Source organism: Mobula birostris, chromosome 4 (assembly GCF_030028105.1).
Source record: "Mobula birostris isolate sMobBir1 chromosome 4, sMobBir1.hap1, whole genome shotgun sequence".
In the NCBI taxonomy this organism is placed as follows: Eukaryota; Metazoa; Chordata; class Chondrichthyes; order Myliobatiformes; family Myliobatidae; genus Mobula; species Mobula birostris.
The window spans coordinates 72,005,202-72,077,290 of NC_092373.1; the positions used below are offsets into that span (position 1 = coordinate 72,005,202).

General features: G+C 42.9%; 1 protein-coding gene and 1 long non-coding RNA gene across 2 annotated transcripts; one reads left to right on the top strand and one right to left on the bottom strand.

The window, feature by feature from the left end:
• Window positions 1-14,790: 14,790 nt before the first annotated feature.
• On the bottom strand, window positions 14,791-41,812 carry LOC140196402 (uncharacterized). Its single transcript, XM_072255545.1, has 4 exons — window positions 41,415-41,812; window positions 20,896-20,993; window positions 20,628-20,801; window positions 14,791-15,898 (listed from the first exon to the last, which is right to left on the bottom strand). The coding sequence occupies exons 1-4, from the start codon at window positions 41,698-41,700 to the stop codon at window positions 15,263-15,265; spliced, it is 1,194 nt and encodes a 397-aa protein (XP_072111646.1). The 5' UTR covers window positions 41,701-41,812; the 3' UTR covers window positions 14,791-15,262.
• Window positions 41,813-41,928: 116 nt separating this feature from the next.
• Window positions 41,929-43,189, top strand: LOC140196403 (uncharacterized). Its single transcript, XR_011885698.1, has 3 exons — window positions 41,929-42,118; window positions 42,366-42,625; window positions 43,043-43,189. It is a non-coding gene; the product is annotated as an uncharacterized lncRNA (long non-coding RNA).
• The last annotated feature ends 28,900 nt before the right edge of the window (window positions 43,190-72,089 follow it).

Here is a 72,089-nt window from a genome sequence, read left to right on the forward strand (position 1 = left end):
TTTTCACAGAGGTTTTTGGGTAAATGGAACCAGCTGCAAGATGAAGTGGTAGTGGTAAGTAGAATTAGATATTTAAAGCACATTTTAAAAAAAAAGTATATGGTTAGGAAAGATTTAGGTGTGTCTAAATTGGTAAAATAACATAGAACATTATAGCACACTACAGGCCCTTTGGCCCACAATGTTGTGCAGACCTTCAAACCCACCTTAACAGCAATAAAACCCTACCCTCTGCTACATAACCCTCTATTTATTTGTCTAAAAAGACAAATAAAAGCTTTCCGCAATCAGAAACCATGGATGAACAGAGAAGTTGGCCTACTGCTCAAAGCCAGAGATTCAGCCTTCGGGTCTGGAGACTAGAAGGCTTGCAGCTCAGCCAGAGCCAACCTGAGGAGGGAAATCTCTCAAGCTAAACACATAAATAAACAGAGAATCGAGGACCATTTCAACTCCTCGGACCCCTGGTGCATGTGGCGTGGCATACAGGTCATTACAGACTTCAAACCTCCTGCTACCGTGCCCCCTTCCAGCTCTGCTACCTCCCTGATGAGCTCAGTTACTTCTACACTCGCTTTGACCGAGAGAACAAGGAGGCCACCCTCCCACCTGGTGAACTGTCTCTCTCACTTTCCACCTCCGATGTTTGCGCCACCTTGAGCAGGGTGAATGTACGGAAGGCAGCTGGTCCGGATGGAATACCTGGCCGTGTGCTCAGAGTCTGTGCAGGGCAGTTGGCCGGGGTCTTCACGGACATTTTTAATCTGTCCCTGGCCCAGGCAGTTGTCCCCACAAGCTTCAGTCACCACCATCGTGCCAGTGCCGAAGCATTCCACTGCCATGGGCCTGAATGACTTCCGTCCAGTTGCACTCACCCCCATCATTGCAAAGTGCTTTGAGAGACTAGTTCTATCACATCTGAAATCCTGTCTGCCCTCTACCCTGGACCCCCATCAATTTGCCTATCATACCAACAGGTCAACAGAGGATGCCATCTCCATGGCATTTCACTCTACCCTGACCCACCTGGACAGCCCCAACTTTTACGTCAGAATGCTGTTCATTGACTTTAGTTCGGCATTCAATACTGTGATCCCCTCCAAGCTGATCACCAAATTTTGCCAGCTCGGTATCAGCGTATCACTCTGCAATTGGACCTCGGACTTTCTGACTAATAGACCCCAATCAGTTAAGTTAGACAACCTCTCCTCCTCCACTCTCACCCTGAACACCGGCGTGCCTCAAGGCTGTGTGCTAAGCCCTCTTCTCTACTCCTTTTTCACCTATGACTGCGTCCCTGTACGTGGTTCTAACTCCATAATCAAGTTTGCAGACGACACCATGGTGGTTGGTCTGATCAGAGGGCCTACAGGGACGAGGTCCAGCAAGACAAGTACAGGAGGAAGCTTGAGTGGAAACTCCAGCAGAACAACATGAGAGAAGTCTGGGGGGGGATGAGGACCATCACTGGGTTTCGGCAAACTAGCAACAGAGGAGCGGAAGGCAGTGTGGACAGGACCAATGAACTTAACCTGTTCTTTAACAGATTTGACATTGTGACCCCTGCCCATCCCCCACATAAGCCATCTGTTGTCGGCCCCCAACCAACACATATTCCACTCTCCCCTCCTACCCCTCCTTTCAGTCCCCCACCCTGCTCTCATGACTATACCCCTTCCCCACACGAAACCACCACGGTGGGCTTCACAGCTCAACAGGTGAGAATACAGCTGAAATGTCTCAACCCAAGCAAGGCTGCAGGACCGGATGGTGTCAGTATCAGGGTGCTCAAAGCCTGTGCCCCTCAGCTATGTGGAGTACTTTGCCATGTATTCAACACGAACCTAAGGCTCTGGAGGGTTCCTGTACTGTGGAAGACGTCCTGCCTCGTCCATGTGCCGAAGACGCCGCGCCCCAGCGGCCCCAATGACTACAGACCGGTGGCATTGACCTCCCACATCATGAAAATCCTGGGGAGACTTGTTCTGGAGCTGCTCTGGCCTATGGTCAGGCCACACTTAGATCCCCTCCAGTTCGCCTACCAGCCCCGACTAGGAGTTGAGGATGCCATCGACTACCTGCTGAACCGTGTCTACGCTCACCTGGACAAGCCAGCGAGCACTGTGAGGGTCATGTGTTTTGACTTCTCCAGTGCGTTCAACACCATCCACCCTGCTCTGCTGGGGGAGAAGCTGACAGCAATGCAGGTGGATGCTTCCCTGGTATCATGGATTCTCGATTACCTGACTGGCAGACCACAGTACGTGTGCTTGCAACACTGTGTGTCTGACAGTGATCAGCAGCACCAGGGCTCCACAGGGGACTGTCTTGTCTCCCTTTCTCTTCACCATTTACACCTCGGACTTCAACTACTGCACAGGGTCTCGCCATCTTCAGAAGTTTTCTGATGACTCTGCCATAGTTGGATGCATCAGCAAGGGAGATGAGGTTGAGTACAGGGCTACGGTAGGAAACTTTGTCACATGGTGTGAGCAGAATTATCTGCAGCTTAATGTGAAAAAGACTAAGGAGCTGGTGGTAGACCTGAGGAGAGCTAAGGTACCGGTGACCCCTGTTTCCATCCAGGGGGTCAGTGTGGACATGGTGGAGGATTACAAATACCTGGAGATACGAATTGACAACAAACTGGACTGGTCAAAGAACACTGAGGCTGTCTACAAGAAGGGTCAGAGCCGTCTCTATTTCCTGAGGACACTGAGGTCCTTTAACATCTGCCGGACAATGCTGAGGATGTCCTACAAGTTTGTGGAGGCCAGTGCTATCATGTTTGCTGTTGTGTGCTGGGGCAGCAGGCTGAGGGTAGCAGACACCAACAGAATCAACAATCTCATTCGTAAGGCCAGTGATGTTGTGGGGATGGAACTGAACTCTCTCACAGTGGTGTCTGAAAAGAGGATGCTGTCTAAGTTGCATGCCATCTTGGTCAATGTCTCCCATCCACTACATAATGTACTGGGTGGGCACAGGAGTACATTCAGCCAGAGATTCATTCCTCCGAGATGCAGCACAGAGCGTCACAGGAAGTCATTCCTGCCTGTGGCCATCAAACTTTACCACTCCTCCCTTGGAGGGTCAGACACCCTGAGCCAATAGGCTGGTCTTGAACTTATTTCATAATTTACTGGCATAATTTACATATTACTATTTAACTATTTAAGGTTCTATTACTATTTATTATTTATGGTGCAACTGTAACGAAAACCAATTTCCCCCGGGATCAATAAAGTATGACTATGACTATGACTTGGCTGTGTGGTGTGCCGACAACAACCTGGCCTTTAACACACAGAAAACCAAGGAGATCATTGTGGATTTCAGGCATGGCAGGAGTCACACTCACGTCCCCATCTACATCAACGGAACTGTAGTGGAGCGTGTATCAAGCTTCAAATTTCTTGATGTCCACATTTCCGAGGATCTCACCTGATCCCTGAACTCCTCCATCCTGATCAAATGATCATATGAGACAGCATTATCATCCGAAAAAAAGATACATGAACACTCATTGGCTAATAGCAGCCTGCTATCTGTATTAACCCAAGCAAATGTCTAAAAAATTACTTTTTTGAGCCTCCTTTGAGCGATCCAATTTTTTACATTGGAAAAATAAAGGTATTAATTCTTTTTTGGATTTATTTACAGAAGATAGATTGATGTCTTTTCACCAATTAATTGATAAATTATCTCTTTCATACTCACACTTTCTGCAATACCTTCAAGTTAGACATTTTTTTACAAAAATATTTAAGTAATTTTCCTTACATATTGGAGGCTGACCTATTAGACACTATTATGAGTATGAATCCTTCGATCAAGGTTTCTATTGGAAGAATTTATAATTTATTATTGCAATGGGATAAGCGTCCTTTATCTAAGATTAAACAGGATTGGGAAAAGGAACTCAATTTGACTTTTATGATGGAGGATTGGATGCGGATTTTGAAGTTGGTTAACTCTTCTTCAATTTGTGCTAGCCATTCATTGATTCAATTTAAAATTGTACATCGTTATCATTTGACGAAGGAGAGACTTTCTAAAATCTTTTCTAATGTTGATAGTTATTGTGATAAATGTAAAACTGAGATAGATACACTGACACATATGTTTTGTTCTTGTTCTATGTTGGAACAGTTTTGGAAGTCAGTTTTTTCAACAATTTCTAAAGCACTTAAAATTAATCTACAACCTAATAAATTAACTGTGCTTTTTGGAATAATTCCTCAAAATATTCATGATATTTTTGTGTCTGACCAGCATGTTATTGCATTTGTTACATTGATAGCTAGGAGGGCCATTTTGTTGAAGTGGAAGGATACATCAGCTCCCAATTTGTCACAATGGTTCTCTCAAGTGATGCTATGTCTTAGTTTGGAGAAAATTAGAAGTCGAACCTTTGAACCTTTATTTGATTTTGAGAAAAGATGGGGCTCATTTGCTCGTTATTATCATTTGAGTTAATTGATAGATATTTCCCACGATCTAATTGTAAATTTTTTGGTATATTTTCTTTTCTTGCTGGCGATTTGGTGTTTATGTAGCCCCCCCTGGCCACCCTCAGGGTCACTCGGCTCGCTGTCGTCTAGGGAAATAACCCTCGGCCCCGCCAAACTGGGTAATTAGTTTGTGTGGATGCTGTGTGACGTACCCCACCCCGCCCAAATAACAGACAATACACCAGATACGATTAAATGATTTACAGTTTATTGATATTACTGGAACTATATAATTAATAGAGAATAAAATATAGAAGGAAAATAAAAGGTGACACGCTTATCAAAGTTCAATCTCTTCGTGCACAAAAAAGTTGGAGCTCGGGACCCTTCTTCTTCACCCTGTGACCCCTTGGACCACCTCGACCGGCCGCCTGGGACCAACAAAGTTGGTCGACCAGACGCTCCACACGAGTCCGTCTCCATCTCCTCGACGAACGCCCTCCTCGGGGTCCGACCCCATTAGCAGGTATCACAGCACCTGGTCCATTCTCTGTCTCTCTCTCCCGCCTTCTCCCCCCAAATCCCGTGCATACAAATCTCCCAGATACACCAAAATCATAACAAGTATCCCAATTGGTTAATAGCATCCTGCTATCTGTATTAACCCAAGCAAATGTCTAGCTAGAGATTTTCTCAGCATTTAACATAACAAAGAAGCATTCCCAAGTGTAACATAACAAAGAAGCCATTTTAATTAGCCTACGCAGTAAAAGACGAAACCCCCTTACATTCTCCCCCCACCAAATAAAGTCATGCCCCTCTTACATTTATTTTTGGAAGTGTTTTGTATGACGCATGGCTCCGGGGTTGTACACCTAATGGGTTTTTTTTCTCACTTTTTCTGCTTAGTAGGTTTTTTTGTTACCACAATTTTTTTCAATCTTTAAGATAATGTCTTTTTTGAGACATTGTAAGTGTTGTTAATTCAATGTACTCGTGTTATTTCTTTTGTATAATATAACAATAAAAAGATTTGAAAAGAAGGAAAGCAATTGTCCCGTATCAGACCGCAAAGCACTCCAGCGTGTGGTGAAAACTGTCCAGCGGATTATCGGCACCCAATTACTAACCATTGAGAATGTCTACCATAAATGCTGCCTGGGCAGGGCAAAAAGCATTATCAGGGATGCGTCTCACCCTAACCATGGACTTTTCACTCTCCTCCCATCTGGTAGGCATGACAGGAGCCTCCATTCCGGCACCAGCAGGCACAGGAAGAGCTTCTTCCCTGAGCCTGTGACACTGCTGAACCTCTCCACATAGCACTAAGCAGTATTGCATCCGTATTGTACTGTCTCAGTACTTTTATATTTGTGCGCTGTAGCGCCTTTTTTATTCACAGTTATTTTGTAAATAACACTATTCTTTGCATTTCTGGTCAGTTGCTAAATGCATTTCATTGGCTTTGTACCTGTACTCAGCACAATGACAATAAAGTTGAATCTAATCTAAGCTAATCTAATATTTTTCACTCATCCATGTGCCTAGTTATGAGTTTCTTAAATCCCCATAACAACAATTAAGTTGGTTTATTATTGTCACTTGTACTGAGGTATCATGAAAATCTGTTTTGCATGCTTTCTATGAATTTCATTTCATCACAGCAGTCCATCAAGGCAGCATTAGAGAAAAGAAATAATACATGTGGGCCAAATGACATGATATGGATTTAGCTTGGTCAACAAGGATGAGGTGGGCCAGTTACCCGACTCTATAAATCTATGAATGTACAATCTCCCATTACAAAGTGATGACTCTCTGCCAACCCAATGATGACAACAAGCATATTTATATCTTTCCCCTTGAGGCTGGGTGAGACTAGAGTTCAAAGTCATGGGTTAAGGGTGAAAGATCAAATATATAACAGGAAACTGAAAGGGAAATTCTTCACTCAGCTGATGGTGCGAGTGTGGAATGAGCTGCCAGTGGAAATGATAGATGTGGGCTCAATTGTAACATTTAAGAGAAGTTTGGATAAGTACATGGATAGCTGTGGTATGGATGGCTGTAGTCTGGGATACTGCTTCGAAGCAGTGCTGATGGAAAGGTCAAAGTTTACAGGTGATCACCTAGACTGGTATGACCTTTGCAAGCTTAGTGCAACAGAGGAAGTGTTCAAGCCAAAATAGCAGGAGTGGGACAGTGTTCAAAGGATGCTCTCAGAAATGTGAGAAGGTATTATAGGAGTCAGCAGGGAGAGGGGTAGTGTTCACAGGAGTTCAACAGTAACATCAGTGTGTTTTCTAGGGGACTGCAGAGAGTGTAATTTTCAAGATTAGTTTACGTTTCCCCCTTCTTCAGGGAAATGTCTTTACAGCCAATATCAATGTTCTTCAGAAATTGTCTGCCTGGCATCAATGGTCGCATAACCAGCTCGTATGATGTGCACCAGTTGCTCATACGACCATCCATCATCTGCTCCCATGGCCTCACATTACCCTGATAGGGGGCTAAGCAGATGCTACACCTTGCACAAGCTTAGCGGAGGGAAGGAGTGCCTTACACTTCCTTCAGCAGAGACATATCTCTACACCGCCACCCAATAGTCAAGATAGCTGTGCGTAAAAAGAAAGATTGCTTTGGGATAAAATTTGAAAGGAACTGTCAAATGTCAAGTCTTTTATTCATTCTATCTAAGAGTGAGGCAGTAGGACATTTTGCAATGTTTATGGAATGAATATCAATCAAGTGCTAATATAATCCATTAGCACTTATAGTGCATCAACTGTATGAAGTGCTTTGAGAGGTTAGTCATGAAACATAACTCCTGCCTGAGGAGTGACTTGGATCAGCTCCAATTTGTCTGCCTTTACACAGATCAACAGCAGGTGCCATTTCATTTGAGACTCAGCCCTAGAACATCTGGACAGTGAAGATGCATACATCAGGATGCTCTTCATTGACTACAGCTCCAAAATCAACACTATCATCTCCTCAAAACTAATCAATGAGCTCCAAGACCTAAGCCTCTATACCGCCTTGTGCAACTGGATCCTCAATTTGTTCACTTGCAGAGCCCATTTGGTTCGGATTGGCACCACAAGTGTTCCACAATTACCTTGAGCAGAGATGCACCACAAGGCAGTGCGCTTAACCTCCTGCTCCACTCACTTTATACCTGTAGCAGTGAGCCTAAGTACAGCTCTAATGCCATATTCAAGTTTGCTGACACACACTGTTATTGTGCGGATCAAAGGTGGTAACAAATTTGCATATAGGAGGGAGATTAACAATCTGATTGTTTGGTGCAACAACAAAAGCCTCTCACTCAGTGTCGGCAAAACCAAAGAGCTGATTATTGACTTCAGGAGGAGAAAACCAGAAGACCATGAGTTAGTCCTCATCAGCGGATCAGAGGAGGAGAGAGTCTGCAACTTTAAATTCCTCAGCGTCATCATTTCAGATGTCTTGGGTACAGCATGTAACTGCTATCATAAAGAAGCTATGGCCTATCCTTTTCTCATGGACCTCTACTTCCTTATAAACTTTGCAGAGGTTCGACATGTCATCTAAAACTTTGACAAATTTCTTCACATCCACCCATCATTAGGAATGCCCATCCAGGCCAACACACACTTCTCTCTGCTACCATCGGGAAGGAGATACAGGAGCCTTAGATCCAACACCACCAGGCTCAGGAACAGATCTCTTCAACAATCAGACTCTTGAACGAGCATGGACAACTTCACTCAGCTCAACACTGAACTCATTGCACAACCTATGGACTCACTTTAAAGGAAACTACAAGCATTTGTACAACTCATGTTTTCAATATTATTTATTACATATTTATTTAGATTATTATTTGTTTTTTTTTGTATTTGCACAGTTTGTTGTTTGCATATTTGTCTGTCTTTGGATGTGTATAGATTTTCCTTGATTCTATTGTGCTTCTTTGTATCTAATCTGGATGCCCACAAGGCAATGAATCTCAGGGTAGAATATGGTGACATACAGTATACATGCTTTGATAAAAACATTGAACTTGAAGGAACCATTACCTAAACAAATCCTTGAGAATCTCTGAGGCATTGATAAGAAAAATTAATACTTTTCGCTTGAACAAATTTCAGTTTTCAGAATAATTGGGAAGAGACTCTCCAACATCTCCTCACAGCTGTGCTCAAAGTATTGATTTCGTCTGTTTAATTATTCTGATTCTCACAGTTCACTGCACAGTGTAGAATTTAAGTTATTCCTTGAACTCACTACACTTTGAAAGGAGTGCACCAATTGCAGACTCAAAGATGAATTCAGGCAATGTGCAGTGTTAAACTGATATCTTTGATTTCTGACAACAACATTTCTTTGTAACAGTTTGCCAGTAATTAATATTGAACTGTATTTATATCTGTACCTCATAGGCTCAGATATAATTGAAATCCTTTGTTCTGGATCTTAACTTAAATCTGCATCATTTCTGTCTCCTCAGACCCTCTCTGTGCTATCTACATATACAGTGTGCCAGAAATTGGATTGCGTCTGGCTGTGCAGTTGTCCCAGCTGGGGATTACAGTAAATGAAGAACAGAACTCTTTATTCATTGCCAGCACAAAGCTGAGTGGTTACAGTAAACAATATAATGACTGACACTCAGATACACTTCTCTTTCTCTTCCCATCCATGCTACAAGCTGATGTTGTGGGCATCACTGATTCATGCCTGAAAGAAGGTCATATCTGGGAGCTTAATATCAAAGGATATACTTTCTATCAAAAGGACAGGCAAAAAGGGGTAGGTGGTGGTGTGGCTCTGTTGGTAAGAGATGGAATTACTACTTTAGAACGAGGTGACATAGGGTCAGAGAACGTCGAATCTTTGTGGGTGGAGTTAAGAAAATGCAAGGGTAAAAAAAATCATTATGAGAATCATACGTAGGCCTCCAAATAGTAGCTAAGATGTGGGGTTCTGATTGCAAAGGGAGCTGGAAAGGGTATGTGATAAGGTAATGTCACAATTGTCATGGGGGACCTCAAAATGCAAGGGGATTGGAATATCAGGTGGATTGCAAGAGATGCAATTTGTTGAATTCCCACAGGATGGCTTTTTAGAGCAGCTTGTGCTTAAGACTACTCAGGGAAAGGCTATCTTAGATTGGATGTTGTGTAATAATCCAGATCTTATTAGGGAGTTTAAGGTAAAGAAAATCTAAGGAGTCAGTAATCAAATATGATTGAATTCATGCTGCATTTTGAGAGAGAGAAGCATAAGCCACATGTATCAATTTCACAATGGAATAAAAGGAATTACAGAGGCATGAAAGGGGAGCATGACCAGGTGGATTAGAGGAGGGTTCTGGCCAGGATGACGGCAGAGCAAAAGTGACTGAAGTTTCTGGGAATAGTTCACAAGGCACAGGATAGATATGTCCCACAGATGAAGAAGTTCTCAAATAGCCAGGTTAGGCAACTGTGTCTTACAAGGGAAGTTAGGAGCTGCATAAAAGCCAAGGAAAGACCATATAATGTAGCAAAAGTAACTAGGAAGTTGGATGATTGGGAAGCTTTTAAAATCGAACAAAAAGCAAGGAAAAAGGTATAAGGGAAAAGATGAAATATGAGGGCAAACTTGCCAATGATATAAAGCAAGACACTGAACGTTTTTCAGATATATAAAAGAATAAAAAGGAGGTGAGAGTTAATATTGGACCACTGGAAAATGATGCTGGTGAGATAGTAATGGGGGACAAAGAAATGGTGGATGAACTTAAAGAGTACTTTGCAACAGTCTTCATTGTAGAAGACACTAGCAGTGTGCCAGAGGTCGGTGTGTATCAGGGAACTGGAGTGAATGCCATTGCTATTACAGAGGAAAAAGTACTGGGCAAACTGAAAGCTCTTATGGGGGATAAGTCACCTGGACCAGGTGGACTACCTCCCAGAGTTCTGAAAGAGGTTGCTGAAGAGATAGCAGATGCATTAGTTATGATCTTTCAAGAATCACTCAATTCTGGCATGGTTCTGGAGGACTGGAAAATTGAAAATGTTATTCCATTCTTTAAGAAGGGGGGAAGGCATAAAAAAAGGAAATTATAGGCCAGTTAGCTGAACATCAGTGGTTGGGAAAGTGTTGGAGTCCTTTATTAAGGATGAGGTTGGAGTACTTGGAGACTCACGATAAAATAAGCCAAAGTCATCATGGTTTCTGTAAAGGGAAATCTTGCCTGACAAATGTGCTGGAGTTCTTCGAGGAAGTAAAAAGTATGGTGGACAAAGGAGAGGCTATGGATGCCATTTATTTGGATTTTCAGAAGGCATTTGATAAAGTACCACACGTGAGGCTGCTTAACAAGATAAAATCTTATGGCATTACAGGAAGAATACTGACATGGATAGAGGAATGGCTGACAGGCAAGAGGCAGCGAGTGGGAATAAAGGCGCCTTTTCTTTTTGGCTGCCAGTTACTAGTGGTATTGCTCGGGAATCACTGTTGGGACTGCTACTTCTCATATTATTTGTCAGTGACTTAGATAGTGGAATTGATGGCTTTGTGGCAAAGTTTGCAGGTAATATGAAGGTAGGTGCAGGGGTAGGTTGTGCTGAGGAAGTAATGCGTTTGGAGAAGGACTTAGACAAATTGGAAGAATGGCAAAAAAAGTGGCTGATGTTTGTGTTTGGGGATGGGGTTTGCTTTTTGTTTTTCTTTGGGGATGGGGTTTGCTTTTTTTTTTGTTTTGTTTTTTTTTCTTTTTCATGATTTTTTTCCAGTTTTTTTTCGCTTTGTATTATCCGTGGTTAGTTCTACATGATTGGGAGCTTTGTTAATTTACACTATTTGGTTTTGCAATTACTTTTTTTAAGTGTAACAATATATCTCCTACTATTTGTATTACTGCTATGTTTTGTTTCTATATTTTGAAATTAATAAAAAGATTGAAAAAGAAAGGAATATAGTGTTTGGAAATGTATGATAATGCATTTTGGTAAAATGAACAAAAGTGCAGACTGTTACCCAAATGGGGAGAAAATTCAAACATCAGAGGTGCAAAGGGACTTGAGAGTCCTCATGCAGGACTGTCAGAAAGTTAATTTACAGTTTGAATCTGTGGTAAAGAAGGCAAATGCAATATTGGTATTCATTTCAAGGTTAATAAAATATTAAAACAAGGAGATATTGCCGAGGCTTTATAAGACACTAGTCAGGTCAGACTTGGAGTATTGTCAACAGTTTTGGGCCCCATATCTCAGAAAGTATGTGTTTTCATTGGAGAAAGTCGAGAGGAGGTTCAGGAGGATGATTCTGGGAATGAAGTGGTTAACATATGAGGAATGTTTGGCAGCTTTGGGCCTGTACTCAATGGAATTTAGAAGAATGGGGGGCGGGGGGGGGGCAACCTCATTGAAACCCACCGAACATTGAAGGGACTGGATGAGGTAGATATGGAGAGGATGTTTCCTATGATGGGGGTGTCCAGAAGCAGAGGGCACAGCCTCATAATTGAGAGGTGACTTTTTAGAACAGAGGTAAGGAGGAAATTTTTTTAGCCATTTAGTAGTGAACCTTTGGAATGCTCTGCCACTGACAGCTGTGGAGGCCAAGTCCGTGGGTATACTTAAGGAGGAAGTTGATGGTTTCCTGATCGGTCAGGGCATCAAAGGATATGGCAAGAAGGCAGGTTGAGTGGGATCTGGGATCAGCCATGATGGAATGGCAGAGCAGCTCGATGGGCTGAATGGCCAAATTCTGCTCCTATGTCTTATGGTCTAAGCTGGGCCCTCTGTATAAACACAAGAGATTCTGCAGGTGCAAGAAATCTTGAACACATACTAAATGCTGAAGTAAATCAGTCTCTATGGAGGGGAGCAAACAGTCGACGTACTGGGCTGAGACCCTTCATCAGGACTTAAAGGAAGGGGACAGAAACCAGAGTAAGAAGTTGGCGGGGGGGAGCACAAGCTGGTAGGTGAGAGGTGAGACCAGGTGAGGGATATAGTGGGTGGGTGGGGCATACCTGGCTATGGTGGTGAGTTTTGATGAGTCAGACAGCAACAGATATCACAGAGTGGGCAGTGAGGGAGAACCTCAACAAACACCCAGCAAAGAGAGAATTTAAAATTCTGACAGAAGTAGATTGGAGATTGAAGTTTCAGAAGGACTCAATTTGGTTGGATTCAGAATCTGAAGGAGGATGAAAAAGGTGTTTCACTGTGATAAAGGCAAACCGACTGAGAACACAGGAATGTGGCACAATACAGAAAAGCAGAGTGTTTTTGAAATGTTGAGAGATTGAATAACATTGATGTTCAAAAGATCTCAGGTGTTCTCATACCAAAGTCAATCAAAGCCAACATGCAGGTGAAACATGTAATTAGGAAGATAAATGTTGGGATTTACTGAGAAAAGATATGAGTACAGGAGTAAAGACAGCTTACCACAATTGCAGTATATAAGGCCCTGTCTGGGTTTGTCGAACTCTGTTCCCTGTCTCTCTGAGGTCTCCCATTCACCCTGCCTGATGCATTAGATATGAGCCTACCCAAAGGGGCTACAACAAGAACAAGCTGTGAAAAAGAGAAGTCAAATACAAAAAGTGGCAATTCACTTCACCTAAATTTTCTCAGGGGTTTTACATATACATCTTGTAGGCAGGTCTGCCAGCCTTGAAATCGCTACAGAACACTACTGGTGTACATGTCAGATGGCCAGCTAAAGTTCTGGTGCAGTGACTGGAGACAGAGATGAAAGCATGTTGATGTGAACAGTTTAGCAGAAGGAAGTGGACAATGCTATCATTACAAATGTTAACCACAGAACTATATTGGTAGCAAGTTAACATTCAGTTCACCACTCATTAAAATTATCTAAATATTAGATACAGCTCTTAGATATAGCAGGGATGTGGAATTTAGCAATTTATAACTATAATCTATCTTTTACTATCATTCTTCTTTGTTAATTGTATTATTCTACATCGAATACTACATTATACATGTTATGTTATTCTACATATATTATTCTACATCTCTAGTAATAATTGAATTATTCTAATAACCTTGTTATCTGTTAATTGCATTATTGTAGTGATTTTGGTGTAAGGAAGTACTAAACATATGAGCAGCATACTTAAATGCATACAGTGCATCTTTAAACAACTGTGAAGGGCAAAAAATCACGGACTGATAGAGTAATTCAGCACAGGAACAGGCCCCTTCACCCAACTCATTCATCAAGTAATTTCTCTGGCAACAGGTTTCATACACTCACCTCCTTCTGCATGAAGAAGTTGCTCTTCAGGTGTCTGTTAGATTTTTCCCTTCACGTCTTCAACCTATGTCTCAAGACTGTATACACCACTGAAGGATAAGCTCTCCATCTCAAGATGTGAGTAACCAACATTTTTCTGAAAAGTGAATAATTTAAATTATAAAAACTCCTTGCAAGTACTTTATTATAGATTAAACATCTGATAGTTGTGAGTGGGTAACATGTCAGAGGGTTTGAGCTACATTTTGTGATTTGAACAATTTACTTTTGTTCCTGTTTCCATTTATTCATTTAAGTGTCAAAAGCTTTATGTTCCTCGGGGTCAATATCACAAATGACCTGACCTGATCCAACCAAGCAGAGTCCACTGTCAAGAAGGCCCACCAGCGTCTTTACTTCCTGAGAAAACTGAAGACATTTAGCCTGTCCTCGAAAACCCTCACTAATTTTTATTGATGCACCGTAGAAAGCATTCTTCTAGGGTGCATCCCAACCTGGTATGGAAGTTGTCCTGTCCAAAACCGGAAGAAGCTACAGAAGATCGTGAACATGGCACAGCACATCTCACAAACCAATCTTCAGTCCTTGGACTCACTTTACACCACACACTGTCAGAGCAGTGCTGCCAGGATAATCAAGGACACGACCCACCCAGCCAACACACTTTTCTTCCCTCTTGGAGAAGGCTCAGGAGCTTGAAGACTCATACGGCCAGATTTGGGAACAGCTTCTTTCCAAGTGTGACAAGACTGCTGAACCGATCCTGACCCGGATCTGGGCCGTACCCTCCAAATATCCAGACCTGCCTCTCAGTTTTTTTACACTACCTTACTTCCCGTTTTTCTATTTATGATTTATAATTTAAATTTTTAATATTTACTATCTATTTGTAATCCGGGGAGCGGGAAGTGCAGAATCAAGTATCGCTATGATTGTACGTTCTAGTATCAATTGTTTGGCGACAATAAAGCATAAAGTATATACTTGTGACAAATTCCTTTTTGCACATAAATTTTATTTTACAAAAGATTATAAAATAGTTGAATACAGTATATTTTAATAACATTACAACTCAAGATGACACTACTGAATACAGCAATCTATTTTTGGAAATTTGTATATTGATGCAGTTCACATCTTAATACATTTAAACAATAAAACAAGAAAGTTAACTAATTGTATGTCTGGGAATTACTTGCAGAAGAATGTAGTAAATACAAAGGCAATCAATTATGTTTTCTTCACATTATACACAGAATGTTGTAGAAAAATGAGGAGATATTATTATCATGCACTTAAACTGTATATAAACATAATGCATTAGTCCACTTTAAACCAGTGCTAGATGCTTTAGGGAAGATGAAATGACAATTACTTATTCTGCATATGGACTCTCAGATCACATCACCATTGGAACAATGAATGAAACAATTCATCACAAGAGAACAAAGGGTCAGGCAAATTACACAATACGCCCTAACAATGTTTAACTGACTGTTCTGCAGTCTTTGTACCTTCAGCAATCTCTGACCTGGATTGTTTAGTCATAGAATTATACAACTGTCGTCCTTGGGATGGCTATTAGAATTTAAATGGGAATTTAAAGTTTGATTTTCAAAATGATTTAGAATATAATTAAGAGAGTGTTGTAGAGGGGGATTTCGAGTGAGATTTGGACTGCCAAATGAATAGGAATCTGAAGTGGGATTGGAGGTCTGATTTTCAGTATGATTCCACAGAGGAATACTTGTTTGCCTTGGGACTACAGGTAAAGCACAACAAAAAGAATACTCAGATGATTTACTGCAAATTGCCTTTGTGTAAAGGCAGGCAAAGCAAAACTCCCCATGGCATCTGATGCACCTGACATATTTGCACATATCTTGATGTTCTATAAGCAAACCACAAGTGGGACAAGCACGGATTTTTGGACAATTTTGAATATTGCTGTAAGGTAATGTTTTTGTTTTACAACTTTTCAAGATTTTCAAGGGTTCCAGCTGGATATTAGTGCATCCTTCATTATCACATTTATCAGAGCGTGGAGCTGGGCCTTTCCACTTCTTCATACATTGCCAGCAAAATTCAAAAGGGGTTCCATCGTTGGCCGTGCAGATTGAACAATTCACTGATATGTTCGTCTCATCTTTCCTTTCCACATAACTCTTACACCTCGGACACTAAACAAAGACAGATAATGAAATTAATATTTAAGGATATACACTTCTGATAATCCACCATAAATAATAATGTAATCTTAGATTTTAAATGTGCTTCTTTAAAATGAATGTTATGACATCTACTGTATTGATAATTTTTGATGTTCCACAAAAACAAAAGTTTACTGTAACTTAGACATTGCAGTAACAATATCTAATTAGCTAAGTACTAAATATATTGAGAGATTTCTGGAGTGATATTCATCTGGTGATTAATTCCTTGGTCAAATGGGTTTATACCACAATCACTGAGTGAGACTGTGTTCCCCTTACATTGATTGACAGTGGAGTCACATCTGAGTCATAACCCCATGTCCAACTGCTCCATGCAGAGCAAGCCATCCATCTCAGCTGATCACATTTCAGAATCAGATTGAATATCGCCAGAATATGTCATAAAATTTGTTGCCTTGGCTGCAGCAGCACAATACAATACATAATAATGGAGAGAAAACCTTGAATTACAATAAATATTCATGTTAAATAGTTAAATTAACTAAGCAGGGCAAAAATAAAAATAAAAAAATATTGTGGTAGAGTTTATGGGTTCAATGTCCATTCAAAAATCCGATGACGGAAGAAAATAAGCTGTTCCTGAATTGTTCAGTGTGTGTCTTCAGGCTCCTGTTGGTAGCAATGTGATGAGGGCATGTTGTGGATGCTGGAGTTCCTTAATGATGGATGCCGCCTTTCTGAGGCATCACTCTTGTCAGATATCCTGGATGATACAGAAGCTAGTGTTCATGATGAAGCAAACTAACTTCACAACTTTCTGCACTCTTTTGATCCTGTGCAGTAGAATCCCCAGTCCCCATCATACCAGACGGAGATGTTCGGTCCATATCCCTCTAAATCTTTCCTGTTCTTGGTTCATTATGTGTGTTGATCTCCACAACATAAAATAAGGAATGGTATACATCTTATTTCCAACCAACTAGGAAAGGAGAGTCTGGTGCTGTAGTTCAGAAGTTCATGTCATCAAGCTTGAGGCTACCTAGATGGAACATGAAATGTTGCTCCTCCATACTGAGTAACCTCATCATGGCAAAGGAGGAGGCCCATCACAATGGGGTGCTGGGAACAGACCCAAATGCGAGACAGACACTGAAGTACAAGGAACAGGACTTGACTACAGTAGGGACATGACAGGATACAGGCAAGGAGTAGGGACAAGAACACAGACTTGGGCAAGGGAAAGCAGAACCAGGACTAGAAACCATGGTCTAGGAGACAAGGCATTGACTCCGAGCCCAAGACTAGACAAGGACCCAGAACCTGGGTCTTGCCATGGGCTCAGACCCCAGAACCAGGCAAGGACATGACATGGCTTCAGGACACAACGTGGCTAGGGACTCGAGGCTTGGGCTCTTGGAGCTTGGTTGCGGGATCCTCGAGGCTTGGGCTCTTGGAGCTTAGCTGCGGGATCCTCGAGGCTTGGGCTCTTGGAGCTCAGAGACAGACCGGGAACCAAACATCAACATAGAGCCAGGACTTATCCTTTGACAAGCCAGGACTCATCTTTAACACAACACCAACATGAGACAGGACAGTACATAGACATAGAGCCAGGACTTATACTTAGACAAGCCAGGACTCAACCTCTCTACACCAAGGTGGGAGAGGTCCACCTGTTGGGTAACAGAACAGCCAGACTTACCCAACAGAGGCAAAGACAAGACAAGACATGTCCCCTCACAGGGCAACAGCAAAACATCCTGGCTTACCCCACAGAGGCAAGGACAAGAAGAGACAAGCACCAAAGAAGAACAGGGAGTTCCATCTCTGCTGCAGGGAAGCTCCAAGTCTCAGTTCAGCCAGCAACCTCCGCTGGCTACAGAAACAGCCAGATCGCAACCTAGCTCAGAGTGGCTGACGGCCACTCAGCTGGCCCAGAAAACAGCCAAATCCATACTGCAAAAACTACTCCAACAAGTGGCAACAAGGCTCCATGAAGCAGTGGTCCTCCAACCAGGCCTAGAAATCACAAATGGTTTCACTAGCCTTCCATCAGCAGGTTACTCCAAGGGGGACTGACAAGACAAACCAGCAGCCCACACTCAACCCCAAGGCTACTTATATTCCAAGCCCCAAGATGGGAATCAGGTGCCTATGCTTAACTCAATCAAACGAGGGTCAGCTGGAAGACCCGGAGTCCTGAGTCCACGGACCAGACCGTGAACCGGAATGTGGACTAGGCCATGGACTAACATGTCAGAACAAGAATGGGGATAGGAATTAAAGTGTTTGACCATAGGGATATTCTGCTTTTGGTGGTGGAGAAGTGGTACATAACGAAGTGTCCCCGAATTTCCATCAGTTCTCAGCAATGCAATAAAAGCCACATCAGGAATGTTGAATACAATAGATGACTCCAATAGATTCACAGGTGAAGTGTTGTCTCACCTAGTAGGACTGCTTGGGGCCCTGAATGGAGGTAAGGGAGTAAGTGAATGTGATGGAGGATGCATCACATTTTTGTTGCGTGCCAGGAGCAAGATCAGAGGGGAGGTTAGAATGGACACGGGAATCATACAGGGAGCGAACGCTACGGGAAGCAGAGAGTGGGGTTGGAGGTAAAGATGGGTGTGATGGTAGTATTGACGATTCTGGGTTGCAGAGAATGCAAGAGGAACTCTATCTCTGTTATGACATGGGTCTCTGGAAATGGAAGAGATGCAGGTGAGTGCAGTATCAATGATGGAGGAAGGGTGACGCAGTTCTTTGAAGAAGGAGGATATCTCTGATGTCCTGGAAAGGAAAGCCTCATCCTGGAATGAATACAGTGGAAATGAAGGAACTGAGAAAGCAGGATAGCATTTTTACAGGAGACAGGATGAGAAGAGGTATAGTGAAGATAGCTGTTGGAATTGGTAGGTTTACAAAAGTTTCTCTCCAGGGATGGAGAAAGACAGATCAAGAAAGGGAGAGAAATGTCATAAATGGATCAAGTGAACTTAAGTGTAGGTTGGAAGTTGGAGACAAAGTTGATGAAATTGACGAGCTCATCATGGGTGCGAGAAGGAGCACCAAAATAGTCATCAAAGTATCGCAGGAAAAATTGGGGAACATTACCAGGGAAGGCTTGCGGTATGGACTGTTCTATGTAGACAATGAAAAGGCAGGCATAGCTGTGACCCATGCAGTTGCCCATGGCTACACCTTGAGTTTCGAGAGATTGGGAGGAGCCAAAGGGGAGACGATTCTGCCTTCCTGATTGGGGATAGAGTGTATAGATGTCCATTGTGAAAATGAGGTGCTTGGGGCTTGGGAATTGAAAGTTGTGAAGAGACCTAGAGCATATAAAGAGTTGCGGATGTAGGTGGGATGGGACTGAACCAAGTGAGATAGAATTGAGTCAAGGTACTCCTCATTCCCTCCTCCTCACGTTTTTATTCTGGTGGCTTCCCCCTTCTTTTCCACTTCTGAAGAAGGGTCTGAGCCTGAAACACGGACTGTTTTTTTTTTTCATTTCCATGTTACGTACCCCATAACGGGTTAAAGAACTAGCAGAAATGGAACACACCTGGAGTCTGTTTTTGCTGTTTACTAACACTACTTTTATTAGTAACTACGCAATACAGTAATATAAAACTAGCTAAATTGAACAGGTTAGCAGAGTTTATGCATATATAGGTGTGGAAATATAAAACCCAAATTTCTTCAAGCTCAGGTGGTCAGTGATACAGTTCGTGTTATTGAGTTGAGTAGAATTGAGGAGAGAGTGAGAGAGGTGTTTTGTTGTCCATGTAAGCCAATGCCGTCGATTCTTCCCGTTGTCCTCCAAAACTTCCAAGTTAGCAAACTTGACCAACCTAAGAGCACAGTCTTCAAGTGATAATCTACCAACCCAGGCAAGGGTTAGACACACTGGTAGACTCCACAGGGTCGCTCTTTCACACACTAATAATCACAGATTGATTCCTCTTAATCGATCCTCAGTCCCACACTTATGGGCACCTGAAAGTGTAGTGGTAATTTTGCCACACCTTAGTGCATCTGTGTGTCCTGTGAAACAAGCAACTACGCTGGTTTAACTACTGTTGTGCCGAACACCAGCTGTCCATCAGGTAGCTCCTCCTCTCTCTCTCTGTGTAGGAACTCAGATGCTGGCAGTGTCCTTGCATAAATCCCAAACAAACTGTGAGCAGTCTTCGCCCCCCTTTCTCTCTGTAACAAGCTGTTTGTGCTGTACTGCTTTCTCTTTCTTTTTAAAGGATCAGTCCATAATGAATAACTTAGGAAATTGTCACATCCACATATAGAGCTTGTCAGTTTATTTCATGTCAGCCCCTCAGTGTATCTTCATTTCTTCATGTACTCATCCACCTTCCTCACCTTCTTTGCAATTGATCTCAGTTACTATGTATGTTCTCTAGTTTCTCCTGAAATCCCGATGGGATTTCTTCTTGAAAGCTCTGTATTAAGGTATCTAAAATTGTACTCTTCCACAAGCGAATATTTCTTCTCTACATTCATCATTTCAAATCTCCTTATAATTTTAAGCATGCTGATCAGGTAAAAACAAACAAGAGAAAATCTGCAGGTGCTGGGAATCCAAGCAACACACACAAAATGCTGGAGGAACTCAGCCGGCCAGGCAGCATCTATGGAAAAGAGTACAGTGTGGAGAAAAAAAGCTGAGCAGATTTGAAAGGTGGGGGGAGGGGAGAGAAATCCAGTCCTGCTTTACCTGTTTGTATTCACAGTAACTTGAAGCAGCGAGAGTTGCAAGCTTCTCTTCAAAAAACTGCCGTTCCTCAATAGAGAGCAATGCATTTCTGCATACCTCCTCGTAGGACCATTCCTCTCCACATCCTACATTTGTCCCATCTATTAATGCAGGGCAGTGGAATTTGAAATAACCCTGGAATAGATATTGAAAAATATTGTAAAACATTTCCATTTAAAAAGTGGATTTAGCATGAAAAATAACAGAAAGGATTGTTTGTGATATCCACCTGGCTTATACGGGTCCGACACCATTCCGTGAGTGAAATGGGATCCACAGCATGTCCACAGGACATTTCCACTCTGTAGACATTTGGGTCATCATCTCCTGCAATAAAGTACTTTGTTAGAATTATGACAGAATTTGTTTAAGGATTTAAGTATACACCAACCACAAATTCTTGAACAGTGCTTTCATTAAAAATTATTTGTACTTCCGGTAAGGCACGAGGCAAGATGGCAGCAGGACACTGAACGCTGACATATAATCCTCCTTTTTCAGTTTTTTAGGGTTCATAGACAGTCTTAATACAAGGTTGATTTGGAGAAAGATCTAACTAAAGACATGGCTTCAAAAAAAGATCCAAATTCAACCAGGCAACTAGATACCAGCAGATGACACACAAGCTAGCGATTCGTCCGAGGAAATAGCTATGCTAATTAAGCAAACAATGGCAATGGAGATAGAATCGCTGCAAGAAACAGTAGCCCACATGCTAAGGGAGTTGCTGGAAAAGGCTCTCGACCCTATACGTAAGCATATGGCAGAGAACGGCAACATTCTCCGGTCATTAAAGGAGCAAGCAGACATTCACCCTAAAAAATTTAGCATGGTCTTCAATCAAATAGACAACATTCAGGTTTTCTTATGCAAGAATGAGAAAGTTACTAACTCCTGTCTTGCGGAGGTGTCTAAGATATGGTAGAAGCTAAACAACTTGGAGGACAGATCCAGGAGAAACAACGTGCGGCTGGTCAACTTACCGACAGGTGCTGAGGGCGACAATTCAAAAGGTTACCTCCAGGAGGTGCTGCTTAATTGGATTCCAGTGCTCAAGAATTCCCACAGCACTCCATTGGAGATCGATAGAGCACACAGGATCTTTTCCAACAACACCTCAAGGCCGCGGACCATGATTTTTGAGCTTCTACAGTACACCGACCAACAGGTTATCCTGGAGGGCACGAGGAAAGCCAAACTTACTCTCCCTGATAGCACCCAGCTGCAGTTCTTCGCCGACTACAGCCCCGGCACGATGCAGGAACGGCAGGTATACAAGGAGATCCGCGCTAAGCTTTGACAGAAGGGGATTGACTCGTTCCTCATATACCTGGTGACTTTGAGAGTGAATATCAAGGGCATGAAGATGTCGTTTAACTCGCCAGAGGAAGCGAAAGAAGTTCTGAAATCATCGGTGCTGGGAGGTATGGAAGAAGACCCTGGGCAAAGTCCACACGCCCCTTGGGAGGAGATGGAACAGCATTAAGAGCTCGGACCAGCCTGTATGCGCAATCTAACAGGGATGGGCAAATTAACGTCCTAGGTGTGAAGTTTTCTGGTTATTCTTTTATCCGAAAGTCATTCGTTGCACCTTTGTATTTAGTTAATTAAAGGGCCAATTTATTTCTGACTATTGCAGGTCAGAGTTTTAAGGTGATGTTCAATATACCCAAATGCAATACTTCATCGAGAATGAAGTTGAAAAACAGCAGTTTGTTCTGACTAACTTCAGAACGTTATGTCTCCAGTAGACTTGTTTACATTCTTGGGCACCAGAAAAGACATCATTGGCGCCATCGCTAAGCGACGGTCTATTAAAGCAAGATAGCTGTTGGGGTCTTGATTAGGTGTTATACTACATTTGAGATGGAACAGGTTTTAATTATATAGGTTAACAGGTTTGTCCAGGTTTCTTTTTTCTTGTCTCTTTGATACGATTGTCTATAAGAACTGCTTTGCCTTTCTAATTTGTTGGTGCTAGAGGGGGGCGGTTAATGTCAGTGTTCTGTGTCTGACAATGCTAAGTGATACTCACAAATGTTACAAAGCAAAGGGTTGAATGGGAGGGGTGATGGGAGGGGGGGTGGGAAGGGAGTAACTCAGGGCTCCACCACCAATTTACAACAACAGATCCAAGGGAAGATGAGCAACACAGATAAATTAGAAAATCTTACTATTGTATCATTTAATGTTAGAGGATTAAACTCTCCCTACAAGCGTTCAAAGGTTTTAGATTTCTTGCGCAGAAAGAAAATAGATAACATGCTGTTACAGGAAACACATCTTAAACCTAATGACATTCCCAGGGTTCAAAACCGCTTTTATAAACCTGTTGTGGCATCAGGTGATGGTACTCCTACGAAAGGAATTATGATATTAATGCGACATAATACTAATGTTTCAATTGAAAGGACTAGTGCCGACAATAAAGGACATCTAGCTTTTTGCTGCACATCCATTCAGGGTAAAAAATTTGCATTCATTAGCCTATGTGCCCCAACTATATTCGAGGTTGAATTTTTTCCCTCAATTACCTCACAATTACTGAAGTTAAGTGACTACCAACTATATGTTGATTCAGACATGAATGCTTTGGTAAACATTAACCTTGATAAATCTTCCTCAACCATATCAAGCTCTCAGGAATCTGCTTCCAAAGTATTTAACCTTTTTCTAATGGATTTAAATTTAACTGATGTATGGAGAGTGCATAATCCATCTGCTAAAGACTATACATTCTTCTCCACAAGACATAAAACTTTCTCTCAGATAGATTACATTCTTATATCCTCTGGTCTGCTGCCTTTAGTACAGCGGTCCCCAACCACCGGGCCGCGGACCGGTACTGGGCTGCAGAGCATGTGCTACCGGGCCACGAGGAAACGATATGATTTGGCGATAGGAGTCAGCTGCACCTTTCCTCATTCCCTGTCACACCCACTGTTGAGCCATCACGCACGCGAGGTCATTACGCATACATCATCCATGTCAGTGTGGGAAGGAGATCAACTCCTTGAGTTTGCAAATGACTGTGAGCTAAAAAGTATGTTTGACATAACATCTCTGCCGCAGTCTGGATCTAAGTCAAGGCTAAATATCCTGAGATAGCCACGAAAGCACTGAAAACGTTGCTTCCATTTCCAACATACCTCTGCAATGAATGCAACGAAAACTAAATTGCAGAATAGACTGGACATAAGGAACCACCTTCGAGTATCACTGTCTCCCATCACCCCTCGATGGCACTGTCTTATTGCAGGGAAACAAGCCCAGGGCTCCCACTGATTCAGCGATATTGGTGTGTTCATACGGCGAAAGTATGTGCTGTGTTTTTAATACCCAAACGTTAACAATTACAGCACGGAAATAGGCGATCTCGGCCCAATCCAATTTTTTGTTAAATGGTAATATCGAACCTGCCTCTACCACTTCTACTGGAAGTTCCTTCAACACTTCAAGCTCCCCTGTCCTCCCCTGATAATTGACATCACTATATTCATGCGAGGAAAATATGCGCTGTGTGTTTAATATTCAATTCGTTAGATAAACCTTTTTAGAAACGAAATTGAGTGTAATAGCCATTAATCACCTATATTCCGGTCTGATTAACACCCCCACCCCCCAAACAGCGTCGCCAAAAACGATTTGTAGGAAAAAATTGGCACGTACACACATGCGCAAGTTACGCATGCGCACTGGAGCCCGCGCAAGGCTTCATGGTCATTGTAGTCTTCATGGGGTAAACACAACGCATTTGACTGCTACTCTTATCCGTTGGCAACCCTACCCCCCCCCCCCACCCCCCACCGGGTTGGCCGGTCCGCAAGAATATTGTCAATATTAAACCGGTCTGCGGTGCAAATAAGATTGGGGACCCCTGCTTTAGTACACTCAATAGAATTTTTGCCCAGACATCTATCTGATCACAACCCAGTCATATCTACTTTTAATTATGGCAAAATTAAAAATAGGACTTCTAGGTGGAGGTTTAATTCCACCCTTCCAAAAAATGACAAATTTCTATCACAACTGAGAACAAAATTGACAGAATTTATAAATTTAAATAAAAATAGTGTCTCAGATGTGATAGTGATTTGGCCTCCGTCAAGGGTTTCTTATGAAATAACGCCATATGGTTCAGTTCTCATCCACATAAAAGCCGGCTGCAAAAGATTTCCACCCTAGAAGAAGAATGTAAGGTTTTGGAGAATGATCTCAAAAGGATATACACCATAACAAAAGAAAACGAGCTCAAAACAAAACAAGCAGAATTAAATGATTTATTAAGAAGCAGGGCAGAATATATGATCCATATAACCAAACATACATATTACGCGGAAGGCAGCAGACCGAGCCATCTTTTAGCTCTAACGCTCAAACAACAAGAAGCTAAAAGGTCTATACCAGCGATTAGATGTGCTAAATGTGGAGTACTATCTTCAACAGAGGAAATAAACATGACATTCAAGAATTACTTTCAAGAGCTGTACACGTGGTTCAGTTCCTTCTGAGAATGACTTCACAGATTTTTTAGTGGATTAGACCTCCCTACGTTATCGTTAGAGGACACCAAAACTCTAGACTCTCCTATCACACTGGACGAGCTACTTAAAGCAGTCAAAGTTACAAATAAGGGCCATACGCCAGGCATAGATGGCATACCTGTGGAACTTTACCTAGCACTTTGGGATATTCTTGGACCAGTATGGTTAGAAACATTAAATCATGCTTTTGGAAATGGTGCTTTCCATAGAGATCTAAACACAGCCCTGATCACAGTTATACCTAAGCCCAGTAAGGACCCCTTAGAGTGTGCCAACTACCGTCCAATCTCCTTGATAAATGCCGACGTCAAGATATTTTCCAAAGTCTTAGCCAGTAGACTTGAGACAGTAGTTGGGAAAATAATTAGCCCAGATCAAACGGGCTTTATCAGGGGGTGTCTCGCATCTGATAATAGTCGCTGGTTCTTACACATACTGAGTGCAACACATAAAATCCCGCCTGCCTGTGGTCTGCTATTTCTAGATTGTCATGGTCCCGTTTGGTTGTTCTGCTTTAACACTCCTTTCTCCCTGATTATGCCCTAATTTCATCCATTAGATTTCCAATTGCTGCTAGTTTACTTAATCACAGTACACCTGGTCTGCATTAGAGACTGTTAAGTAAGTATGATGGCGTCACTAGACAGGCTGGAGTGATTTTGGCTGGGAGTTGGCTTGACTGGAAGCTGGCTGTGTTTTGCTTGATGCGTGAGTGTGTTTTGGAACCTGTTGAGGGAAAGAGAGTGGGGAAGGAACAGAAATTGCTGGGAGGGGGTTGTGTGGGTCCAGTAATGGCGGACAAGATAAGAGGCAGGGTTGAGGGAAAGAAAGTGGAGAAGGAGAGGGACAGAGACTTGGGACCAGAGGTAGGCAGCTGGGGAGAGGTGGATTATTGTGAAGGGAGAAATAAAGGGAATGAGGAGGTAGTGAGGGGTCGGATGAATAAAAACCAAGACAAAGGGAATAAAAGAATAAGAAATGATAGTGGAGAAAGCTCTGAAAGTGAGGAAGATGAACAAGCTCAGAGAGGAGGTGTTGTCATAATTAGGTTTAATGAGAAGGCTCAGGGACATATGAAGAAAATTAATCTGTTTGTGCTAACAACAACTCTGACAAATGAGATAGGGGAAATAGTATTTGCAAAAGTCCTTAATGATGGCAACTTATTGGTAAGATGTGCGAATGAGGAACAACTTGAGAAAGCACTCAAGCTAAAAGAGATAGGAAAATGCAAGGTGGAATACACTGGGAGGGTGGGAGCACAAAATAGTGGTTGTAAAGGAGTGATCACGAGGATACCAATGAGTATAAATATGGAGGAGATAAAGAGGAATATCAAAGGAGAGAGAGTAATGAATGTTCAAAGACTGAAAACAACAAAGGAGGGAGTGAAAAAATGGAAAGTGAATCTGTATTGACTGAATTTGAAGAAGAAAGAGTGCCAAGGAAGGTGTTCCTGGGTTTCATGAGTTAACCAGTAAGGGTGTATGTGCCAAAGCCACTGAGGTGCAATAATTGTCAAAGGTTTGGACACGTGGCTAAAAACTGTAAAAGGCAGAGGAGATGTGCTAGATGTGGGGGTGATCATGAATATGGAAAGTGCGGAACAGGAGTTCAACCAAAATGCTGCAATTGTGGAGGAGCCCATAATGTTGCATATAGTGGGTGTGAGGTTGTCAGACGGGAGACTAAAATTCAAGAAATAAGAGTGAAAAGAAAGATCACTTATGCAGAAGCTGTAAGAATGTCAAGAGAACAGAATAATGCTCCTAATGAACAGGGAGCAATAGGGATACGAGAGATGCAACAAAGAACAAATGACAGGATTTATGTAGACAAAAAGGCTCTAGTAACATTCATTGCAGGAGTGATTAATAGTACGGCTGAGGTAAAGTCAAAAAGTGACAAAATTCAGCTGGTGGTAAAAGCAGCAGTAAACCATTTAGGGTTAGTAGGACTGACATGGGAGGAAGTGAGGGAGAACCTCAGTAATCAGTCAAGCCAGGAAGTGTCATGTGTTGGTTAATACTAATTATGGTGATTCTTTTACAATGGAATGCAAGGAGCTTACTGGCCAATAGCCAGGAATTCAAGCACTTTATTAAAGAAATGGTTGTAAAACCGGATGTAGTGTGTATTCAGGAAACTTGGTTGAAACCAACTTTAGACTTTGTGGTATATGGGTATACAATGATAAGGAATGATAGAAATCTAGGGGGAGTAGGGGGTTGTGCTATGTTAATCAAGCAAGGTATACCATATAGGGTACTGGAAAAAGGAGACGATCAGGAATACATAGTGGTGGAAGTGTGGGAGAGAGGGGAGGGAGTGGTTATAATTAACTACTACAATCCATGTAAAAGGTTGGATTTGGACAGCCTATTAAAGATACAAGGACAAAACAGACATAAAGTAGTGTGGTGTGCAGATTTCAATGCTCATAGCACAATATGGGGGGATCAGATTACAGATCCAAATGGAAAGGTAATTGAAGATTTGATGGAAGAAAGGGATTTGGTGTGTATGAATGATGGTAGTGGCACAAGGATAGATATAACAACAAGAACTGAGTCAGTGTTAGATATTACGTTAGTGTCTAATACCTTGGCTGGCATTAGTAACTGGGGAGTTTGGACTGCTTCAACAGTAGGCAGTGATCACTACCCAGTTTTATGTTCAGTGGGTGAAAGAGTTGAAGTAAGACCAGGTGGCGGAACCCCAAAGTGGGTGTTTGAAAAAGCTGATTGGGGTAAGTTCCAGAAATTGAGTGAAGAAGGGTTGACAAAGATTGATATTTCTGGAAATGTAGATGAATTAAACAGTCAGGTGACTTCAGCAATTATCATAGCAGCAGAAGGATCTATACCTAGGAGTAAAAATAGGATGAATAGAAAACTGGTACCATGGTGGACAGAGGAATGTTGTCAGGCTGTAAAAAACAGAAATAGAGCATTCAGGCTAGTTAAAAGAACCCATAATATGCAGCATTTGGTTCAATATAAGAAAGCACAGGCAGTGGTGAGAAGAACTATACGTCAAGCTAAAAGGGCAAGTTGGAGGAGTTTTTGCGACAAGGTAGGAAGAACAACACCTGTGGGAGAGATATGGGGAATGATTAAGAGGATGGGAGGAGATAGAAGGGAATGGGAATATCCAGTAATGATATCTGAGGAGGAAACTGCAGTCTCCAGTAGGGATAAGGCTGAGGTCATGGCCAAGTCATTTGTACTGATACACAGTTCAGAAAATTTGTCTGAAGAAGGGAGAAGGAGAAGGGAAAGAATAATGAGTCAACACCCAGGTTTGTTAGACAGGAGGGAAGGAACAGATGATATAATTGATGATCCATTTACATTAGCAGAAATGGTGAGAGCAATAAAGAGATCGAGACTAACCTCCCCAGGGAAAGATCTGATATGCTCTGTGATGCTAAAAAATCTAGGAGAAGGAGCACTCTTGAAGTTGCTGCATTTTTATAACAGAGTGTGGGAGGAGGGAAGATTACCAAGTGCATGGAAAGAAGCAGTAGTAATTCCAATAAGGAAGCCTGGCAAAGATCTGTCAAAACCCACTAGCTACAGACCAATTGCATTAACATCAAGTACATGTAAGATAATGGAAAGGATGATAACAAAGGTTATCATATGAGCTTGAGAAAAGGGGAATGCTGGTAAGTTATCAGAGTGGTTTTAGAAAGGGAAGGAATTCCATGGACTCAGTGATTATGTTAGAGACTGAAATAAGGAAGGCCCAGGCAAATAGAGAGTCATTAGTGGCAGTGTTCTTTGACATTGAAAAAGCCTATGATATGATGTGGAAGGAAGGATTATTAATTAAACTGCACAAGATGGGGGTTGGTGGGAGAGTTTTTAATTGGATTAAAGATTTTTTGTTTGGTAGAAAAATTCAAGTTCGGATTGGATCAGAATTATCAAAACAGTACATAGTGGAAAATGGCACACCTCAAGGTAGTGTGATTAGCCTGTTACTTTTCATCATTATGATCAATGATGTCTTCACAAAGGTACCAGTGGATATAGGTAGGTCACTGTTTGCGGATGATGGGGCCTTGTGGAAAAGAGGCAGGAACATGGACCATATAATCAGGAAACTACAAGAAGCAATTGATGAAGTGGTGGAGTGGGGTTATGATTGGGGATGTAGATTTTCAGTAGATAAAACTCAAACTGTATTTTTTTACCAGGAAAAGGGTTGAGGTAGGGAAGAAGTTAAGGATGTATGGGGTTGAATTAGAAAGGGTTGCATCATTTAAATTTCTGGGAGTTATATTTGATTCACGATTAACATGAGCAGACCATATCAGGAAAGTTGAGGAGAAATGTAAAAAAGTAATAAATGTGATGAGATGTTTGACTGGTAGGGAATGGGGAGCAAGTTGTTCAGCTTTGAAGAGAATGTATGTGGCTTTAGTAAGATCTGTATTGGATTATGGAAATATAGTATATGGATCAGCAGCTAGGTCTCTTATAAGGAAACTGGATGTGATTCAGGCTCAGGCCTTGAAAGTGTGCAGTGGGGCTTTTAAAACGTCACCAGTGTCAGCCCTACAGGTAGAAATGGGAATAATGCCTTTGGATCTAAGAAGGAGGCAACTGATGGCAAACTACTGGGCTAACTTGCAGGGGCACAATGATTCTCACCCTGCTAAAGGAGTGTTGCAGGAGTGCTGGGAAAATGGGAGGTTTCAGAGGGATACCTTTAGTCGGGTAGGGAATGATATCGCAAAAGATTGTGGAGTGTTTGATCTGAGGATAAGTCCTTCAGTAGTTTATCTGGTTGTAGCTCCATGGAAGCTTGTATGGCCTGACATAGACTGGCATTTGTTAGAGGTAAAAAGGAAAGAAAGATATAAAACAGATTTGGTAAATGCATTTAACTGTCATGTGATGGAAAAGTATAGTGATTATACTCACATTTACACGGATGGTGTGAAGGAACCTGAAACAGGAGTGACAGGGTTTGGGGTGGTAATACCAGCAAAAGAAATTGGAATCAGCAGAAGAACATCTAATAAGTTAGGGGTGTTTACAGTGGAGATGCTGGCAGTGTTGGTTGCGTTGCAATGGGTGCAGAAAGCCAGACAAGCCAAAGCATTGATATGTTCAGATTCATCCTCAGTTCTAGCAAGTTTAAGGTCTTTTCACACAAACAGTTGGCAAGATGTACTTTATGAAGTCCTTCAGTTAGTTACAAGAATTGCAAATCAGGGAGGTCAGGTAAAATTTCTATGGGCTCAAGCACATGTAGGGGTGAAGGGGAATGAGAGGGTGGATGAGTTGGCAAAGAGGTCGTTAAAGAAAGAAAACGTGGAAATGCACATTAGTATCAGTAAAGCAGAGGTTAAGTGTGTAATCTGGGAAAAAGTCAACCGAATGTGGCAAGAAAGATGGGAAAGGGAGGCATTTATATCAAATACAAAAGAGTGTTGCAGTTACTAGGGTAGGTAATGGAAACAGAAGAGAAGAAATTGTGTGGACTAGGTTAAGGCTGGGGCATTGTGTATTAAACAAAACATTGAAAATGACAGGGAAACACCAGACAGGATTGTGTGAGGAATGTCAGGAAGAGGAGTCAGTAGAACATGTAGTTCTGAGTTGCAGGAAGTATGGGATACAGAGAGAGATGATGAGAAATAAATTAAGGGAGTTGGGGATGCAGGAATTCACATTAAAAGGGTTACTGGGCATGGGTGGGAGAGCACAAGTCCGGGTATTTTTTAGCGTTTTTAAGGGGTACAGGGGTTTTTAATAGAATATTACGAATAAACAGGAATAGGATACTAGGATGGTCAAAGATGGGAGGGTGAAGTGTGTGTGTGTGTGTGTGTGTGTGTGCGCGATTGGGTGAAGGGATTTAGAATGTATGTTTAGTGCACATTCTGGAGCAGAGGGTGGCGGTAATGCACCATTAAGCTGGATGCCAACCGCCGTAAAACAAGATACAGACGGACAGACAGGTTGCCAGTTTGTTGGTCTATTCTTGTGCGATACTTCGTTCTCTCGTCTACTTAGAACCGATAGTTCTAAGTTTAGTTCCAAGTTCTGCTCTAGTTTCAAGATAGTTCCTGTAGATCCCGTCTCCTTGTCAAGATTCCTCCGGTTTGTTGTTCTACGTTCACGTCTATGCCGGCATCCCCAACTCAGTCGACGTGCCGGTGTCCTGCACTTGGGTTCTCAGTCGCCCCATGCAACAGAACAAACTGGCCAACATGAACCCAGCGGACACGAATCCTCTGCAACGAGCCCTCGCCAGCCAGGACTCCCTATTGGGCTTGCACGATCAGCTGCTCCGGGAAGTCATGGAAAACCTCTGTTCCCTGTCAGTAGACGTAAGAAAGGTCAGTGGGCAGGTCGACCAAGTATCCACCCATCTTACCCCGTCGACTCCGGGAGCTCCGTCTGACCAGCCCAGACAGCCCGTGGTGGCGACGCCCGAGATGTCAACAACACGTCCGCTAAGGGAGCCGCGCGTCCCTGAACCAGAACCCTATGCCAGAGACCTGGGGAAGTGCCGGGCTTTTCTGCTGCAATGCTCCTTGGTGTTCGAGCAGCAGCCACCCACATACGCCACGGACAGATCTAAAATAGCTTACATTATGGGGTTGTTACGAGGAAATGCCTTAGCATGGGCCACCGCGATTTGGGATAATCAGCCAGAGACCTGCTCTTCCCTCCCCACCTTCATCTCAGAAATAAGGAAGATTTTTGATCATCCCGTCCGCGGTAAAGATGCCGCTAAGCGGCTACTCGCCCTCCATCAAGGCTCACGTAGTATTGCCAAATACTCCGTGGAGTTCCGGACGCTAGCGGCTGACTCGGGCTGGAATGATGAGGCACTCCAGGAGGTATTTCGGCAAGGCCTCTGTGACAAGGTAAAGGATGAGCTGGCAGCTAGGGATAACACTAACAGCCTGGATTCATTGATCTCCCTAGCCACCAGGCTGGACAACCGACTCCGAGAACGACAGAGGGGGAGAACCGGTCGTCCTTTGGCCACCCCACGGCATGCTTTACCATCTACTATCAGTCCTAACCTCTCTCCTCCTCCCGCTCCTAGAATAGCATCCGGCCCGGCCGTTTCCATCACCATGGGAGAGGAACCAATGCAGCTGGGATGGAGCTATCTTTCTCCCTCCGAGCGGCTCCGGAGATTAAGAGCAGGGGATTGTTTCTATTGCGGTCAGTCTGGCCATTTTCGTGACACCTGTTCCCTTTGGCCAAAAGGGGGGGCTCACCAGTAGAAAGGGGGACCCTGGTGAGCCAGACCACATTCCCTTCTGTCCCCCAATCCCGGATGCAAATCCAAGCCACTGTAAGCTACAACCAACAGTCCCTGTCCTTGTCTGCCTTGATAGACTCTGGTGCTGAGGGGAATCTGTTGGATGAAAACATAGCTTCCCGGGCCGGAATTTCTCGGGAGCCGTTGAGTACCCCTCTGGAAGCCCGGGCACTGGATGGAAGACTTCTGGCCCGAGTCACTCACTGTACCCCATCACTGTCTTTGGTTCTCTCTAGGAACAGGTACAATTTAACCTAATCTCCTCTCCTCAAGCTCCAATAGTTCTTGGGTACCCCGGTTAAGCCGCCATAACCCTTACATGGATTGGTCCACCGGGAAGATAGTCAGCTGGAGTCCATTTTGTCATTCTACTTGTCTACAGTCGGCCCTTTCCGCTGTAAAAACCACCTCAACCTCACCTGCCGTTGAACCCCCTGACTTGTCCAGGGTTCCAGCGGAGTACCACGACCTGGGACACGTGTTTAGTAAACAACGCGCCCTTTCCCTGCCTCCACACCGACCATACGATTGTGCTAACGATCTTCTCCCCGGAGCACCTCTGCCCACCAGTCGGCTGTATAACTTGTCCCGGCCAGAGAGGGAAGCAATGGAGGGTTACATCAGTGAATCTCTCGCGGCGGGCATCATCCAACCCTTGTCCTCCCCGGTGGGTGCAGGGTTCTTCGTGGGGAAGAAGGAAGGTACACGATGTCCCTGCATCGACTACTGAGGCCTAAATCATATAACTGTAAAGAACCTGTACACACTGCCTCTTATAAGTTCTGCATTCGAACCACTTCACAGAGCCACCACCTTCTTGAAGTTGTACTTACGAAGCGCCTGCCATCTGGTCCGAATAAGGGAGGGGGTCGAGTGGAAGACGGCATTCAATACCCCTTTAGGCCACTTCGAGTACTTGGTCATGCCTTTTGGCCTCACCAATGCCCCTGCAGTCTTTCTTTCAAGCCTTGATTAACGATGTACTAAGAGACTTTATTAATCGCTTTGTGTTTGTCTATCTGGATGACATCCTAATCTTTTCCAGCAGTCCCCAGCAACACATTCATCATGTCCGCCAAGTCCTGCAGAGGCTGCCTGAATAAATTATTCCTAAAGGCGGAGAAGTGCGAACTCCACATCCCCTCGGTCAGTTTCCTAGGTTATATCATCGAGAGTGGACAGGTGAGAGCTGATCCCGAGAAGATCCGGGCTGTGGCGGAGTGGCCCAAACCCACGGACCGCAAGCAACTCCAACGGTTCCTGGGGTTTGCAAACTTCTATCGCCGGTTCATCAGAAACTACAGTCAGGTGGCGGCTCCCCTTACCCGACTTACCTCACCTGCCACATCTTTCCTTTGGAACTCCGAGGCGGACTCAGCATTCACGGAACTAAAGAGGTGTTTCACGTCTGCTCCCGTTCTGATTCAACCGGACCCTTCCTGTCAATTCATTGTGGAGGTTGATGCCTCCGACTCCAGGGTGGGAGCGGTACTGTCCCAATGTTCGGGCCCGGATCAGAAACTACATCCTTGTGCTGCCTTCTCTCACCGACTGTCTCCCGCTGAACAAAATTACGACGTGGGGAACCGGGAGCTACTGGCGTTGGAAGAATGGAGACACTGGTTGGAGGGGACGGAACACCCGTTCATCGTCTGGACAGACCATAAGAACCTTGAATATATCCAGGCCGCCAAACACCTGAATTCTCGCCAGGCCCGTTGGGCATTATTTTTTGGCTGGTTCAGGTTTACCCTCACCTATCGTCCAGGGTCCAAGAATGGGAAGCCCGATGCTCTCTCCCATCAATACGTTTCCGAGGAGGACCTTCCCAACCCCGAGACCATCCTTCCATCATCCTGTGTAGTGGCTGCCCTCACCTGGGAGATCGAGTCCAGACTCAGAGGCCCAATGGATTCAACCTGACCCAGGCATCGGAACTCCCAGTCGCCTCTTTGTACCTGATTCTGTCCGATCGCAGGTTCTCCAGTGGGGAGACACTTTTCGTTTCGCCTGCCACCCCGGAATCTATCGGACTCTGACCCTTCTGAACAGACATTTCTGGTGGCCCTCCATGGACGCCGACACCCGTTTCTATGTTTCTGCATGTTCCATCTGCGCCCGTGGAAAAGCTTCCCATCGGCCACCTGCGGGATTGCTTCATCCCCTGCTTGTCTCTAGTCGTCCCTGGTCACACATCACTCTGCATTTCGTAACCGGGCTACCCCCTTCATGTGGAAATACTGCCGTACTAACTGTGGTGGACCGTTTCTCCACGTCGGTGCATTTTGTAGCCCTCCCTAAACTCCCTTCCGTGCAGGAGACCACAGACCTTCTTGTCACTCATGTTTTCCGACTTCATGGAATCCCTTCGGATATTGTCCCCGACCAGGGATCTCGATTCATTTCGCAAGTTTGGAGAGCTTTTTGTCGAGCCCTTAGTGCCTCAGTTAGCCTATCGTCCGGGTTTCACCCACAGACCAACGGGCAAACGGACGGGCAAACGGAGCGGGTCAACCAGGAGTTGGAGGTGGCGTTACGTTGTATAACAGCCAACAACCCGTCTACCCTGAGCAACCATCTCGCATGGATAGAATACACCCACAACTTTCTGGTCAGCACCGCGACTGGAAAATCTCCTTTTGAATGCTCTCTGGGTTATTAATCCCCGCTGTTTCCCACCCAGGAAGAAGAGATGAATTGCCGTCAGTCCAGGCCCATATACACAGGTGCCAAAAAATCTGGGAAGACACACGCACAGCCCTGCCTCGCTCAGCCAACCACAACCGGAAAATTGCCGACCGTCATCGTACCCCTGCTCCTGAGTATCGACCTGGGCAGATGGTGTGGCTCTCGTCTAGAGACATTTCTCCGAAGAACCAGCCCAAGAAGCTCGCCACCCGCTTCCTGGGACCTTTCAAGGTTGAGAGCATTATCCCACAGCAATCCGGCTCAAACTACCCAAGTCTATGCGGATCCATCCTACATTTCACGTCTCCCAGTTAAAACTTGTTTGTCAGTCCCTGTGCCCTCCGACCGAACCCCCTCCACCCCTCCCCCAATCATCGACGACCATCCGGCGTACACCGTCCAGCGGTTATTGGATGTCTGCTGTCGGTGCAGGGGTCTCCAATACCTGGTTGACTGGGAGGGGTACGGCCTGGAGGAATGTTCCTGGATTCCCCGCTCCTACATTCTGGACCCTTCTCTCATCCAGGATTTCCATCAGGACCATCCAGACAAGCCTGAAGGATCTCCAGGAGGCTCCCGTTGAGGGAGGGGTACTGTCTGGTTCTGTTCGGCTGTTCCCCTTTAATGCTCCTTTCTCCCTGATTATGCCCTAATTTCAGCCATTAGATTTTCAGTTGCTGCTGTTTACTTAATTACAGTACACCTGGTTTGCATCAGACTGAAATAAGTACGATGGTGTCACTACACAGGTCGCCAGTTTGTTGGTCTATTCTTGTGTGATACTTCATTCTCTTGTCCACTTAGAACCGTTAGTTCTAAGTTTAGTTCCAAGTTCTGCTCTAGTTTCAAGATAGTCCCGGTAGATCCCGTCTCCTTGTCAAGATTCCTCCGGCTTGCTGTTCTACGTTCACGTCTACGCCAGCATCCCCAGCTCAGTCGACGTGCCGGTATCCTGCACTTGGGTTCTCCTTGGTCGTCCCGTGCAACATAGATGCTGAAAAAGCATTCGATCGCCTTGGATGACCATATCTCTGGAGAGTTCTAAAAGAATTTTAAGTTCGGTGATAAATTTATCAATATGATGCAAACACTGTATGCTAATTCTTCAGCCCAGGTATGTGTAGGAGGAGGTTTCTCAGAGTTATTTGACATAGGACGGGGCACACAACAAGGGGACCCTTTTGTCTCCTTTAATTTTTACTATATCTATTGAACCACTTGCACATTTAATTAGAAACTCTCCTCAGATCTCCCCTAGTACAATAGGTACAACATCACATTCAATATCACTTTATGTAGACCACACGCTAGTTTATATGGCAAATGTTCAACAAACTCTCCCCTATGTTTTAAAAACACTGGAGCAATTTGGATTTCTTTCAGGATACAAAGTTAATTTGTCAAAATCAGCACTGATGCTGATTAATACGGATAAAAGTATGGGGTCTCTCCCTCCCCAGATTAAGGTTACAAATGAGATCCTCACCTTTGGTATTAAAGTTAATACTTCCCTATCATCTGTGGCTAAAACAAATTACTCTAATTCTGAAAAAAATTGAATAAGATATTAATAGATAGAGAACACCTACTAGCATCAGTCCCAGCCTGTATATCGGTCATTAAAATGAACATCTTAACCCATATTTATTTTATCAGCTCAATGATCCCACTTGCACCTCCAGCAGGATATTAGCAAAAACTGGACTCCTTACTACGATGCTATATTTGGAATGGTCAACGACCCAATATAAAATGGTCAGTTCTACAATTCAAAAAGTCGGATGGGGGATTGGTATGTCCAAATTTTAAATTGTATCACTGGGCATTTGTATTAAAAAGTCTTAGCTATTGGATGGAGGAAGATAAAGTTTCATCATGGAAAAATATAAACAAGAGCTAATAGCACCAATAAGGTTGAAGGACTTTCTCCTTATAGATATATATCTACCAAAAATCTGATTTGTATTATTGTCTAATTTTAACCCATATGCTACAAGTGTTTAGAGCAGCAGAAAAATTCCTAAAATTTAAAAGCGTATGGTGCAAATCATCTCCATTATGGAATAATAATTGTTTGCTATCTTTATACTTTATTCTTTATTGTCTAGTATCAAACAATTGATACTAGAACGTACGATCGGCACAGCGATATTTGATTCTGCGCTTCCCACTCCCTGGATTACAAATATTAAATATTAAAAATAGTAAAAATTAGTAAATATTAACAATTTAAATTATAAATCATAAATAGAAAAATGGGAAGTAAGGCAGTGCAAAAAAACCGAGAGGCAGGTGAGGATATTTGGAGAGTACGGCCCAGATCCAGGTCAAGATCCATTCAGCAGTCTTATCACAGTTGGAAAGAAGCTGTTCCCAAATCTGGCCGTACGAGTCTTCAAGCTCCTGAGCCTTCTCCCGGAGGGAAGAGGGACGAAAAGTGTCTTGGCTGGGTGGGTCGTGTCCTTGATTATCCTGGCAGCACTGCTCCGACAGCGTGCAGTGTAAAGTGAGTCCAAGGACGAAAGATTAGTTTGTGTGATGTGCTGCGCCATGTTCACCATCTTCTATAGCTTCTTTTGGTCTTGGACAGGACAACTTCCATACCAGCTTGTGATGCACCCTAGAAAAATGCTTTCTATGGTGCATCTATAAAAATTAGTGAGGGTTTTAGGGGACAGGCCAAATTTCTTTATCTGGGGGGAAACCAGTCACTAACAGAACTTGGGAGGATAAAGGTATTACTACTCTTCAAGATATTAATGGGGCAAGTACGATCCTTAGCTTTCAAGAACTGATATCTCGATAATAATATTGATAAACATTCTCTTTTCTTCTACTTTCAAGTAAGATCAGCTTGTAAATCCTACGGCGTTCCCTGGGGGTCAGATTTAAAGGACCATCCCATTTTAAGTTGGATACAGAGTACTCCAGGATAGATAGTGTCATATAGCTATGATAAATTAAAATCCCAGAAGTATATGCCCACATTGGGAATGAAAGCCTGGGTTAGGGACATATCTGAATTGGGACAAGACTTAGACTTGATGTGATTTGGGATAATGCTGCCAGTGCTACGAAAAACCCAAATCATCAGTATATACACTTGAAATTTTGTCATAAAGCATATTTAACACCAAGAATTAGACATCAAATGGGACTGGTTCCTGACCCATATTGCTCATTTTGCCCCCATGGAGCCATTGGCTCTTTTATACATATGGTATGGGAATATCCAGGGGTTTTTGGTTTGTCGGGGAAGGTTATCAGTACTCCTACAGAACTAACAGGGCTACAATTACCAATGGACCCCACTGTACATCTTCTAAATGATGACTCCCACCTTTCCCTTACGGAAAAAAAACACGCAAAATCTGGCTGTCAGGCCTGACTGCAGCTAAGAAGATTGTAGTCCAACGTTGGAAACCTCCCCATGATATTTCAAATACTCACTGGCTTCGGAGTTTTTTGGACATTTCTTACCTTGAACTTTCATCAGCAAGAGTAAATGATGCACGACCAAACACAATCTTAATGTGGTCAAATTTGATATCTAACTTAAAAGATCTTTTATTAAAATAGGAATGCTTTGTCTGTGTATGTACTACTATTCAGTCGGTTGGTGGAGGGGAGGGGGAGGGGGAGGGAGGGGTGGAGGGGGATGGTGATGAAGGTTGGGGGATGGCTGGGTTAAACAGTCAAAATGAATTGGCAACTGGTTGTACTGAATGTAATTTGTTGGTGTTGCAATAAAAAATTAATAATAAAAAAGTATTTGCTTAAATAATATAAATTCAAATGGTTGAAATAAATTTGATCTTATTGGTGAAGTAACTAGCAGAAGTGTGCGTGAAGAAAGGAACAGATTTTCCAATGGTTACAAAACACATATTTTCATTTTAACTGGAGTGCATCCTGGTGTGATTTGAAGGAGCTCTGGGTTGTTTTCTGTTATAGAACATAGAAAAGTACAGAACAGGAAAAGGCTCACTGGTACATCATGTCTGCACCAACCATGAAGCCAAGTTAAACTAATCCCATCTGCTTGCATAGGGTCTGTGTTCTGTCAAACTCTTCCAGTTCATGTGTCTGTTTAAATTCTTCTGAAATGCTGCTGCATATCTGTTTCTATCACCTCCACGGCAGCACGTTCCAAACATCTGCTAATTTCTGTGTTCTCCTTAAAGTAGCCAAGGGTTTTAAGCAAAGATAATGACTCTATACAAATGTATCAATATCACCTTAAATTTAGCGTTTATATTTGTGAAAACATTAGAGACAAGATAATTTGCTTAAACTTAATATGATTTGAAAATCTGTTCAAATTATTATTAGTGACTGGCATGTCAAATTATTGCTCCCAAAATTAGGCAAAGAAAACACCATATATTTCTCTATATATGCTGACCAGATCTCAACAACCCACTCCTTAGCAAAACTCAACCCCCCGATAATAATCTAGGGACCCTCTTTCCTTCCAGGGTCTCACTTGGTTTGTGTCCTCTTGCCAGTGTGCCAAAACCCTGCAGGTCATGTCTGCGTCACTGGAAGAGGGCATTGCCGATTGATGGTTGGGACGTGAGGTTGGAATGTCAGAGCTGTCATATGATGCATTCCTACATGGAAGTAATATACCTGTATGTAGCTCACAGAAATCCTGGCAGCATTGCTAAACTCCATCATATATGGCAGACGTTCCTGGCAAATACTGCGTCATAGGGCCATGACGTATGATATGCGACCGGAAAGGGGAAGGGAAGCCACACCCAACCCAAAGGGACAGGCTTTTGAACTTTGTTGCAAACCATAACTGACAGCTCAAACCCAACTCAAACCCAACAGGTTTTCCATTTTATATTAAGAGACGAAGATCACAAGATGTAGCACAGTAGGATACCACAGGCATAAGAGGGAAGAGCAGCTCAGCATAAATTAAGAATGTTAGATTGCTAATCCACAGAACGGCAATTAACAAAAATAAAACACAGACAAATTAGAAATAATTATAACAGTGAACAATAGTTAGCCTAACACATTTCCGTGCACATAAACTAGTTACGGGTTAAAGATAAAAGGTAATTTTGTTTCAATGAAAGAATTATGGTCTATTTCCAATGATTTAATCAGATTGATGAAAACTAAAATAAAACCAAGCAATTTGCAGCAACATACCATAAAACAGTTGCAAAAGCCATTTATATTACTCTCCATGAAAATTACAATGACCAATTAGGCTACTAACCGATAGGCAACCCTCGCGGTCACAGGGAGAAATGAACTCGAAACTTCGACGCCCCGAGCTGTAATAACTCGCGCTAACCGCTAAGCTACCGTGGCGTCTTCAAGTTCATGGACAACAAGGTTTGGGCAAACATCATTTTTCAGTTCACTTCATGAACTGATTCTGTTTTAGAAGGGCGAACAAAACTCAGAAGACTTAAAATGCATTGGAAGCAGCTCAGGGAATGTATACTGATCTAATACCCGGAACTACCAGATAGTCTTTCGAAGACAAGTTGACGAGACTAGGGCTTGTACGTACTGAGTTTAGAGCAGCATGTGAGAGGGACTTTATTTAAATATTTTTAAAAATTCTGAAAGATCTTGACAGAATCTGGAGGGGATTATTGTCTGGGAGAACTGTTGTGGGTGTGGGGGTACTGTTTAAAAATAAGCGTTGCTCGCTAAAGACAGAGAAAAAATATCTTTTTCTCAAAATCTTTGTAATTCTCTTGAAGCGCAGTACCTTCAAATTCTTTGAATATTTTATGGCAAATTTAGATAAGTTCTTAATAAACAAATGGTTCAAAGATTGCCGCCAGTAGCTGTGAGTGGGGATTTGAGGTAACGATTTTATCGCGTGGCAAAACAAAAACAGTCCTAATATATCAAAAACACTTTGGAGTGCTATTAAGTGCTCTCTAAACACACCAACACTCACGATCCAAGTCTACCTAACCAGGTCTGGGTTTAGCCTGAGATCCCTTTCCACCCTGGGTCCTCGATCAGCCAAAGACTATTGGTCAATCAGCAGCCGCCGCGCCGGGGTCTGGATCCGGATTCTCCCCCGTAGAAACGCGTATAAACTTTCAGCCCCAAGCGGCATCGTAAATCTGTGACGGCAACAATTTGTGCACAAGACACTGGAGTGAGTTTGCCCACCCAAACTCAGCGCTGGGGGTCACTCCTTGTTTTACTCATGGTGTGGTTCATATTTTACCTGTGATCTCGTCCGGTCGCTTAACAAATTTCAATCTGTTGCAAATGATATCGCTGTTCATTCCTCCGCAGCTGCTCATATTGGATGCACCTTCACTAAAGGGGAGTTTGTGTAGATCAGAAACTATGATTGTAGGTTGCGCCAAACAAGTGCAGTGAAATATAAACCCTCCGACCACTCCCTCGAAAAGGAGGCGGTTGATTCCTTTAACTTCCTTCCTAGTGCAATTTGTCTCCGAACTATTGTTTGCATCGGTAAAATCTTCCCTTCTCCTCGTGTTTAACATTTTATTTGGACTCACTTCTTGTTGTTCTGTTAAAAATACGGCCCCCAGGAAAGTTTGCCCTGTTTTATGCCCTTCTCTCCCAGAGATGTCCCAACGTTATGCCCCCTTCTGACATTGACTTGCTAACTTCGTTCTCCTAGTCGGTTCACAAAAATCGAACAGCCCAGCCCTTCAGCTAGAGTCACGTCAAGCAAGTGAAACTAAATCTAATTCACTTAAACAGACCTTCACGGGTATTGCAGCAACAAACTAAGTTGCTGAGATCAAAATGGGGAAGATCTATCAAGTGTGCATCATTGGTTTGAAAGGCGAAAGAACTATAGTTGATACTATATCTCGGAGTCGGAAGCTGAATTTAATGCAATGAAGATCGTTACGTTTAAAAAATTGCTGATAACCAAAAGGCCATTTTTATTAGGTACTTGAATAACATATCATATGGTTTTCTGAGATGAAAATTGGTTAGATAGTCTAACGAGGAAGTTGACAATGGGCACCTAGGTATTCAATGTTGCTTCGCCGGTCGAGGCAGAATTGTTTCCTTTACTTTGAATTCAGTTTCTCGAGTCATTTCTGGACTTGAAAATGTTTAATTTCAACATCTAACTATTTATTAATCAGGGTTACTTATGGTTCGCTCTTTTCTCAATTTCTCTCTTTTTAAGGTGTCGTGAATGTGGATGATTTGCGCCTCATTTTTAGCGACAAGCAACTGGAAAAAGAGAAATCATTCTCCCGTTACCAGATCAGGGACAAATCCACAATATTCTTCATAACACAGAGTCATGGAGAAGAAATAGAAAACTGTTCAAGATTTACAATGCACTCTGAAGGAGAATTGAACTGTAATGATCTGTGTTCTCACTCAGAAGCATGAGACGCAATCGTGGCTTTAATGTGTGTATACAAGCCTGTGCTTTCAGAAGTAGGTTTGGTATATATTCTGATGAAGGATCTGGACCACTCCTTTCCATAGATGCTGCCTGGCCTGCTGAGTTCCTCCAGCATTTTGTGTGTGTGTTGCTTAACTGACAAGACCGGAAACATTTTGTTTATACTTTGACGTTTGTAAAGAGAAACGGCTTCACTTGAACGCTTGGTGTGGAAAAGAAAGAGAGCGCAGGGGGTGGAATCTGCAGCAATACGGGGACGGGGTGTAGGGTGGGTTGGAGGAATGCAGCGAATCAGGCAGCATCTACGGAAAAAAATGAACAGTCAAAGAAATCAGAAGATTGTTCATGCAGTATGTTGTGTTTTATTTCTCGTATAAATCCTTGCTTAGTTATTGCAAAATGTGGTTTTATGTCATAATTAGAATATTTTTTGTGTTTCTTTTCAACAGTTGGCACATTTTCAGAGAGGTGGTGGCACATCTCTGCCCCTTGTTATGGATCGGGTGAGCCTGTGGCATGTCGGATTGTCTGGTGACCATTAGATTTTCTTGGATTGTAGATCATGGTCTCTCTTTGGGGCTTTGCAATTGCTTGTTTGGTGGGTGGTGGGTGCTGATGCTTCCTGCTGAAATAAGTGGGGGAGGGGGAGGGGGAGGGTTGATGCTCTGCTGCTGCTTGTGCAGGGGAGCGTGAGAGGGAGCTTTGGGTTCTAACGTTTTACTGTCATTCATTCTTTGGGGTTCTCTCCTGTTTTTGTGGATGACTTTGTAGAGCAAGAATTTCAGGCTGTATACTTTGATATTAAATGGAACATTGAACCATTTTCCTCTTCAATTTTATGACATCAATCTTAATTTTTTTTTGGTGCAAAAGCTCTCCTTTCCTTTAACGGCAGTGAGTATTGTGTTCCAATATGTCTGGCATCTGGCCATTTGACAAGATTGGGCCAATGGGATTAATTTGGATCCTAACTTCCTGGACTGAAATGATTGAAGTCTCAGATTCTACTCCAGCTGTCATCTTGTTTCAGATCTGAGCATCAGTTCCCCAACGTAATGTTGGAGAACTCAAGCAAGGCCGGTTCTGTCGCTGCATCCACGATGAATTATCAGATGGACCATGTCAAGAAGGAATGTGGAGGAAAAGGGAGCAAAGGGGCCAAAATATCTGGTAAACAATTCTGGATGGGCAACAGTGGTCAAAGACAGCAGGAAATGTGAACAATTTAATCCTGTTTACTGGATATTTTGTGCCCTGTAATACATCTTCTATAATAAAGATGAACTCTTGATCTTTTAGTCCACATGGTCATTGTTGCCATTTTGTTCCTTGTCTACCTGCCTACACTCTTTCTTTAACTGTAAAACTACATTCTGCAGTTTGTTTTTCCCCTTTTTGTATCACCTCAATGTACTGTTGTTCAGAATTACCAGTCTGGATGACAAGAGAAATAAAGCATTTCACTGTATGCTGGTACATGTGACAACACCAAACCAATTGTCAAGTTATCTGTACATGAAGCACGAAGGGAAGGATCCCTCAGCTGCTGCAGATGATGGATAGTTTCAAGGTTTCAGGTGAAATATTGAAAGCATAAAATGTAATTGAAAACTCAATGCAGCAATGACATGACGACATTAAACACTTGGCACTGCAATCGGCTTTATCTAAATGGAACTTTATCTTGCATTGTGTTCTATCATTTATGTTTAAAAATACTTTTCTTTTGTAAGTTTTGTCTCTGATTTTATGTAGCTCTGTACAGCTGCAATTAAGCTTGTGCATACATGTACTTGTGCATATGACAATCAACTGAACTTTGACATAAAGAAGAATAAAATATGTTACTCAGTAAGTCTTGGACCTGGAGCTAATCTTCTAGAGTTTGAGGCTTCTGTCTGAATACAAAATTGTTTTGGTGGTAGGTGGCAGTGGACCATTGCTTTTCAGATTGGGCAACTTATCAGTGTGATGCCACAAGATTCAATGCAGGATTTTTAAAAGTTCATCGGATTTTCTAATGACTTGGAAGGGAATATAAGTGGCATGATTAGAAAGTTTGCAAATGATGCTAAACTCAGTATATTGTATTGTGAAGAATGTTGTCTAAATATGCAAAAAAACCTAGATCAACTGGAAAAGTTGGCAAGGGAATGGCTGACAGAATTTAACACAGACAAATGTGAGGTGTTGCATTTCGGTTGGGTAAAATGTGGCTGGACCTGCACAGTAAATGATAGGGCCTTGGAGAATGTTGTAGAACAGAGAGACCTAGGGATGCAGGTACAAGCGTTCTCAGAATGTGGTAACATGAGTGGACAGGCATGACGAAGGCATGTGTATTGTTGCTTTCGTTAGTGGAGGATTTGAGTAGAGGAGTTGGGACATATTGTTACAGTTGGACAAATCGTTGGTTTGTCTACACTTGGACTACTGTGTTCAGTTCTGGTTGTCAATCTATAAGAAAAATGTGATTAAGATTCGCAGAAATGATGCATCGAAATGTTGCCGAGACCAGTGAGCTTGAGTTAGACATAGGGATTTGATAAGGTGGGAACTGTCTCCCAGGTACAAAAGATGCTCAGATATAACCTTGCAGAGATTTTTAAAGTTATCAGAGGCCTAGATAGAGGAAATAGTACAAGCAACACACATCAAAGTTGCTGGTGAACGCAGCAGGCCAGGCAGCATCTGTAGGAAGAGGTACAGTCGACGTTTCAGGCCGAGACCCTTCGTCAGGACTAACTGAAGGAAGAGTGAGGAAGGGATTTGAAAGTTGGAGGGGGAGGGGGAGATCCAAAATGATAGGAGAAGACAGGAGGGGGAGTCTTCTCCTATCATTTTGGATCTCCCCCTCCCCCTCCAACTTTCAAATCCCTTCCTCACTCTTCCTTCAGTTAGTCCTGACGAAGGGTCTCGGCCTGAAACGTCGACTGTACCTCTTCCTACAGATGCTGCCTGGCCTGCTGCGTTCACCAGCAACTTTGATGTGTGTTGCTTGAATTTCCAGCATCTGCAGAATTCCTGTTGTTTGAGAGGAAATAGTACATTTTTTTTTTCCAGAAGACCTGTGTAAAAGGTGACAGGAGAAAGATTTAAAGGTTCATTTTACACAGTGCGTGGCAGCTATATGGAACAATCTGCCAGAAGGAAGTGCCACTTAATATACTGGCCAACGGCATAAGATGGCAGCAAAATGTGATCTCTGTTGAAGTTGCTTATTTCTTTGTGGGTCAATGAGGATGATTTTGTGGACAGAGTGGGAAGTGGGATCTGTTTCAAGTTTATGGACAGAAATATGGGGTAATTAGAGGACAGGCTAGAGTCTGCAGTCCCTGCCCCACGTTCAAAGGCCAAGGATGTGAACTTGGCGCACCCACGGGTTGGCCAGAATGTCCAGCCAGATGTTGGACCAGCAGACTAATGTGGACAAAGGCTGGTACCACCACCCCTACCCCCAGGTCAGCGAGTTGTCAGTGGGTTACAGAGTTGGGATTCCATGTAGACGGGAAGAATGAAGTCCAATGACCTGCTTGCTTCAGAAATCATTGAGACTAGAGTCCACTGGCATAGCTGAAAACCCAATGTCTGCATGTCTGAGTCTGAACCTGGGTCCATTGGAGGCAGATGAAGATGGACTGTCTTGGGGTTAGAGGATTGTGTACGTGAGGGATGGGAGGGAGGAATGGGGTGGGTTTTGCTGTTGTTGTGTCCTGTGTTGTTCTGCCGAGCTTTGTGGGCATTCTATGTTGGCACCAGAATGTGTGGCAACACCTGAGTGCTGCCCCAGCACACACTCGGGTGTGTTGGTTGTTAATGCAATACCACATTTCACTGCATATGTCGATATACATGTGATAATAAACTTCAATCTTGAATCATGGCCTTTACAAGCTGAGGCACTGAGTATAATTATTATGATGTTCTGTTACAAATGTACAAAACATTAGAGAGACTCCACTTCAATATTCTGTACAGTTCTGGTTGTGACATTACAGGAAAGATATGGTGGCCACAGAGAGAGTGCAGAAGAAATTCACCAGATGTTCAGGATCTGGATGCAGTGTTTCCACCCAAAATGCTGACAATTCCTTTCCTCCCACTACTGGTGCTCGACCTGCTGATCAGACCCAGTATCTCCCAGCAAACTACATCTGCATGAAGTGCATCCAGCTGCTGCTCCTTGAATGCCGTGTTAGGGATCTGGAGCAGCAGCTGGATGACCTTTGGCTTGTACAGGAGAGTGGGAGATCACCGATCAGAATTACAGGGAAGTGCTCACCCCTAAGTTGCAGGAGGTGGGTAGCTGTGTGACTGTCAGGAGCAGGAATAGGACAGTAAATAGGCAGTTAGTGCAGAGCAACCCTGTGGCCATTCTCCTCAATAATAAGTACACTGTTTGGGAAACTGTTGTGGGGGATGACTTCCCAGGGGAATGCCATGGAGACCAGGTTACTGGCACTGAGCTTGGGTCCATGGTGCAGAAGGGCAAGAGGGAGAAGAGGGGAGTGGTAGTGATTGGGGACTCAATAGTCAGAGGAACAGACAGGAGATTCTGTGCACATGGACAGGACAAGGGATGATATGTTGCCTCCCAGGTGCCAGAGGGAGGGATGTCCTGGATTGCATCCACAGCATTCTGGAGGCAGAGGGAGAGCTGCCAGAGGTCTTGGTACATATTGGTACCAGTGACATAGGAAGGAAAAGCCAAGAGGTCCTGATGAGGGAATTTGGAGAGCTAGGCAGAAAGCTGAGAACCAGGACGTCCAGGGTAGTGATTTTTCAATTGCTACCTGTGCCACACACCTGTGAAGGTAGAAACAGGATAACTTGGCTGAGAGGCTGTTGCAGGGGGTCAGGGCTTCAGATTTTTAGATCATTGGATCTCCTCTGGGGGAGGTATGACCCATACAAAAGGGACGGGTTGCACGTGAACCCAAAGGGGACCAATATTTTCACGGGTAGGTTTGTTAGAGCTGTTGGGGAGAGTTTAAACTAGTTTAGCAAGAGTATGGGAACCAGAATGAAGGGACTCAAGATAGAACAGATGGTAAAAAAGCAAAGATAGTGTGCAGTCAGATTGTCAGAAAGGGTAGGCTGCTGATAGGACAAAATTACAGCCAGCAGGGTGAGTATCAGTGCATTAGGAATGCAGAGTCAAAAAGGTTAGCAAATACAGTACTCTTTATATCTCAATGCACGGAGATAAGAAATAAAGTGAATGATCTTGCACTTTTAAAATAATCAGAGATGATATTGTGGCAATCAGCGCACTGTGGCAGAAGGATGTTGGCAGTTGGGAGCTGAAGGTCCAACGTTCAATGTTGGATTGGTGGGACAGGAAGGTAGGCAGAGGGGATGGCATGGCTCTGCTCGTAAAGAATGGCATTAAATCATTAAAAAGATGTGACATAAGATGGGAAGATGTTGAAGCCTTGTGGGTTTGAGTTAAGAAGCTGCAAGGGTAAAAGGACCCTGATGGCAGTTATATGCAGGCCTCCCAACAGTAGCTGGAATGTGGACTACAAATAACAGCAGGAAGTGGAAAAGGCATGTCAAAAGGGCAATGTTATGATAGTTACGGGAGATTTTAACATGCAGGTAGATTGGGAAAATAGGTTGGCAATGGATCTCAAGACAATGAATTCGTTGAATGCCCACCAGCTTTTTAGAGCAGTTTGTCATTAAGGAGGGAGGAGAAGATGGCGGTGTGATGCAGCGCGCATGTGGCCGTTCCAAATGAATATCGATATGTGTAACTGGGGGCTGTGCATCAATCCGGATTTGATGGGGACAGCCGTGAAAGCGCAGAACAACATCTGGAGCAACTTCTGAAATGCTTGCTTCGCTGCCACTGCTGCTGTGCGATTGAGAATCTCCGGAGACGTAGGGCTGAAATCCTCGGCTCTGCATTTCGCCTGTTGCCGGGGCTGGAGTCGAAACGCTCAGCAGAGATGGTGCTCGGTGCATCGGTGTCGGGAGGTGGTTGGAGGCTCGAAGTTTTTCGGACGGACTCGGAGTCGGACTGTGGTCAGATGCTTCCGAGATGCTGCATCGGCAAGTTGGCAGCGCTGGGAGTTTACCGTCTGCGTGAGATGATGGGACTTTGAGAGGCTCTGAGACTTTTACTGTTCCATGGTCTGTTCTTATCAAATTGCGGTATTGCTTTACACTGTTGTAACTATATGTTATAATTATGTGGTTTTTGTTAGTTTTTAAGTCGGTTTATCATGTGTTTTCATGATATCATTCTGGAAAAACATTTTTATCATTTCTTAATGCATGCATTACTAAATGACAATAAAAGGGGACTGCGTGTCCTCATAATCATAATCATCATAAGCTTGCTGGGGGTTTGGCTATATCTGTTTGGGATGTTATGTAATTAAGTTGAAGTGATTAGGTAGCTTAAGGTAAAGGAACACATGGATTGCAATGATTACAATATGATTGAGTTCAACTTGAAATTTGATAGGGGGAAAGTAAAGTTTGACATAGCAATATTTCAGTAGAGTAAAGGAAATTACAGTGGTGTGAGAGAGGAGCTGGCCAAAGTAAATTGGAAGGAGATGCTGGCAGGGATGACCGCAGAGCAGCAATGGCTTGACTTTCTGGGGAAAATGAGGAAGGTGCAGGATAGATGTATTCCAAAAACAAGGAAATACTCAATCGGCAAAATAGTACATCCATGGCTCCAAGGGAAGTCAAATGTAATGTAAAAGCAAAGAGAGGACATACAACAAAGCAAAAACTAATAGGAAGATAGGGGCGCAAACACGAGGAAATCTGCAGATGCTGGAATTTCAAGCAACACACATCAAAGTTGCTGGTGAACGCAGCAGGCCAGGCAGCATCTCTAGGAAGAGGTACAGACGACATTTCGGGCCGAGACCCTTCATCAGGACTAACTGAAAGAAGAGCTAGTAAGAGATTTGAAAGTGGGAGAGGGAGGGGGAGGGGGAGATCCGAAATGATAGGAGAAGATAGGAGGGGGAGGGATGGAGCCAAGAGCTGGACATTGGATTGGCAAAAGGAATGGGGATTGAGAAGCTTTTAAAAACCAACAGAAATCAACGAAAAGAATCAATAGGAGGGAAAAGATGAAACATGAAAACAAGCTAGCAAACAGTATCAAGGTGGATAGAAAAAGCTTTCTCAAGTATATAAAAAATAAAAGAGAGCTGAGTGGATATAGGACTGGTAAAAAGTAAGGTCGGAGAAATAATAATGGGGGACAAGGAGATGGCAGATGAACTAAGTGAGTATTTTGCATCGTCTTCACTGTGGAAGACACAAGCAGAGTGCCAGTTGTTGAAGGGTGTGAGGGAAGAGAAGTGAGTGCAGTTACTATTACAAGGGAGAAGGCGCTCAGAATGCTGAAAGACCTAAAGGTGCATAAGTCATGGGGACCAGATGAACTGCACTGTGGGGTACTGAACATGGTAGGGGTATAGATTGTGGAGGCATTAGCAATGAACTTTCAAGAATCATTGGACTCTGGCATGGTTCCGGATGACTGAAAAATCGGAAGTGGTACTCCACTCTTTAAGGAACAATGAAGGTAGCAGAAAGGAAATTATAGACCAGTTAGCCTGACCTCAGGGGCTGGGAAGATGTTGAAGTTGCTTGTTAAGAATGAGGCTATGGAGTACTTGGTGACATAGCATACAATAGGATAAAGTCAGCATAGTTTCCTTAAGGGAAGATCTTGCCACACAAACTTGTTGGGAATGTTTGAGGAGATTACAAGCAGGACAGATAAAGAGGGTGCAGTAGATGTTGTATATTAGGACTTTCAGAAGGCCTTTGACTAGGTGGCACACATGAGGCTACTTACCAGGTTAAGAGCCCATGGTATTACAGGAAAGTTACTGGCATGGCTTATTGGTAGGAGTCAGCAAGTGGGAATAAAAGGATCCTTTTCTGGTTGGCTGCCAGTGACTAGTAGTGTTCTGAAGGGTTCGGTTTTCAGACCGATTCTTTTTATGCTATGTATCACTGATTTAGGTGATGGAATAGATGGCTTTGTTGCAAAGTTTGCAGATAATACAAAGAATGGTGGAGGGGCATGTAGTGTTGAGCAAACAGGAAGGCTGCAGAAGGACTTAGGTTCAGAGTATGGGCAAGAAAGTGGCAAATGGAATACAATGTTGGAAAATGCATGGTCATCCACTTTGGTACAGCCCCTGTCTATTTAAAACAGAGATGCGAAGAAATTTCTTTAGCCAGAGGGCAGTGAATTTGTGGAATTTGTTACCAAAGGCAGTTGTGGAGGCCGGGACGTTGGATATACTTAGGGTGGAGATTGATAGGTCCTTGATTGGACATGGCATCAAAGGTTGCGGGAAGAATGTCGGGGAGTGGGGCTGACAAGGGGAAAAAAGGATAAGTCATGATTGAACAGCGGAGCAGACTTGATGGGCCAAATAGCCTAATTCTGCCCCTATGTCTCATTGTGTTATGGTCTTATCACCACCTGGTATGGTGGTTCCAATGCGCATGATTGGAAAAAGGTGCAGAGGGTTGTAGACTCATCCAGATCCATCACAGGCTCAGCCCTCCCACCATCGAGGATATCTTCAAAAGGCAGTGTCGAAAGAAAGAGGCATCCGTCATTAAGGACCCTCACCATCTGGGACATTCCATCTTCTCATTACTAGCATCATGGAGGTACAGGAGCCTGAAGCCCCATACTCAATGTTTTATGAACAATTTCTTTCGCTCCACCATTGATTTATGGATGGTCCATGAATCTATGAACACTACTTTGTAATTCCTCTTCTGCACTATCTATCTATCTATTTATCTTTATAGAACAGTTCAGCCCTCTACCAGGCTCTTCAGCTCACAATGGTGTTGAACCAATTAAATTAGTAATTAGTCAAATGACTAACTAAACTAGTCCCTCCTGCCTGTACAATGTCCATATCCTTCCATTTTCCTCACATTCATGTGCCTTTCTAAATCTCTGTCAGAAATCTCTAATGTCTATTTGCTTCTACCACCATACAAGGCAGTACATTCCATGCACCCACCGCTCTCTGTGTAAAAAATTTGCCCCTCATATCCAGTTTGAAGTTACCCCCTCTCATCTTATATGCATAACCTCTTGTAATAGACATTTCAACCCTGGGAAAAAGTTACTGTGCATCTATTCCATCCATGCCTCTCTCAATCTTGTAAATCTCTATCAGAGCTCACCTCATCCTCTGTCATGCCAGAGAAAACAACCCAAATTTGTCCAACCTCTTGTTATAGCACATGCACTCTAATCCAGGCAACATCCTGGTAAACCTCTTCTGCACTCTCTCCAAAGGCTCGACATCCTTCCTGTATATAAACCTGCCTGCATATCTGTTCTTCAATATCCCAGTGACTATTGTGAGTCTGCAGTACAATCCCATCAGAGTGATTGCACACTTCCCATTTTTTTTAATTCTATACATTTCCAATCAATAGACGGGTCCTTCTTAATGTCGCCTCTGAGTTCAGCTATGATACTGTTCCTGATTAGTCGTGCAACTCTCCCTCCTCTTTTGTATCCCTCTCTATCTTTCCAAAAATATTGAAACCCTGGAATATTAGGCACCCATTCCTGTCCCTCTCTCAACCAAGTGTCTGTAATGGCCACAACACCACAGTTCCACGTACTGATCCATGCTAAAAGTTCATTCCCTTTATCCATAATACACCAAGCATTAAAATACACACATTTCTCACTATCCATCCCATCTTATCTATTACTATGCTCCTGTCCATTTTCACTTGCCCTGACATCTACTTTCCTCTCCATCCCTTCACTTTTTGACCTGGTGCTCTGCTTCCCACACCAGGCTAAAGTAGTTTCAACCCTCCCAAGTAGCACTCATGAACCTCCCAGCCAGGATATCGGTTCCCTTCCAGTTTAATTGCAAACTGTCCCTCTTTTACAGGTTACCCTTGTCCCAGAAAAGGTTCCAATTATTCAAGAAGCTGAAACCCTGCCCCCTGAACTAGTTCCTCGGCCACTCATTAATCTGTTCCACTCATCATCCTATTCCTGCCCTGACTAACACGTGGCACTGGCAGGAATCCAGAGATGACTACTTTGGAGGTCCTGCTCTTCAGCCTCTTCTCTAACTTCCTATACTCACTGTGCGGGATCTCTTCAGTTATTATGACTGTAGTGATTGTTTACATCTTGCACTATACTGCTGAAACAACACAACAAATGCCATAACATACGTCAGTGAAAATAAACCTGGTTCTGATTCTGGAGGGAGCAATAGAGGCAGATACAATTACAAAGCTTAAAAAAATGATTTGGACAAGCTGCTTGAACAGAGCAGGCATTGAGGAATACAGATCTAACATGGACAATAGAATTAACACGGATAGGCATCGTGATCAACATGGATGACATGGGCAAGAGGCCTGTAACTGAGCGATATGATTCCAAGAAATCTCATTTATCTGGGTTTCTCATTAAGTTACTTCAACAGCACCTTCTGAGCCAGTGAGTTATGCCACCCAGAAGAACAAATACAACTCTTAGAACAAAAAGGTCTTGTTTCCCGCTGATGTTGTGATATCATCCGTTATTTTCAGCACCAGCTCAGATTCATAGGGTGGGAAACTTTGCCCCTGACTCCACCATTCAGCTGGACCTTCTCAAAATCCCATTCCATGTCTGGTACTCTCCTGATATGATCGAGAGTGAAATTTACTGAGCATCTGCAATCTTCTGAACAAACTTCATGAGTTGTCCGAATTGACCCAGGACTTCAGCCCACCAGCCCGGTGTTTATGTGAATCATCAACCTCGGTCGCCTGACTGTACATGCGCCACTTGCGGTCTGCCAACAGTTCTCAGCTCTCTGGGGAGGTTGTCTCACCCCTGCCAGTTGTCAGCAATGTCCTATCGGCCAATTAGTTTCCTGTCCGAATGGCTTCACTTCCTTCTCATTACAACTCAGTTGCTAGCATTTGCAAGAGGCCCAGGAATAAAAAGACTCGCGTAACCGCATAAAATTTGTGTAAATAGATGCATTCAAAGGCGAGTGGGGTGGATTAAAGTCGTCCTCCGCTCTCACACACGGAATTGGATAGCCAATACTACTGGGTCCAGGACATACAGTAATCGATGGGGTCCCCGCTCCTGAAATCCAAATCAAAACACATTGGTTTTAAATCCCACCTGAACGATCTGGCGACAACTGGTTATAAAGGAATAGTTCTCTGTACAAAATGCTTGTAAAGAGCGCGAGTGGGCGCCATAGTATACTAAACCTATAACTCCTTATTTTTTCCGCTCTGTAGAGACCGCCCCATGGTTCAGAGACAGTGAAACACAAAGTGTTAATAATACTAAAAATGCCAACAGGTAACAAAAAGGCATTATTAGTAGAGAAGTATATTAGGCACCAATAACCCGAATCAATGTTGCAGCTTTCAACTGGGAATTCGTGATTATTCCCTTGGTGACGATTTACAGAAATTGCTGCGGCTGCACCGTTGGGTTTACTGTTCGATACCTGTCTCGCTTTCTTTGTTTAACTGGTTCCTAAAGTCTGTCGGCTATCAAAGTATAAGGGTAAATCACCCTTAATCATACATGTGTCACTGTAAAGAATAAACCTTTCGGCGTTGAGCTCCTGCTAAGATGAATTCCCTGTCTGAATTTAAGCATGATGCATTGCAGAACAGTTCATGTTCTCTTTCTCACTCTCTCTCTCTCTCCCTCTCTCTCTCTCTCTTTCTCTCGTACATAGCAACTTAACTTGTTAATGTTTTACAGACCGCAAGAAAACGATGGGCAGCAAACCAGGTAAGGTGATGAAAGCAGCGGCCCCGTGCGGAGTTTGGGTGGGGGGAGATGTGGGGGCGACAGGCGAGGATGAGAAGTCAATTCGAAGTAGAATGGCTCGTCACAACTCAAGGATCAATGTTCAGTGGTGGACAAAGTTGTTAAAAGAACGCGATCAGTAGTTATAGCACATTCATATTGTAGGTATTGGGCGTCATTTTGAAATACCTCAAATGATTTTCCTTTGCCCTAGTCTTCCATACGCTTCAAGTCTTCATGTATTACTGTAACACTGAACTTCGAACTGCTCATTTCACTGTTTTAACCTGGTAGTCATTTATTCAACCTTTGCACTCTTGGCTCTTGACATTCTCTGAATAATTCTCAAAAATTCGGCATCTTTCTGTTTCCAAAGTACTGTTTAATATCTCTTCTTTTCGAGTCTGGTTCAGTTGCTGGTGGAGCATCTCTAATACTCTCAGACACCAGTTAGTAAGTTAATTGGTGATGGGAAATTGTCATCTGATTGGGTTAGGGTTAACTTGGGGGTTGCTGGGCTGCGCAGTTCGAAGGGTCGGCGGGGCCTACTCTGGGCTTTATCACATGTAATCTACAATACAAATATATATCATCTTCTTTTATCCAATTATACTTTGTCATTTTACAAACAAGGGCAATGTGCAGATATTGGAAATCTGAGCAAAGATTTCAGGCCGAGACCCTTCAGCAGAACTCTTCCAACGATGCTGCCTGTCCTGCTGAGTTCCTCCAGCATTCTGGGTGTGCTGTTTTGAAATTTCCCTGTTTATCATAAAGCTTTTTGCTATACTTTCTTACATTGTGAGGATTGTTATAAGGAACCACCTGAAACTGAATTGAGGTTATTTGGATATTAAACAAATTTTTCATTTTCTTCCTGGTTTTATTACAGGTAAACATTTTGTTGCATTGAAAAACCAGGGAGCCACCAGTTATCTGAACACATTACTTCAAACATGGTTCATGACCCAGGAAGTTAAAGAATGCATTGCCAGGTAGGATTAAGAATTGCATAATGACTACTCTATTTTATATAGAAGTACTATGTATAAAGGTACTTCAGTAAGAAACATTTAGAGGGATATTCGCTGAACATCTTAGCAAATGGAACTAGCTGAGATGTGCATCTTGGTCAACACAGACCAGTTAGGCCAAAGATGCCATTTCTACACCGGAGGACACTGTGTTTTGGGGAAAATAAATATCCAGATTGATAAAAAGTTTAGAACTTAAAAGTTTGTGATGAACTTTTATTTGGAATGGGGAATGCAACCTAGATAACCACAAGTAAGGGATTACCAGGGGAAGGAATGTAATGTTGATGTCTATAACTTCAGTACTTTTATTCAAGACTTAAGACAAGGACAGAACATGTCAGAAGTGGTCAGCAGCTCAGGGTGGTCCTATGGGGGGCAAGTGGGAGTTCCTGGTTTGCAGCAGCAGTAGTTTCTATTGCTTATTGATTATTCAGTCATGATCGATTAACTCAATTCTAAAGATAATGGGGGACTTAGGAAAATAACATTTATTCTGTAGGTACAGGGACATTTCAAATTTAAAATGTGCATCAAATTGATATTTGTGTTGGGCACATCATTGGGGAAAAAGTTCTGAGTTCAATGATTTTTCGGAAGACACTGGTAAAATCAACATCGTGAATTTGTAAAGGAAAAATCACATTAAAATAATTGGTTATTTTTATCAAATGGGCAACACATAATGTGCGTCAAAGTAAATTTATGACCAATATACATATACATCACCATATACAACCCTGAATCATTTTCTTGCAGGAAAACTTAATGAATTCAATAACCATAATACAATTATTTAAAGACTGCACCCAGCAGGGCAGACAACCAGTGTGCAAACTATACAAAAGAAAAATACAAAAGAGAAGAAAATAAATATTTGATAAATATGGAATCCTTGAGAGTGGTTCAAGAGGTTGTGGGAACAGTTCAGTGATGGGCAAGTGAAGTTGAGTGAAGTTACCCTCTGGTTCAAGAGCTAATGGTTGAAGGGTAATAACTGTTCCTGAACATGGCTGTGTGAGTCCTTGCGTTCCTGTATCTTCCTGATGGCGACAGGAGCAGAGAGCATGTCCTGGGTGGTGGGGGTTCCTGATGATGGATGCAGCTTTCCTGTGACAGAACTCCATGTAGATGTGCTCACTGGCAAGGAGGGCTTTACCTGTGATGGACTGGGCTGTATCCACTACTCTGTTATCGGATTCTCAGTGCAATGGCATTGGTGTTTCCGTACCAGACCATGATGCAGCCAGTCAATAAACTCGTCACTACACAGCTACAGAGGTTGGCTGGAGTTTTAGATGTCATCCTCAATCTTCATGGAGGTGCTGCCGTGCTTTCTTCAGAATTGCACTGAAATGCTGGGCAAATGACAGGTCCTCGGAAATGATAGCACTGCGGAGTTTAAAGTTGCTGACCCTCTCAGAGGTTTTAAGCAATGTAAAATTTCACTGTTTCATATTATTGCAGCTGCAAAGAAGAAGATTCATTAATTTGTGAGTTGCGATGTCTGTTTGAACGATTATCAGATGGGAATGAACGGTCCTTGAGCACAGAACAGTTGACCTCCCAATTGAATTTGAATGGTAAGCAATAGACACATCCATGCTTTCATCAGTTACCAGTATGCCAGCTTACTGATTTAAACAAAGTTTCTCAAATCCATACCATTCTGCTGCTTGATATATTTATGATTGAAATCTTCCATAGTTGGGGACAGTTTTGTGACTCACAAAAGAAAGGCATTTCGATGAACTGAAAATGTTTTCAAACTCCATATGCTCAACAAGTGCATGTGTAAATTTGCTTGGAGTTCCCGTTATTCATCAGGATTGAAATACAGCAATAGAATGGCACAGAGGTTAAGTTACCAGAGATCTCCAGAGAGCTGAGTTCAAATCCCATTGCAAAATTTATTTAAAAATTTAAACTGCAGAATTCCTTATGGAATTTATCCAAATTTGCAACTATTAGCTGGCAGATTTGGGTATTAAGCAAAAGGTGAGATCAGTATAACATCCCCAGTCTGAGTGACGGAATTACCATTAGTCCCGGAAGTTTCCTGCTGGGCTTCAGCAAGACCAGGCAGAAAGTGGTGGAAGGGATGAAGGGAGGAGGTGCACAAGGAGTCTGGCCAGGATGCCCATAAACCAGAAATTTACCAGTGATACATAATGGAATAATTGTTGTCCAGACACTCGATGAGGGAGTCACTGAACAAATAAATAAAATAAAATGGGATTTGTGTAAATGGGTGGTTGGTACCGACTTCATGTACTGAAGGGATTTCTGCAAATACATAGCAAAAATTTCAAGTTGATGACTTTTCATCAAAATCTGATGGAAGGTCGTCAACCTGAAACATTGGCTCCACTTTTCTCTCTCCAGGGAGGCTGTTTGACCGGCTGAATGCCTCTATCATTTTCAATTTATTACTTCAAATTCATACATCTACAAATTATATTACAAAATTCATAAACACAGAACATTAACTGGGAAATCGATGCTAATATAGGCAACCGTATTATTTGAACTTGTATGCTTACTTTAACACTTTTTTAAAACCATTTTGTGAAGTTTAGAAACAGAGAGATATAGAGGAATGTTTTCACAGTCTGGTGAACAAGCTGAATAGCAAAGTGGATCAGGAGCATAATATTCTGAAGGTAAAATTGATCTGTTATGATACTGATAATTGATTTGGTTTTAAAATGTGCCTCAGTTTACTTTTAATTCGATCTGTACTTTTCATTTTCATTTTCCCGTTTCCTTCTTTAGCATTATATCTGTACAAGTACCTGTCATTCTTTACAACCTGTTTCCTTAAATGTTCCTTCAACTGTTTGCTCGATCTTCAGTTAATCACCCATTCTCCCATGGACCAGGACATACTGTAAATCATTTTTGAATGTTTTCAAAATCCCGGGTGAGATGTGAAGCCAAATGATTGAGTCATCTACAATAACAGCCTTGAAAAAATGGTGGGACAAGTACATGGATAGGTTTAGAATGATATTTGCCAAATACTTGCAATCTCAGCTTAGCTTGAATGGACATCTTGGTCAGCATGGATCGATTGGGCCAAAGGGCCTGTTTCTGTGCTGTATGACTCTGTGTCCAATGAATGATTTGTACTGCACTCATAAGCTGATTTTTATTGATGTATTTCTGCCATTGTTACAATTCATTCACTGATCTGGTCTTTCTCTGCCAGAGCCTCTGGTTATGACTATTCATGCACTGACCTTCCAGAGAGTCGAGTCAAGTCAAGTCAAGTCAAATTTATTTATAAAGCATATTTAAAAACAACCCATGTTGACCAAAGTGCTGTACAAAATATAACAGGTAGCTAAAATCACAAATACAAGAAACACAGATATAAACAACAAGGCACACAGCTTATAGGCACAAAATAAACAACACATGAGCCTAAGCACAAGCCAAAAATCAGCCACATGAGGAAGATTCAAACGCTAGTGAATAAAGGAAAGTTTTGAGCCTGGACTTAAACGAGTCAATGGAGGGGGCAGATCTGATAGTGAGGGGAATACTGTTCCACAGTCTAGGGGCTACAACAGCAAAGGCGCGGTCACTTCTGAACTTAAATTTAGATCGCAGAACAGCCAGAAGCCCCAAGTCAGCCGACCTGAGGAACCTGGAAGTAGAATAAGGGGTTAGAAGGTCTGCAATATAGGAGGGGGCCAGCCCATTTAGGACTTTATAAACAAAACTTGGAATTTGGAATTTGAAAATTTGGAAAACTTGGAAAACTTGGCTTGGAATTTTTTGAGGATGTAACTATGAAAATGGACAAGGGAGAGCTAGTGGATGTGGTGTACCTGGACTTTCAGAAAGCCTTTGATAAAGTCCCACATAGGAGATTAATGGGCAAAATTAGGGCACATGGTATTAGGGGCAGAGTACTGACATGGATTGAAAATTGGCTGGCTGACAGAAAACAAAGAGTAGCGATTAACGTGTCCCTTTCGGAATGACAGGCGGTGACCAGTGGGGTACCGCAGGGTTCAGTGCTGGGACCGCAGCTGTTTACAATATATATATTAATGATTTAGATGAGGGAATTAAAAGTAACATTAGCAAATTTGCCAATGACACAAAGCTGGGAGGCAGTGTGAAATGTACGGAGGATGTTATGAGAATGCAAGGTGACTTGGACAGGCAGGGTGAGTGGGCAGATGCATGGCAGATGCAGTTTAATGTGGATAAATGTGAGGTTATCCACTTTGGTGGTAAGAACGGGAAGGCAGATTATTATCTGAATAGAGTCAAGTTAGGAAAAGGGGAAGCACAATGAGATCTAGGTGTACATCAGTCACTGAAAGCAAGCATGCAAGTACAGCAGGCATTGGAAAAAGCTAATGGCATGCTGGCCTTCATAACAAGGAGAATTGAGTATAATAGCAAAGAGGTCCTTCTGCAGCTGTACAGGGCCCTGGTGAGACCACACCTGGAATACTGTGTGCAGTTTTGGTCTCCAAATTTGAGGAAGGGCATTCTTGCTATTGAGGGAGTGCAGCATAGATTCACAAGGTTAATTCCCGGGATGGTGGGACTGTCATATGTCGAAAGATTGGAGACACTGGGCTTGTATACTCTGGAATTTAGAAGGCTGAGAGGGGATCTTATTGAAACATATAAGATTATTAAGGGATTGGACACGCTGCAGGCAGGAAGCATGTTCCCACTGATAGGTGAGTCCAGAACGAGAGGCCACAGTTCAAGAATTAGGGGTAGGCCATTTAGAACAGAGTTGAAGAAAAACTTTTTCACCCAGAGAGTGGTGGATATATGGAATGCTCTGCCCCAGAAGGCTGTGGAGGCCAAGTCTCTGGATGCTTTCAAGAAAGAGATGGATAGAGCTCTTAAAGATAGTGGAATCAAAGGTTATGGGGATAAGGCAAGAACTGGATACTGATAGTGGATGATCAGCCATGATCACAGTGAATGGTGGTGCTGGCTCGAAGGGCCGAATGGCCTGCTCCTGCACCTATTGTCCATTGTCTATCGTCAAACAGGAGAACCTTAAAATCAATTCCATACCATACTGGTAGCCAGTGGAGAGAGGCTAGGATAGGAGTAATATGGTCCCTCTTCCGGGCACCTGTCAGGAGTCTGGCTGCGGTGTTCTGGACCAGTTGCAGGTGGGACAGGGACGACTGACTAAGCCCAGTATACAGGGAGTTGGAATAGTCCAAACGGGAGGATATAAGGGTGTGGATGACTTTCTCGAGATCTTTGGAAGAGAGAAACAACTTGATTTTGGCATTAGTATGAAGTTGGAAAAAATTGGCTTTTACTACTGCATTAACTTGCTTGTCAAACTTAAAGGTGGAATCAAACATCACATCAAGGTTTTTGACATGGGGTTTGACAAGGGTGGACAGGTTACCAAGAGTGTTGGTAATCACTTTGATGGAGTCAGGGGCAGCCAAATAGGACAACTTTAAACTTTCTTTCATTCAGCTGTAGGAAATTTTGTACCATCCAACACTTTATGTCCTTAAGGCAGTTCATGAGGCTGACTCGATTTGACTGGTCGTTTGGCTTCAATGGGCGATAAAGCTGTGTGTTGTCATCATGACAATGGAAGGAAATGTCGAGCGACCCACCCTTATGGCCTCCTCTCCTTCAGTCAGCTCAAATTTCCATCTCAAGCACACACAATGGACACAGAGTGTCTGACGTTCCTCAAGGTTAACCACACCACCTTTGCACAGTGAAATGTCTTGTCACTGAAAAGTGCTGAGGAAGATGGAGGAAGGGTTTAAACACAGGCAATCGATTGATAAGTATCTATCACTATACCTTTATCACCTTTGATCACATTTGTTATCTCCCTGATGGAAAATTATGCTCCTCTTCACCATATTGATTCAATGTCTTAAGGTGTACTCCTGAAAAATACTGATATTGATCCCATCAGACATTTTTATAAGGCAGCTATACAATTCTCACATTAGTCAATGTTTCAAGTCTGTACGTATTGATAGGCCATGAATCCTTTAGCGAATAGGGTGCGGCTAGACACAGCTCAATCACCATCTATAAATTCACTGATGACACACCTATTGTTGGCAGAATCTCAGACGGCAATAAGAAGATTATGGGAGTGAGATAGAGCCTGGTATAGGCTGGTTGAGTGGTGTAGCAACGACAATCTTGGATTTAATGTCAGCAAGACCAGGAAATTTCTTGTGGACTTCAGGAAGGGAAGTTAGGAGAACACACTCCAGTCCTCAGCGTCAGAAGTGAAAAGGGTGGGTGGCTTCAAGTTCCTGAACTTCAGCATCTCAGAGGATCTGTACTGGGCCCTACACATTGATACAATCATGAAGAAGGCTGCAGAGTTTGAGGATATCTGTTATGTCACCAAAGCCTCTGGCAAATTTCTACATATGTACTGGAGAAAGCATTCTGACTGGTTGCATTGCCACCTGGTGTGGAGGCTCCAATGTGCAGGGTGAAAAGGGGCTGCAGAGGGTTGTAAACTCATCCAGCTCCATCACAGGCACAGGCCTCCCACCATCGTGGGCATCTTCAAAAGGTGGTGCTTCACGAAGGTGGCATCTATCATTAGGGACCCTCACCATCTGGGACATGGGGAGGAGGTACAAGAGCCTGAAGACTCACCCTCAGAGCTTTAGACACACCTTCTAGACAAACCGATCCTCAAGAGGGATTAGAAGTGGAGAGAGTGAGCAATTTCAGGTTCCTGGGTCGCTGAGGACATAACCAGGACACAACATATTGATGCAGGTATACAGAAGGCAAGCAGCGGCTATATTTCCTTAGGAGTTTGAGGAGCTTTGGTTTGTCAGCTAAAACAGCGGAAAACTACAAATGCATTCAGGCGGGCTGCATCACCGTCTGTCGGATGGGGCGGGGGGTCGCTACTACACAAGATCACAATATGTTGCAGAAAGTTGGAAAATTAGTCAGATCCATCAAGAGTATCAGCCTCCGTAGTGTCCAAGACACCTTCGAGGAGTGGTGCCTTAGGAAGGTGGCATCCATCATTAACAATCCTCTCCACCCAGGACATGCCCTCTTCACTCTGTTACCATTGGAAAGGAGGTATTTTACATTACTTATTTTAATGTAACTATTATATATATATATATATATATACACACACACACACACACATATACACGTTTGTATATATTATATATATACGTTTGTTTATATATATATACCTTTGTACTGCAATTCAGATTGTTTTCACCATGTTTATTTGTCATGTATTTCATTGTACTGTTGCTGTAAAGTTAACAAATGTCATGGCATATGCTGGTGATATTGAATCTGATTCTGATTCCCCTCTGTCATCAGATTTCTCAATGACCAGTAAACTCATGATCACAACCTCACAGTTCCTCTTTTCTACAGTTCATTTATTTATTGTACATAGCAGGCAGTCGTCGATCCCAGGGGATCATGGGTTTGTGCCTCTGGTGGGCTGTGTCCTCTCCAGGGCGCAAGCCTGGGCGGAAAGATTTGAGGAACTCGCTGTTGTCCATGCAGTGGGCTCCCCCGCTCCACATCACTGATGTAGACCAAGGGAAGGACAGGTACAGATACAGCTTGGCCACCAGTGTCATCGCAGAGGCTGCCAGAGTGAAGCTGTGAACAACATCAAACTGCCTTAGGGACCCCAGCTCCAGATTTCTTCCTTGAGGTTTACATTCGAAGCCTTTCCCGTGGGTGGGTATGGCCGCCACAAGGCAGCAGGGGTTTAAAATCAGAGTTTTCCTCTACAAGGCGGGCTTGTGTCCAAGGCTGATGAGCCCCAGCTGTCTGAAGCAGGCACCAGTGGCCTGCCTTTGCCCCTTCTCTTGTCAGTAGAAACAGTTCTGCCGGATCTACGTGAAGGGCAAGAGTTGGACAATTTACAAATTAACTATCCATTGTTTCACAATGATAATTCAGAATAACTGATGTTTAAAACAGTGTCAAATTTTAAGACTTTTATTTTTGTAAATTCAGGAAGGATGGGATTGTTAACATGAGGAACTTTGGAAGCCATGATAGAGCAGTCACTAGTGTGGTGCTATTACAACACAGGACGTTCTCGTGTTTGGAGTTCTTTTCCGGCGCCGTTCTGTGAGAGTTTATACGTTCTCCCCGTGGATTGTGTGAGTTTTCTCCTTTAGCTCCCACAGTCTCTGATGTATGGGGTCGTAGGTTACTTGGTCATTGTAAATTGTCCTGTGATTAGGTTGGGGTTAATTGGGGTTGTGGTGTTACTGGGACAACATGGCTCGAAGGGCCAGAGGGGCGGACTCCACACTGTATTGCTAATTAACTAACTGTCTGTCCACCTGTATTGTTCCTTACCTCAAAACATAAAATACTTAATCCTAAAGGAATAGAGTAAATTATCAAAAAATTTAGGGACACCTAATCTCTTTTGACCTCAGAATGATCTTGCATATTCATTCTTTTTAAATTCAGTTTTGACAAAGTGTTGAGAAATCAGTTGGGTAGTTTTGTCAACAATTTGGCAAGTTGATGGTATCACCTTGACTGCATTCCAGCATAGAACCTCTCCTGGAGAGTAGTGGCTGGATTGGAGTTTCCCCACCAGTTATGATGGTAAATCTGTTCACTGACCTGCACCAGTTGAGAGTTGGGACAAGCCTAAATAAATCGAGTTACATTTTAGTGAAAAGGGACATCTCTGAGAGTTAGTATAAGTATGATTAATTGTCAACTTCAATAACTTTAAACATTTTAACTATTTTAATCATTTAGAATTAATTTCTAAAATAATTATTTCCCGTAATAGGATTTCTTCTTGACTGATAGTTGTTAACTATAACTGTCTGTGAAATTCAAAGTATTTTCACACATTTAGCAGCCTGGTACATTAAGTTTTCTGATAACAATTGTGCCTCACCTGGGCCTTGTATTGGTCACCTCTAACAAGAGAGACAAACCATCTCGTCTTAATATCTAGTGGTATTGCCATTGACAATTTGCCTATTATTAATATACTAGTTTTCAGCACTGAGTAGAGGGTCTATTTGTGCAGTAACTACCAGTTACAGCATGCATTGAATCCGATGCAACAGCTGACAAAGTGTTTTGGAAATGGGACACCATGGTGGCGTAACGGTTAGTGCGACCCTACTACAGTTCGGGTGACAGAATTTGGAGTTCAGTTCTGATTCCATCCGTAAGATATTTGTACATCCTTCCTGTGAGCATGTGGCTTTCCTCCGGGTGCTCCGGTTTCCTTCGCGTTCCAAAGACCTACTACTGGTCATTGTGAATTGTCCTCTGATCAGGCGAGGGTTAAACAGGAGGGTTGCCTGGTGGGGCAGCTCATTGGGCATGAAGGGCCTATTTCACGCTGTATCTCTGAACAAAATAGACATCATCTGGTACCTTTTCACTATCCTGTTCCTTTCTTCTTCAAGGAAAAGGGTCTTGAACAGTTTTTGAAGGAGGAAAAAATGGAAGGTGACAACAAATGTTATTGTAACATCTGTGATATGAAGACTGAAGCAACATCAGTAAGTATTCCAATCAGTCATCCTGGTATTTCTGTAATTCTTCATGCTGCAAATCAGAGGAACAGTAGAAGCAGCTGAATGGTAAAAATAATATTTGTTCATGGACAAGTCATCTCCTTGAATTCTTTAGTACTGCCAGATGTCAGTGCAGTGTCTTCACTGGTAAGATCTGTCAAGTACATACAATGGGGAAGTCCATATGAAATGTATTCACATGAGGATTTACAACACAAAGAGTGGGTGGCTGCAACGTTTGAAATGTATAGCAAAGAGATCTGCTAATTTTCAGCTTTACATTGATGAAACAGGAAAAGTAAAACTCATCTCTACCTTACATTTTTCAGAGATACTATTTTAAGCACTTGCCACAAATTTTTACATTTCAACTGAAACGCTTTGAATTCGATTACAACTACATGGCATTTCAGAAAATTACAGATTGCATTACTTTTCCACCTGTTTTGGAATTTAAGATCTCAGGTAACATTTTTGTCATTAGTAACAATACTTAAGTTTAAAATAATATTGAATTTTAAATTGTGGTGCATTCCAGAATGTTGTAACTTGCATCATTCATTTTTAGTATGATTAACTCAGGAATCCAAGGGAATTAAAAAGCTTTGTTCTGTCGGGGCTCCAGATTATGGTTGGCAGTTACTATCAGGTAGTTCTTTGTAATACTGTTTTTTTTTAAATTTTCCACATTTCTTAATTGTTGACAGTAACTCTTAGCCACTTCTTGCTATTTAATACTTGATTTATCAAATATTTAAAAAAAATAAGCTTCAGCTTTTTCTCAGAGTTAGAGTTTGGAGCATTTTGATTTTTCTCCGAATATTCACTGTGTTTCAGGTTGGAAATAGAACTGGTCTAATGCAGTAGGTATGGCTCTGATACATCCAGTGCTAGATATTGTAGCTACTCTGGTCTATCTTGCCTGGCTTCCATACTTATGATACGATGCTCATATTCTTCATTCTATTTAAAACCATGTGATCTCTATAAGAGGTGAGAAAGAGCAGAACTGTGTCACCAATAGACTGTGTGGTTTCGATGTTTGATCTCAACAGTCTCTCTTGTGTTGTCAAGACTGTTACAAAACACATCTAACTGTGATTTCACAGCATTTGCCATGTGAGATCATTGGTTGCACCCGTCTAACCACTGAAGTCAACAGAACCAATACACCTGGCACATTATGCTCTCACCTGAGGTTACCTTCAGTGACAAAGCGGAAAATCTCCCCTGTTATTGATTTTATACCTTAAATAAAGTTTGTTTTTATTTACAGGATGTTCGTAATGAATGGTGTCAAAAATTAACAGTGAACAGGGTAAGACATGCATATAAATGTATTCATGTTGTAGGAATTTGTGGCTCACTTGGAGAGTATTTTCTCAGATAGGTGAGGATTACATCCACATCTTTAGTTGCCACAGTGCCACACGATGGCATAAATCCCTGTGCAAGAATGGGAGGAGAGAGGATGGGGTAATCTTTTCCAAACAAACACATCTATTGTTCAATATTTGGAAATGTAGACTCGGTTGTAGCATTCTGGGGGCAGCTATGCTTCAGGTGTTTGATCACAACAAGCTACAATGTGAACCAGTGTTTGTACAGGGCTCAGTAAACAGGGATCCTTATAGTAGGTAGTCTTCACCATCAGCACTGTCAGCAGCAGTAAGGTATCGTGTTGAAATTATTCATTTCAGCTGATCAGTTAATAGCAGAAACATACTGAGGTAGTTTTCACATTAAATGACAGTATATGACTACTGTCCATTGACCTACCAGTTCTCCCCTAAAAATTAGTCACAGGAAAGTATAACACAGAAAGAAGCCCTTTGACTAATCTAGTCCATCCTGAAATCCTTTAAACTGCCTATTGCCATCGACCTGCACCAGGACCATGGCCTTCCTATGCCCCTCCCCTACCCCTACCATCCGTGTACCTATCCAAACTTCGCTTGAGTATTGAAATTGAGATCGCCTGCACCACTTGTGCTGGCAGTTCATTCCACACGCTCATGACCCTCTGAGTGAAGAAGGTTCACCTCGTGTTCCCCTTAAACTTTTCACCATTCCCCCTAAACCCATGACCTCCAGTTGGAGTCCCACCCAACCTCAGTGGAAAAAGGCTGCTTGCGGTTATTCTATCTCTACCCCTCATTAGCTTGTATGCCAGTATCAAATCTCCTCTCAGTCTTTGATGTTCTAAAAAATAAATTCCTAATCTATGCAATCTTTCCTTATAACTCAGGTTCTCCAGACCAATTAGCATCCTTGTAAATTTCCTCTGCACTCTGTCTACCTTATCTACTTCCTTCTTGTTGGTAGGTGACCAAAACTGCACAGAATACTCCAAGTTACGATTCACCAACATCTTATACAGCTTCAACGTGCTGTTTTCAAAACAGTTCACTCGCAGTATGGTGCAGTGTCCAGTGGCCACACAAGTGCACACATCTGACACTAGTTAGACACCGTTCAGCAACAGTCTCTTGCCCAAATTAAGCAGCATAATGACTCAAATAACCAGAGAGAACCCATTGCGTTCACATTTGGGATCTTTAAGCTCTCAGTCTCCTCCATGACAGCATCATTGATGCCAACAGTGGCATGTTCCGAGCCCCACTTCCTGCAGTGAATGTTCACCTCCTTCGTTCCATTGACATTGATGTCTTGACTCAAGGCCACAATGCTCTCTATCTCCTCCCTGGAGAAGAGTAATCTCAGTCTCAAAGCCACATTTGTGGACATTAATCCTGAGACCCCTCAAGGTAGGTTGGAAGCTGCGGGCACAAAGCATCAGCATGGCTGGTGGGCTCGAGCACCTGCTGCAGGAAACATGACTGACCACGGGGGAATATTCATAAACCCTTCTGATGTCCTTAATTCATTCTCTCCTTTAGGTCATTCAGAACAAGTTTCAATAGGACAAGAGGTAAGGAAGCAGCAAATGTTGAACATGAACAAATCCACTTCTACCTTTTCTTTAAGAAACTCCTCACAGTTCCTGCTACAACTGATCATTTCTCCCACGGTCACCAAGTTACTGAAATCCATCCAGGCTGGATCAATTAAAAAAAAATTGTATAATTTTACTCGTGATATTGGCCATGCCCTCTTTCTGCTTTAACAACTGTGTGAAATGTTTTATTCTTTCTCACTAACTCCACAACTATTTTACCATTTGAGTATTTCTTCATTTTTTGAGAACATATGACCTGCAGCTTCTATATTTTTCCCAGAAATGTGTGCCAGCAGCTCCTTCCAATTTCCTTTGGCCAACTCCCCTCATACCAATGTAATTTCACTCACTCCACGGAAATACTGCTACATCAGACTTTACTTTCTCCCTATCAAATTTCAATTATACTCAATTATATTGTGATCACTGGTTCCTATGAGTTCTTTCACCTTAAGCTCTCTAATCGTCTCTGGTTTATTACATAACACTGAATCCAGTATAGCTGAACCCCTAGTTGGCTTAACGACAAATTGCTCTAAAAAGCCATCTCATAGGCACTCAACAGACTCGCTCTGTTGAGATCCATTACCAACTTGATTTTTCCCAATCAACCTGCATGTTAAAATCTCCCATGACTACCATAACAACGTCCTTTTGACTCGCCTTTTTCTATTTCCTGTTGTAACCTGTGGTCCACCTCCCAGCCACTGTTGGGAGGCCTGTATAGATTTGCTATCAACGTCTTTTACCCTTGACATTCCTTAACTCAACCCACAATGATTCAACATCTTCCAATCCTATGTCACGTCTTTCAACTGATTTTATGCCATTCTTTACCAGTAGATCCACACCACCGCTTCTGCCTGTCTTCCTATCACTCTGATGTAACGTGTGACTCAGGTCATTCAGCTCCCAACTACAACCATCCTTCAGCCACGATTCAGTGATGGCTACAACATATACATGGTAATCTGTAACAGTAGAACAAGGTCATCCACTTTGTACTATGTGCATGAGAGACAACACCTTGAGTACCGTGTCTGCTATCCTTTCTGATTCTGCATCCCTGATGTTTTGATACTCAGCCTGTTGGCTGCAACAAAGTCCTATCACCTGCCTGCCCTTCCTGACAGCCTGACAGCATGCTTATCTTTACTTTTTTTACCATATGTCCCTTCCCCCTTCAAAATTAGTTTAAACCCTCCCCAAGAGCTCTAACAAACCTGCCCTTTGGTTCAGGTCACTTTTGAACTGGTCATACCTCCTCCAGAAGAGATGCCAATGATCCAAGAACCAGAAGTCCTGCCCCATGCACCAGCTTCTCAGCCACACATTTATCTGTCAATTCGTCCTGTTCTACACTCACTGGCATGTTGCACAGGCAGCAATCCAGAATTTACTACCCAGGAGGTCCTGCTTCTCAGGTTTCTACGTAGCTCTCTAAATTCTCTTTTCAGGATATCTTTGCTTTGCCTTTCTATGTCATTGGTGCCAATGCTTAACAAGACATTTAGCTGCTCTCCAAAATGTTATGGAAGAGATCTGAGACATCCCTGACCCTGCCATCTGCGAGGCAACATACTATCTGGGTGTCCCGTTCACGTCTACATAATCTCCTGTCTGTCCCCTTCACCATTGAGTCCTCTATCACAGCGGTCCCCAACCACCGGGCCGCAAAGCATGTGCTACCGGGCCGCAAGGAAATGATATGATTTGGCGATATGAGTCAGCTGCACCTTTCCTCATTCCCTGTCACGCCCACTGTTGAGCTTGAACACACGTGAGGTCATTACCCGCACGTCATCCATGTCAGCACGGGAAGGAGATCAACTCCTCAAGCTTGCAAATGACGGCGGGCTGAAAAGCATGTTTGACATAACATCTCTGCCGGCATTCTGGATCAAAGTCAGGCTAAATATCCTGAGATAGCCACGAAAGCACTGAAAACATTGCTTCCATTTCCAACATATCTCTGCAATGAATGCAACGAAAACTAAATTGCGGAATAGACTGGACATCAGGAACCCCCTTCAAATATCGCTGTCTCCCATCACCCCTCGATGGCACCGTCTTGTTGCAGGAAAACAAGCCCAGGGCTCCCACTGATTCAGCGATATTGGTGTGTTGCAATGATTTTATATGTTCATATGGGGAAAATATGTGCTGTGTGTTTAATATCCAAACTTTACTTAAAATGTTATGATGCTATTGACTTATAAGTGGCCTATATAACTATATAACAATTACAGCATGGAAACAGGCCATCTCTGCCCTCCTAGTCCATGCCAAACGCTACTCTCACCTAGTCCCACCGACCTGTACTCAGCCCATAACCCTCCATTCCTTTCCTGTCCATATACCTATCCAATTTTTCGTTAAATGATAATATCGAACCCGCCTCTACCACTTTTACTGGAAGTTCATTCAACACTTAATTCAAGCTCCCCTGTCCTCCCCTGATAATTGACTTATCACTATATTCATGCAAGGAAAATATGCACTGTGCATTTAATATTAAATTCATTAGATAAATCCTTTTAGAAACGAAATTGAGTGTATTAGCCACCTATCACCTGTATTCCGGTCGTGATTAACACCCCACCCCCCGAACAGAATCGCCAAAAACGATTTATAGAAAAAAATCGGCACGTATACACATGCGCACACTGATGTCCGCGCAAGGTTTCATGGTCATGGTAGTCTTTCTCGGGGTAAACGCAACGTATTTGACTGCTACTCTTGTCCGATGGCAACCATACCCCTTCTCCCCATCGGGTCGGCCGGTCCGCAAGAATATTGTCAGTAATAAACCCGCTTTCTTCTTCTCTCTTTTTCCCTTCTGCACCCTGGACCGATGCACAGTGCCTGTAACCCAGTCGCTGTGGCATCCTCCCAGGAAGTCATCCCCCACGTAAATATCCAAAGCGGTATACTTATATTTGAGGAGAATGGCTGCGGGTGTGCTCGCTCTAACTGCCTATTTCCATTTTTCCTGACAGTCACCAAGCTACTCGCCTCCTGCAACTTCGGGGTGACTACTTCCCTGCAGCATTGATCAATTACCTCTTCACTCTCCCGTACAAGCCGAAGGTAATCCATTTGCTGCTCCAGATCCCTAATATGGTCTTCAAGGAGCTGCAGCCGAATGCACTTCACGCAGATGTAGTTCCCCGGGAGACTCTGGGTCTCCCAGTTCTCTAACATCTGGCATGAAGAACACACCACAGCATTTAATTGGACAATAAGATAGAAAAAAAACAAGAAGGAAACTTAACAGATGCTTTACCCTGAGCCAATGCCTCTTTTGAGCCAAAGCCTGATGTTTCTACTCTTGCCACTGGCCTACTCCTGCCAGTGGCCATTCTGCTTATCCCTTCTGTACTTCTCTATAGTTCGTAGAGCTCTGTTGTCACTGCTGATACGCCTTGTACGTGTGAGAACCATGTGTTGGTCAGAGTAAACAATGTACTGAGTGCATTGGAACATGGAATATATCAGAATCCTGGAGCACTGCACACAGGCAAATGAACGTCCCTGAGATAAACTGTGAGTGAGCAGGACATCCCTGTTAAAGGATTTTGTCCAATTATTGAAAAACTAATATCCTGCTTTCTTTCTTTCATGCTGTCACACAGGTGAATAATGTGAATGTTGCAAAAGGTGAAGAAACACCTGTTCACCCACAAGAAGTGAAGCAGGAATGTTCTGTGGACATTACAGAGGAAATCCTGAGACCCCTCAAGGTAGGTTGGAAGCTGCGGGCACAAAGCATCAGCATGGCTGGTGGCTTCAGCACCTGCTGCAAGATATACGACTGACCACGTGGGAATATTCGTAAACTCTTCTGATGTGCTTAATTCCTTCTCTCCTTTAGATCACTCACAGCAGGTTTCAACAGGACAAAAGGTAAGAAAACAGCAAATATTGGACATGAACAAGTCCTCTTCTACCTTTTCTTTAATAAACCGCTCACAGTTCCTGCTACAATTGATCATTTTTCCCACTGTCACCAAGTCACTGAAATCCATCCAGCCTGGATCAATTAAAAAAAATTGAATAATTTTTCTCGTGATATTGGGCATGCACTCTTTCACCTTTAACAACTGTGTGAAATGTTTTATTCTTTCT

Excerpts from the sequence above, each read along its gene's own strand:
- LOC140196402 (XM_072255545.1), bottom strand. The coding sequence starts at position 41,700 with ATGTTAAACACGAGGAGAAGGGAAGATTTTACCGATGCAAACAATAGT. Across the intron at positions 20,994-41,414 it reads GCGACCGGACGAGATCACAG|GAGATGATGACCCAAATGTC; the intron begins GTAAAATATGAA and ends ACTTTATTGCAG. Across the intron at positions 15,899-20,627 it reads GTTACTGTGAATACAAACAG|TGTCCGAGGTGTAAGAGTTA; the intron begins GTAAAGCAGGAC and ends GTCTTTGTTTAG.